The sequence below is a fragment of the Coenobita brevimanus genome, chromosome 104 (genome assembly GCF_032717465.1).
Source record: "Coenobita brevimanus isolate Jiangsu-jjx chromosome 104, ASM3271746v2, whole genome shotgun sequence".
NCBI lineage: Eukaryota > Metazoa > Arthropoda > Malacostraca > Decapoda > Coenobitidae > Coenobita > Coenobita brevimanus.
In genome coordinates, this window is record NC_137057.1 from 328,915 (window position 1) to 401,003 (window position 72,089).

Below are 72,089 nucleotides of genomic sequence, written 5' to 3' on the forward strand. Positions count from 1 at the left end.
TTGCAAACAGTGCTGCAGAAGGTGGGAGGGGGTGCTACCAGAATATTCAGAGGTTAGGGGGCCATTACAACAGGAAGTTCGCAAACCACTGCCTTACGGGACTAGGGCATCTGGCTACAGATAGACACAGATTGATAAGATAGTTTCCCTATATCAAATTAAGCAGGTTTAAAAAAATCTGATGGGAGGCTAAACAAATCTGGAATAAAATAACTGCACTGTCTAAAATGAAGTATATATAGTACATGTGACAGCAAATATTACAAAAATGAGTTTAAATTATACTCTCGTACATTTTCATTAAGTTATCTATTAACATTTCTGTATTTCAGCCACCATTGTACAACACATCCTCTAGGTTTCAGATAGCAAAACTCTAACTAATACTTATTCAGTCTGATTAAGTTGGCAGAGTATGATCTTATCAATTCAGTATCTGGCAATTCAGAGTTTTGCCAGATTTATCAAGTCCACATCTGTATCTAATGTGGACACTTTCATCTCCTATTCGTGAAGTAGACTGTAGCACCAGTCGAGCAGGGAAGTACTCCCGAGGTGGATGGAAAGCTGATGACAGGGAGTGCTGAAGCTCCCGTTTCATCAGCCCTCAGGACTAGTTCCTGACCATCCCCCTTTGCTGAACTTTTTCAGTGTCTCAGTTACACAGAGAGTAGGCCAGCATGCTCAACAGTACAAATTTCTCTAACTATCTACACCAAACTACATGCACAGTACACACTACACTTCCTATTCAAAAATCACCAAAAATGGCGTTGATTCATCAAGCCTTAGAATCCCCAGGGGGGGGGGGACCATAAATGCCCCCACCATCCGCCCCTCTCCCGGTGATGACTCCAGGTGCCTGGAACTCTGTCTGACTCTCTTCTTCTTCATTTCTGCAACATACGCGGCCTTTCCTCTAACTTTCGCTCTGTTGAGCACCACCTCTCCTCCTCTAAACCTCACCTTCTTTTTCTAACGGAGACTCAGCTGTCTGAGGCAACTGACAGCAAACCCTTTTCTGTATCCTCCTACTTTCTCTATACTCATTTCAAAGCCAAAGATGGCTGTTGCGTCTATATACGCAACGGCTTATCTTGCTCTTGTGTTCCTGAACTTGATTCTTCTGAATTCTCTACACTCTGGCTTCGGCTTTCCTGTCATTCTCTGACTAAATATATCTGTGCTGTTTACTTATCCCCTAATTCAATCTATCAAAAATTCTTCGACTATCTTACTTCTACGATGGAACACATACTATCCATTTCTTCTTTCTCTGAAATCTCCATTCTTGGAGATTTCAATGTTCACCACCACCTTTGGCTCTCCTCTCCTTTCACGGATCCACCTGGTGAACAAGCCTACATCTTTTCTATCCTTAATGACCTAGATCAGCTTGTACAGCACCCTACCCGTATCCCTGACTGCCTTGGAGAAAGCTCCAACATACTTGATCTCTTCCTCACAACTAATCCTTCTGCTTACTCAGTTAATCTTTTCTCTGCATTGGGCTCCTCCGATCACAACCTTATTACCTTAACCTGTCCTATCACTCCGGTACGGCCTATGGACCCTCCAGGGAAACGTCGTCTGTGGCATTTTGGAGCCGTGGACTGGGAGGCCCTCAGGCAGTACTTCTTTGATTTTCCCTGGAATGACTATTGCTTCCATGGCCATGAGCCATCTGAGTGTGCCTTGCGCATTACGGAGGTTATTCTCTCGGGCATGGAAGCATACATTCCTTTCTCATATCCTTTAACTAATGCAAGAAAGCCTTGGTTTAATCACGCTTGTTCTAATGCTGTCCGAAACAAGGAGAGGGCCTACAAAAGGTACCGGAGCCAACCCACCCCTGAATCACATCATCTTTACGTTTCTGCCCAGAATCGTGCTAAGTCTGTTCTTCGCTCTACTAAAAATAATTTCATCCATACTAAATGCTCTCAACTCTCCAACTCGAATTCTTCCCGCTCCTTCTGGCACCTTGCCAAAAATCTTTCTAACAACTTTACCTCATCATCCTTCCCTCCTCTTTTCTACTCTGATGGTTCTGTAGCTATTTCTTCTACTGATAAAGCAGATCTCTTTGCACAGACTTTCTCCTCCAATTCCACCTTAGACGATTCCGGTGCTGTTCCTCCATAACTTCCCCCCTCTGACTTCCTCATGGCTGACATTAAAATTTCTTCAGTTGATGTATATTCTGCCATCACTGGCCTCAGTACTAACAAGGCATATGGGCCTGATGGGGTCCCTCCTGTTGTTCTCAAGAACTGTGCTTCTGTGCTTACACCCTGCCTAGGCAAACTCTTTCACCTTTGTCTGTCAACTTGTACCTTTCCTTCTTGCTGGAAGTTTGCTCTCATTCAGCCAGTCCCAAAGAAGGGTGACCACTCCCAACCCTCCAACTATCGTCCATTTGTTTTAACGTCCTGTATTTCAAAAATTTTCAAGTCAATTCTCAATAGAAAAATTTTGAGGCATCTTTCCTATCACAACCTTCTTTCCGATCATCAGTATGGGTTCCGTCAGGGACGCTCCACTGGCGATCTTCTCACCTACCTTTCAGACTCCTGGTCATCCTCCTTTCGGGACTTTGGCCAAAGCTTTGCCATTGCACTTGACATCTCGAAGGCTATCGATCGAGTCTGGCATAAATCTTTAATTTCCAAACTGCCCTCCTACAGTTTCTATCCTTCTATCTGTGCCTTCATCGCTAGCTTCCTTTCTGGTCGTTCTATAGCCGCTGTTGTAGACGGCCATCGTTCTTCTCCTAGATCTATCAACAGTGGTGTTCCTCAGGGCTCTGTCCTATCACCAACTCTCTTCCTTTTATTCATCAATGATCTTCTAAGCTGTACATCTAACCCTATCCACTCATACACTGATGACTCCACCCTTCACCTTTCCATTCGGTTCCCGCAACGCCCATCTCAACAGTTACTTCAACAAACAAGGGATGAGGCTATGGCACACCTAATGTCTGACTTGGCTCATATCTCTGACTGGGGTAAAAATAATATGGTTGTTTTTAATGCTTCTAAGACTCAGTTCTTACACCTATCAACCAGTCAAAATCTTCCACAGGTATACCCACTAATGTTTAATAATATTCAGCTTATTCCTGCATCATCCTTGAACATGCTTGGGGTTTCATTTACTCGGTACTTATCTTGGAAAAATCATATTACATCTCTTGTAAAATCTGCTTCCAAGAGATTGGGTGTGCTAAGCCGACTCTGCTCTTTCTTTACCCCTGCACAATTGTTGACTCTATACAGGGGTTTTATCTGCCCCTGTGTGGAGTACAACTCCCATGTGTGGGGAGGCTTCCCACATACAGCTCTTCTCAATAGGGTGGAGTCAAAGGCTTTTCATCTCATTAACTCTCCTCCTCTTACTGACTCCCTTCAACCTCTGTCTCTTCGCCGCACTGTTGCATCTTTATCTCTTTTCTATCGCTACTTTAATGGTCACTGCTCCTCTGAACTGTCTGCTTGCATTCCTCCACCTCTACGACGGGCGCGTAGCACCCATCTGGCAGCAAACTCTCATCCCTTTCCTGTCCAACTCTCTAATGCAAGAGTTGACCGTTACTCCCAGTCTTTCATTTATGCAACAGGTCAGCTCTGGAACTGTCTCCCTCTGTCTGTATTTCCTGCTGCCTATGATCTCCAGTCTTTCAAACACAGTGTGTCCAGGCATCTCAAAATGATCGGATCTTGAATTTGGCTCTCTATTGTATTTTGTTTTTCTCTTGGAGGGAACTGTTACTGCGGGCTCATGGCCTTTGGTTCCTTCTTCCTCGCATAAAAAAATTAAAAAAAAAATTAAAAAAAAAAAGCTCAGTGCTGAATGCCAGAGGCTTGTCATCTACTGTATAACAGAGTGGCAACTGCAATTATTAACGGATTTGTGGCTTCAATGGGGCAAAACCTCGGCAGCAGTATCTTAGTGCTTGGAACATTATTACTGGGCATCAGAAAAAACCCTCTGTAATAAAACTTCTAATTTAGATTTTGAATGCCAAAGTGAGGGAAGAGTTTTTTTATGAGCTTGCCAAAGGAGGACTTAGTGGCTGAGATGGCTACCCGGTATGTTGTGATGCTTGCAGTGGTCTTGGTATAAGCTGTATGGTTCATCACCACACATCACACCAAGAGCATCCTCTTCCTCACTGCCCATCAACCTTCAGTGACAACAAAAAAGGCAGGAGTCTAGGTTAGGGTCCGTCATCATCATCATCATCATCATCATCATCATCATCAACATCAACATCATCATGGTCTTTTTTCTCACCTATGGATGGGAAATGACATGCAAATAATATCTGCCTAGTTAAGGCTGAGAAACTACAAATTAAACATTTTGGCCAAGTCCACTTCTTATCACTGAGATTCCTCATTCCTCAAAGAAATCACGGGTATACAATGATATTAAAAAAAAAAAAAACATATAGGTAAATAAAGCTGGTATTCTCTTTGAGTATTATTTCAAGATAACCTCCGAGATTTCATGATGTTTCTTCGTCAGTGATTTAGTTTGCCCATCATGCCTTTATAACCTCTTGTACGCCATTAATGCAATACATGGTGGTATTAAGGCAATACCTAAAATAATAACACATGAGACTTATGGTACAATATGCAAAATATAATGATAAGGATGCAGTGCTCTGAAGCATCCTGTGCCACAAAGAATGTAGGCCTACACTCGTGCAAAAGTACGTCAGTCTCAAAACAATATAAATACAGTAATATACAAAACAACATTAACGTGTAATATACAACATGGTGTCATGGATCTAACGGCTAACATTCTGCCAATGGGGAACCTTGAGAAAGAGATGTGGGGAAACATTCGACACAGAAACATCACCACTGAAGAATAAAATTGCGATTAGCTACATTAAGAACTGATTTGTTATGGAATGATCTGCCAGATACTGTAGTGACATCACCAGGTATTACAAGAAGGGGTAATATCTATAAACAATTGAACATGAGTGGTTCTATCTGATTATAAAGCACCAATATTTCACCTGAGTAACTGTACCAACTGAATCAGAAAGAAATTTGGTACAAGAAGACCTACCAAGACCTAACTGCCAGAAGGGGTATAGATAAGTATATTTGTAAGCATAAATCATTATGGCAGAGGTACAGTACTACAAAGACTCCTATACAGTACCATGTAGAACACAGGCCTGTAAGACACAATGGCTTCCTTCAGTAGATGTAGTTTCTCCGAAGCTGCATAAAATTATCTGTCTGTCAACAGAAAGAGTAAAACGATATAGCTACATGTGATCACACTGAAGGGGGTTAATGGAGACCGTAACCCCTTTACGGCCAAGATTTCCTTTTTGCAGTAAGAAAAAATAAGCATGGAGGTACTGTACTCTCCTCTCCCTGTTCTTCCTGCAGAAACAAATCCAGTTTAAAGGCTGAATTCACGGGAATATGAAGGGTTCAGATGGGAAAGTAGTAGTGGTAATTGTGGCTCCAGGTTCATCTGAAATGTGAACCTGGTGGGCTGCAGGTTGAACTTGCTCTTCCGCAGTCCACCATCCTTCCAGTGGAGGGGGAGATAATAAGGAATGCTTTTATAACCAAACAGTGAAACCACACAGTTGTATCAGTGTCACCACATGAAGGCATCCTTCTCAAGCACCATATGGAAGAGATATATCCATGTATGGTAACTGTTCTGAGTGAGTGTCTTATCTATGGGCTACTCATTTTGAGCATCTTCTGGTTTTCACTAACTTTTTCATGCCCAAAGTGGAAAGAGTGCTTTTAAAAATAAAATTAATCTCATCTGGCCTCATACAAGATATACAGTACTGTGACAGGGACTTTTTCTTTTACTTCCAGGGATATGGCTGCTATCTGCTGCTGTGCATTGCGAAGTAGTGCCATCTTAATGCACTACAATCTCTTATGATTTGGTTGTAAAGGAGGTATAGCTACTGGGCAATGTCTGAGTCTCAAAGACTCTTAATGGACACCACTGAAAGAGGGACTATGTATTCAAGATGGCTAAGAATATGAAGACAGACAAAAGGGATATCACAGATGTGCTGTGTGTGAAGCATGATGAAGGAGAAGTAGTTGTGGACAGTGAGGATATTAAAGATGCTTGGAGAGAGCATTACAGCCAATTGCTCAATATTGAGACTGGCTGCAGAAGGGAAGGTTTGGAGTCAGCAGATCAAGTGTTTAGCCCTTAGCCTTAGGTCGATGCTGATATCGTGAGCAGGGCAATAGGCAGGATGCAGCTGAGGAAGGTAGAGGGTGTGTCTGAGATGGCTGCTGAGATGTTAAATGCCTCATGAGATACAGAAGTGGGTTTAGTTACTGATGTGATAAATTTGATTAGCTACACATGAGTGTGTTGTTCCACACGACTAGTTGAACACAGCGACTGCAAATGTGAATCTGGGGAAAGATGATGCCCTGGAAAGAGGAATTATGGAGGCAACAAGCTTTTGAATCATATAATGATTGTAACTCAGAGTCCCGGAAGGCATGATGAGGGAAAGAGTGAATATTGACGAGAAGCAGTTTGGATTTATGTGAGGCAAAGGAACACTGACGGAGTTTCAACATCTGACAGCTTCAGGAAAAATGGATGGGAAGGAAGACAGACTGGTACGGTAAAAGCTCGATTAACCGGCTTCTGATGCACTGGCACATCCGCATAACCGGAACACAAATTGATCCGGCATGGAGTCAAAAATATTCCAGATACCAGTAGTCCCCCTATAATTCTTGATTAGTTCTGTACAGTACAGGATTAAGCAGTGTACGCAGCTAAGTTTTCAAAATTATTTTGGCCTGTAACATATACTATATTTTTCTTTAAATAATTTATGGTAATGTTTGCTGGTTTGTGTTCAGTCCTGTACAATTCCTCATGCTGTCTTTTTGTGTGTATTGTAGTGTACACTCACGATCACTCATTTCTGCTCAGGGGTGCCCCCTTTGTACCCCCATATACCCAGGGAAGACAGGAGGGGACAAAACGAGCTCCACACGCCTCTACCCCAGCTCCCAACCCTCCCCCATACCCCTACCCCTCCCAGCCCTCCACTCGTCATTCTTAACTGGCAGTTACGTCTCAAGCTAAACTCATACTTTACACTCATAGTTACATTGCTAATACACAAATATAAAACACTAGGATATGTAAAAAGTATATACCGGTAATATGACTACGAACATGTTGCAGCAAGAAATTAATGCATAAAAATGTTGACAGTAAAACAAAAACATTAACAACGGCCATCGCAGGCCTCATGCGTTGGGTGTTTGCATGCGTCCTTGTCTGTTCCTGTGTGTCTGGGTGTGTTTATGTCTGAGTTTTTCACCGTGTGTGTGTGTGTGTGTGTGTGTGTGTGTGTGTGTGTGTGTGTGTGTGTGTGTGTGTGTGAGGGTGTGTTTGCAAAGCAGTGCACCCAACACAAGAGGCCTGAGGTGGCCATTGTTAATGTTTTTGTTTTACTGTCAATGTCATAATGTACTAATTTCTTGCTGCAACATGTTGATAGTTATATTCTTTTAACATATCCTAATGTTCTTTGTTTGTATTAGTAGTGGGACCAAGAGTGTTAAGCATGAAATCAGCTTGAGATGTAACTTTTTTTTTTTTTATGTGTCCGACTCTGGGCATAGGCTTCACAGTCTGCTCTCAAGGCCTGGTAGTCCTCCTACATACCATTCACCTCTACATGTCACCACTTCGGCGCTGACAGCCACCGTCCATATTGATAACATGCTAGGGCTGTCTCATACAGGACTGGTATATGATATTAGCGTGGGTATTTTTACGACATGTCAGCGGGTCTTCTGGTAGATCAGTCAAGTCTGATTTTAAGAAATTCAAATCCTTAAACTGTTCCCTGCCCCAACCGGGATTTGAACCTGGGTCCGGTTGGACCGCAGGCCACCTCTCTACCGATTGAGCTACCACCTTCCCGCAAGTTAAGAATGACAGGTGGGGTGGGGGGTCGCGTAGGGGTATGGGGGATGGTTAGAAGCTGAGGTAGTGGCGGGTGGAGCTTGTTTCTTCCCCCCCCCTCCCCTCTTCCCTGGGTATTCTGAGGTAGGAAGGGGGCACCCCTGGGCAGATATTAGTGAGCATGAGTGTACCTGTACTGTATCTTACCTGTACTGCATCAAATACAGAATAATGTACTTTATGAAATAAAGTCCCAGGTTTGGTACTATTTCATTTGTTTGACCTCCCAGAAAATTTCTAAGAGAAATATTCGATTATTCGCAAAATTCCATGTACGGAATGGAAGAATCTCCATGCATTCCAGTTAATCGAGCTTTTACTGTTCTTTGTTTCTGTTGATTTAGAGAAAGCTTTTGACAGGGTGGCCAAGGAGGTGGTGCAGTGGGCAATGAGAAAGCTTGGGGTGAGGAGTGGCTGGTTACATTAGTTTAACAATGCATGAGGATGATCACACCCAGGTGGTAGTGAACGGAGATCTGAGTAATGAGTTTTCATGAATGTTGGTATGCATCAGAGGTCAGTTTTAAGCCCCTTATTGTTAATCATGATGCTTGAAGCTCTCTCACATTACATCAGAACTGGACTCCCTTGGGAGGTGTTCTATGCTGACATCTTGTGTTCATCAGAAAGAATGAGAAGCAAGCAGATGAGAGATTCAGGAAATGGAGAGATGCAATGAGAAAAAGGGTTTGAAAGTCTATCTATCTATCTACTGCCAGATGCCTCAATCCCATAAGGGGTGGCCACAAACAAATTGCCTCCATGTCACCATGTCCCCTGCAATTTCATTGCCCTCCCTCTCCAGCTCACTCCCTCCTCTTTCATATACCTCTCCACTCCATCCCTCCATCACATCCCCGGCCTCCCCTCTTTCTTCCCCCCTCCACCTCATTCACATACACTCTCCTTGTCAGTCTCTCACTCTCCATCCTCTCCACATGGGCAAACCACCTCAGTGTATTTCTCCTAATGCTTTCTATTAGAACCACAACACACCTTCATTTCCTCATTTGCCAGTCTCTCTTCATGTTACACCACATCCTCTCCTCAAATACCGGTCACTCATTTCCAATGCTCTCACTCTTGACTTGTGTTCTTCCAACAACGTCCAAACTTCACTTCCATACGCTAGAGTTGGCATCACAATACTATCATGCAGCGATTTTATTTGTTCCATTTTCCTTCCCTATTTCTTATCACTGCTTTCAAAGAACCTTTCTTCCTTGATGTACCATTTCAAACACTTCATACTCCAAACATTCATCTTTACTCATCACACAACCCAAGTACTTAAATGCATTTTCACATTTTCCATTTCCTCATCATCCAACCTTACTGAATATTCAGTGACTTCATTTCACTCGCAGACCATAACTTTACTCACCCGTACATTCACATTTAAATTCCATTTCTTACACACTCTTCCAAACTCATTCATTAAGGTTTGCAGTTCTCCTTTGTCTTCACTTAACAATACAGAAACATCTGCAAACAACAATACAGGAAGTTTCGAAACGCTGCCCTTTGCTTTTAAGGTCACTCCACATGTTGTTGAGTGAAGACGAAGGGGAGCTGCAAGGCTTGGTGGATGAGTTTGGGATAGTGGGTAAGAAACGAAATCTAAAGGTGAATGTAGGGAAGAGTAAAGTGATGGTCTTTGAGAGAGGTGAAGTCAGTTAATGTACAGCGAGGTTGGATGGTGAAGAATTGGAAAATATGAGTACGTTTAAGTACTTGGGTAGTGTGATGAGTAAAGATGGAGGTTTGGAGGGTGAAGTGCTTGAAAACGTACAGCAGGGAAGAAAGGTTGCTGGTTCTTTGAAAGCAGTGATAAGAAACAGGGAAGTGAGCATGGAAGTGACAAAGTTACTATATGACAGTACAGTATTGTGATACCAACTCTAACGTATGGAAGTGAAGCTTGGACGTTGTTGGAAGGACACAAGTTAAGAGTGAGAGCAGGGGAAATGAGTTATTTAAGAGGAGCCTGTGGAGTCACATGGAGAGACAGGCTGACAAATGAGGATATAAAGGAGCATTGTGGTGTGGATGTGGATGTGACAGGAAGTGTTATGAGGAACACACTGAGGTGCCCATGTGGAGAGGATGGAGGGTGAAAGACTGACGAAGAGAGTGTATGTGAGTGAGGTGGAGGGGGGAAGAGGGAGGGGGAGGCCGAGGACGAGACGGAGGGATGGGGTGGAGAGGTATATGAGAGAGGGGGGTGTGAGTTGGGAGCTGGGCAATGAAATGGCGGGGGACAGGGCGACTTGGAGACGATTTGTTTGTGGCCACCCCAAACGGGATTGAGGCGTCTGGCAGATAGATAGATAGATAGTCACTCCAACATCTACTCCCCTACCTTGTACCTCTTTTATAACTCCATCCATACACTGATTGAACAATCATGGAGATACGACACATCCCTGTTTCAATCCTCCATTGCACTTGAACCCAGACTTTCCCCACCACCAAGTGGTGGTCTGAAAGACCACTCCCCCAACCTCTGTATGCTCTTGCATCTATTAAAACCCTTCTCATTCTCTCAGCTACACAAACATAAGCAATCACTGCCATCCATTCATTCAGTTCACCACCCACCCTCCTTGTCACTTGCCACAAAAACCTTCAGATCATTTTGTGCCTAAAGTGGGTACTGGCTATCCACATCTCCCTCCCCGCACAAATATCCTCTAGAGCACTGCCATTATCATCCACTTCTTCAGACACACCCCACTCACCAACTACTTCATCACCTTCACATTCCCTATGGTTCCAATCATATCTCCAATCAAAAACACTCTTATTCCTCTCAAACTTTTCCAGGCATGCTTCCACATTTGCACAGAACTCTTCTTTCACTTTGCTTGCATTGACACACACACACACACACACACACACACACACACACACACACACACACACACACACACACACACACACACACACACACACACAACACACACACACACACACACACACCAAATCACCCATGTTTGTAGTTCTACTTTCAGTCTTACCCACACAATCCTTGAACCAACTGATCCATACTCTCTTATATTCTCCTTCCATCTCTTGCACACAACAATACATACACCCTCTTTTGCCCTCTCATTCTCACCTACTCTCACACATATACTCCATCCATATTTCCAGTCTCTTACACTCATGCCTCTCCTTTTAGTCTCAGTTTGAAAGTAAATGTGGACAGAACAAAAGTGATATCTAGGGGTGGTGGCAGTACTATAAAAGCACATGGAATGTGGCATTGTGTAGTTTGCCACAAAGGTGTGGGAAGTAACTCCATCTTGTGCAGTGTTTGTAATTACATGTAGTGGGTACATAAAGAGATGTCGTGGTATCAGAGGCAGACTGTGAAATAACATTGATTTTTGTGTGTAGTATGGTACCATATGTAAAGGAGGGCACACAGGAGGGAGGATGGAAAGGATTAATCTTGGATGTGTGGAGTTTTGTTATTTTGGAGACATGATACAGGTTGGAGTGGGGTTGAAGCTGGCTTGGTAGCAAGGGCAAGAAGTGGTTGGAAGAAGATTAGGGAGTATTACCTCTCCTGATGCTGAGAGGCTTGTCCTCTGGGCTAAGGTGTCCTTGTAGCCAATGTGGCATGTATTAGGAGTGTAATGTTGTATGGTAGTGACACTTGAGCAGTAAAGGAAGAGGATTTTCACAGGTTCAAACATACAGTGATGATGAACAAATTTATATGTACAGTAGTGCAACCTTGAATGACAGGTCTGGAGGGTAAGGACTGTGAATGAAGAGTTGAGAGGAAGGATAGGACTTGAATGTATTAGTGATATGATGAGAAGGGATAGATGAGATGGTCTGCACATGTGAAGAGGATGGAGGACAATAACTGGATGCAGAGGGTGAGAAGTGTGAACACTGAGGGCAAAGTTGTAAAAGGCAGACCAAAAAAGGCCTGAGATGAGTTCATAGAGCGTGACCTCACTGACCTTGTGGATAATGAAATGAACACAGAGACAAACTGCCATTTCAGACAACTGGAAATTATGAAATTTCCTACAGACAGTTTATAGGTGTTACCTTCCAACTTTTTTCCGATACAGGTATAAGCAATTGTCGCAAAATGAACAGTAACCAGAGTGCGTAAGTTTTTAATCAGACCTTCACCATTAGGAGGGATCAAACGGGCAACAGATACCAGGCAAATAGGGTAAATGCATTGACCAATCTGCTTGGAGCAGTGAAGCTAATGAGATCGCTTCTTTTGGGCCACGTGACACAAATGTAAGCAGCACGTCACACTAGCGTGAGCAGCCACACCTCCTAAACTCTGAATCTGAAATCGGTTAAAAAATGGTTGGCAGATGTAGTGCCTGTTCTTACAAAAGCAGTAGACTCTCAATCATCCATTGTCACAGTTTCTGTCCTCTTGCATTATCCAGTGCTTTTGGCTTGGTTCTATTAAAATGACACCTGGCTCAAAATGGGAAGCAATCAGTGGTACTACATATTTTTTAGCAGTAATATGTACCATCTGCCTCAAAAATGGGAAGCAATCAGTGGTACAATGTATTTTTTGGCAGTAATATTTACCATCTGGCTCAGACATGGGACCCAATCAGTGTGCAGGCAGACCCTGCCACACACGTCAGCAAAGCACAATGTGTTACAGGAGCAACCCTCCCAACACGCCAAGCCAACCATTGCCCCTCTCACTCTCCACTGGATGCTGTTGAGTGAGCACCTATCTGTGCCTTGTGCATTTGTGACCAGCACAGTCACTTGCTTCCTCATGATTTTACCTGTATATGATTACCTACTGCATAGATATATTATTTATGATATATATGACTATTTTTTAGTGTATTACTACAACTCTCATGTGTGGGGAGGCTCCCTACATACAGTTCTTCTCAATAGGGTGGAGTCAAAGGCTTTTCATCTCATTAACTCTCCTCCTCTTACTGACTCCCTTCAACCTCTGTCTCTTCGCCGCACTATTGCATCTTTATCTCTTTTTCTATCGCTACTTTAATGGTCACTGCTCCTCTGAACTGTCTGCATGCACTCCTCCACCTCTACGACGGGCGTGTAGCACCCATCTAGCAGCAAACTCTCATCCCTTTTCTGTCCAACTCTCTAATGCAAGAGTTAACCGTTACTCCCAGTCCTTCATTTATGCAACAGGTCAACTCTGGAACTGTCTCCCTCTGTCTGTATTTCCTGCTGCCTATGATCTCCAGTCCTTCAAACGCAGTGTGTCCAGGCATCTCAAAATGAATGGATCTTGAATTTGCCTCTCTCTTGTATTTTGTTCTTCTCTTGGAGGGAACTCTTATTGTGGGCTCATGGCCTTTGGTTCCTTCTTCCTCGCAAAAAAAAAAAAAAAAAAAACTATAAGTACTGTATCAATACTGTGTTGTATTTTATGCATGAGTTTAATCTTTTACTTATGGGTAATATTGTAGAAATGTTTTTAAGATAAAGGGGTCGCAACAGCTGGCTTAAGGTGGTGACATATCCGGCTGGCCAAATGGATAGACGATTGGGGGTACCAAAGCAATATCAGGCAATTTCCAATATCTGGCGGGGAGTTTGGCTGAATTACACCACATATTTGAGAGACTATTGTACTGGGCAACTGTGATTAAGGTTTTCCAAAAGGACAATGCAGCTATTGACTTACTAAAATATCAGTCTTACCAAGAGTAGCTAACAGTCCTAACTGTAAACTACCATGAAATTACAGAAAAAACAAATGTTTATGTTTACAGTACTATGCATGCTGAACAACCTTTAAGAATGTACGATTTCTGCATTCTGAAGGTTAGATTTGAACTAGATGAGGTGGTTAATGTTGGGGGGGGGGTCTGGGAGGTATAACCTCCCTGTTAGGATGACAACATTTTTTTTCTGGTGTTACTTATTGTAATCTGACCTACTTTTGACTTTATTTTTATCACAAAACAACAAATAAGTTGCGATTCCTGCATTTTGAAGGTCAGGTTTGAATGAGGTGAGGTGATTAATACTGCCAGGGAGTCTTGGAAGTGCTTGTTTTGTGTGTGTGTGTGATTCAATCTATTTCTACCATAATTACTTTAGGAATGTAACTCTCTAAGCCATGCTACCCACCCATAACCCCCAGTTACCCACTAGTTCCACTTCATCAGAGAAGGTGGGAAGGGGCATAACTTGGAAACAGTTGATTTGCAGACAGTTTCAAGATGAAATTCAATCTATTCACAACAATAAATACCAGAAAAAAGTAGTCATAATTAAAATCCAAGATTGTCCGAAACGGTAAACTGACCAGAGAGGCTGCTGAGATCAAGATGTGTGGAGAGCTGCCATTAGCTGACCAAAGCTGATGCATGCAAACATACAGAAGACTTGATAAATGAACAAACAAAAGATGAGGTTGGTTCAATATACAGTATTAAAATATACATATATTACTGACAATCTGCATCACAAAATCAATGCACACAGACAAAAGAAAAAAAAATGAAAAAATGAAAACTTGCCAAAAGAGAGGTGCCATTTAAATAAATACTGCCCCCTAACTGTTATGGTAGGTCAAGATGCCATATCAATCTCACCAGGTCAATACCAGTGTTGCAGCAAACATTAATAGCAGTGTCAAGAAACTGTCACAGACCTGGCAAGCTGGTGGGCAGCTTAATGTTTCATGTGAATGATGTTCCGAGGGAGGATGTCATATGCTATGGGTGATGTTCACCTTTGTATCAAGTAATTGCTATGGATGACATCCTCCTTTGTATCAAGTAATTGCTATGGGTGACATCCTCCTTTGTATCAAGTAATTGCTATGTGTGACATCCTCCTTTATATCAAGTAATTGCTATGTATGACATCCTCCTTTGTATCAAGTAACTGCTATGTGTGACATCCTCCTTTGTATCAAGTAATTGCTATGTGTGACATCATCCTTTGTATCAAGTAATTGCTATGTATGACATCCTCCTTTGTATCAAGTAATTGCTATGTTTGACATCCTCCTTTGTATCAAGTAACTGCTATGTGTGACATCCTCCTTTGTATCAAGTAATTGCTATGGGTGACATCCTCCTTTGTATCAAGTAATTGCTATGGGCGACATCCTCCTTTGTATCAGGTAGCTAATTGTTAAGGGTGACATCCACAGGTATGTGTGGCGAGTGATGAGAAAGGTGGGTGGTGAACTGAATGAACGGATGGCAATGATTGATTATGTGTGTGTGGACGCTAGGATGAGAAGGTGTGTAAAGGATGCAAGAGCATATAGTGGTTGGGGGAGTAGACTTTCTCACCACCTCCAAGTGGTGGTGAGAATCAAGGTTCAAATGAAATGGAGGAATAGGAAAATGGAAAGACAAGAGGAAGTAGTTCATACAGGGTGGGTGGATAGGTTACAAGAGGATGGAAAAAAGGGAGAATATAAGAGAGAAGTGGATGAGTGACTGAGTAAATATGGATTAGAGCAGATGGGGGACATGGAAGGTGTGTGCAAGATATTCACAGTAGAAAACTGTGCAGCATGTGAGGTGGTGTGTTGGGTGAAGAGAAGACGAAACGGGGTGCAAGGAACAGCATGGCAGATTGAAGAGGTGAGAGAGGGTGTGGCACAAAAGAAGAAAACATACAGTGAGTGGATGAGAAAAAGGGGTGTGGAAAAAATTGAGAGGCAGAAGAGAGGGGTGAAAAGATTAGTAAGAGAGTATGAAGAGAGTGGATAAGGAATTTGGAAGGAATTTGAGTGTAAAGTGGAGGGAATGTAGGAAAATGTTCTGGAAGGAGGTAAACAGAGTTAGACAAGTGTCAAAGAAGTTAGTCAGGGAGTAAAAGATAAAAATGGTATATTACTGGTGGAGAAAGGAGAAAAAGTGAGAAGATGAAGAGAACACTTTAAGGAATTGTTGAACAAAGAGAAAGAAAGTAATAAGAGTATAAGTGGCTGGAGAATGGCTGGGAGACAGAGGGCTGTGAGAAGAGAGGAAGACTTCAGTAGGATGAAACTTGTGGAAGCAATGAGGAAAGTCAAAATGGAGCAAGCCCCAAGAATTGATGAAGTGTGTGGTGAAATGCTGAAGGATGGGGGAGAGACAGTAGCAGAATGGATGTGGCAGATGTGTAGATTGGCCTGGGAGGAAGGCAAAGTCCCAGAGGATTGGAAGTCAGGTATAATTATTCTCCTGTACAAAGGAGAAGGAGAAAAAGAAATGTATGGTTATCATAGGGGCATTTGTCTTCTTAGTGTAATAGGAAAAGTATATGGCAGGATACTTATTGACAGAGTTAGGGAAATAACAGAGGAATTAGTTGGAGAAGAACAGGGAGGTTTTAGGAAGGGAAGAGGTTGTGCAGATCAGATATTCATTCTTAGGTCTTTATTGGAAAAGTTACTGGAGAAGGGAAAGATGTTTTATGCAGTTTTCATGGATTTGGAGAAAGCATATGACAGGGTGGATAGACAAGGACTGTGGAAAGTATTAAGAATATACACTCAACCCTCCATTTCCCATACCCCAATTTCCTGAATTTCAGATTTCACGGATATGAGTTGAGGCTGGGCAATATTATCAAATGCCTGACATGCTCCCGTACAAGTCTGGGATTCTCACTAAAGTCCAGCCATTATTCCCCTACATAAAACTGTAAGCAGTCTGCTGCACAACACAGTATAATTTTAGCAAGGTTTAGATTTGATAAAGGCCATTTGTAACACACACAAAAAGATTTCATCACACATGAAAAGCATCATGGCAACCATCCTGCTTCACCCCACCGGTTCCTTCCAACTCGTGGCATTATTTATATTTATGTTATTTCAGAATGTACTGCATTCATATTTATATTTATGTTATTTCAGAATATACTGCATTCATATTTATGTTATTGTGTCAGTGTTATTTTATGTACTGTCTATGTTAGTTATGTTGGTATAGGTAGCCTACATTCCAGAATGCTCTAAAATATCGGAATAATTGCCGGACAATATTGGAGAATTCAGACAAAGTATGGTAAAAGTACGGGGAATGGTATGTGGGGCCAGACATTTGCAATTCCCGGACTTTTCAGGTTCCCGAACTAGTCTTCCCCCTTTTTAGTCCGGGAAATGGAGGGTCGAGTGTATGGAGTAAATGGGAAGTTGTTGAATGTTGTGAAGAGTATGTATGAGGGTGCTATGGCTGCAGTGCATGTGGATATTGAACTGAGTGAATTTTTCTATATGAAGGTTGGATTGAAACAGGCATGTGTCATGTCTCCAAGGTTGTTCAATCTGTATATGGATGGGGTTATAAAAGAGATTCAAGGTAGGGCAGTGGATGTTGGAGCAGTCCTAATGAGAGAGGGCAGTGTTTGGAAACTTCCTGTATTGTTGTTTGCAGATGATACTGGGTTGTTAAGTGAAGACGAAGGGGAGCTGCAAGGCATGGTCGATGAGTTTGGGTGAGTGTGTAAGAAATGGAATCTAAAGGTGAATGTACGAAAGAGTAAAGTTATGGTCTTCGGGAGAAATGAAGTCTGTGAATATACTGTGAGGTTGGAAGAGGAGGACATGGAAAATGTGAATGCATATAAGTACATGGGTAGTGTGATGAGTAAGGATGGAAGTTTAGAGAATGAAGTGCTTGAAATGGTACAGGATGGAAGAAAGGTTACTGGTTCCTTGAAAGCAGTGATAAGAAACAGGGAAGTGAGCATGGAAGTGAAATAGCTACTGCATGACTGTATTGTGATACCACCTCTGTCATATGGATGTGAAACTTGGACCTTGTTGGAGGGACACAAGTCAAGACTGAGAGCAGTGGAAATTAGTTATTTGAGAGGAGCACGGGGAGTCAATTGGAGAGACTTACTGACAAAAGAGGAAGTGAAGGAGAGCTGTGGTGCGGATGGGGTTTGAAAGCGTTAAGAGAAACACACTGAGGTGGTTTGGCCATGTGGAGAGGATGGAGAGCGAGATACTGACGAGGAGAGTGTATGTGAGTTAGGTGGAACGGGGGAGAGGGAGGGGGAGGCCAAGGATGAGATGAAGGGATGAAGTGGAGAGGTGTATGATAGAGGCGTGTGTGAATTGGGAGCTGGGTAGTGAAATGGTGGGGCAACATGGAGGCAGTTTGTTTGTGGCCACCCCCTGCAGGATTAAGGCATCTGGCAATAGACAGATAAAATTCCTATGGGTGACATCCACTTTTGTATCAAGTGATTGCTATGGGTGACATCCAACTCTGTATCCACCTCTGGATAACTAGTGGTCTGCCATGCTGAGTGGACATGTTGCAGAGCTCTGAAGGAAATACCAGTAGCTATTATCCTGTTTTTTTCGTAGATACCGGTAAGTCTAATAGATTGTTGCCCCTCTTCATTATTTGGTTAAAAGGTATTACATACTGTAAAACTGACTTGATAATTGTAAGTGTGAAGTGTAAAATTCTATCTATCTATCTACTGCCAGACGCCTTAATCCCATACAGGGTGGCCACAAACAAATCGCCTCCACGTCACCTGTCCCCTGCCATTTTACTGCCATGTTCCCAATTCACCCCCCCCTCTCTCATATACCTCTCCACTCCATCCCTCCACCTCATCCTTGGCCTTCCCCTCCCTCTCTCCCCCTCCATCTCACTCACATACACTCTCCTCATCAATCTCTCACTCTCCATCCTCTCCACATGGCCAAACCTCCTCAATGTGTTTCTCCTAATGCTTCCTATCACATCCCCATCCACACCACAACGCTCCTTCACATCCTCATCTGTCAGTCTGTCTCTCCATGTGACTCTATAGGCTCCTCTCAACTAAATCATTTCCACTGCTCTCACTCTTAACTTGTGTCCATTCAACAACGTCCAAGCTTCACTTCCATACATCAGAGTCGGTATCACAATACTGTCATGTAATAGCTTTTTCACATCCATGCAAACTTCCCTGTTTCTTATCACTGCCTTCAAGGAACCAGCAACCTTTCTTCCCTGTTGTATCGTTTCAAGCGCTTCACCCACTAAACGTCCATCCTTACTCATCACACTACCCAAGTACTTAAATGTACTCACATTTTCCATTTCCTCATCATCCAACCTCACTGTACATTCACTGACTTCACCTCTCTCGAAGACCATAACTTTACTCTTCCCTAAATTCATCTTTAGATTCTGTTTCTTACATACTCTCTCAAACTCATCCACCAAGTCTTGCAGCTCCCCTTCATCTTCACTTAATAACACAGTATCATCTGCAAACAACAGTACAAGGAGTTTTCAAACATTGCCCTCTCTCACTAGGGCCACTTGAACATCCACTGCCCTACCCTGTATCTCATCCAAATACAGATTGGACAGCCATGGAGACATGACACATCCCTGTTTCAACCCAACCTTCAAATAGAAAAACTCACTCAGTTCACTATCCACACAGTGCAGCCTTAGCACCCTCATACATACTCTTCACAGTGTTCAACAACTTCCCATCTACTCCATATATTCTTAATACTTTCCACAGTCCTTGTCTATCCACCCTGTCATATGCTTTCTCCAAATCCATGAAGGCCACATACAACTTCTTTCCCTTCTCTAGAAACTTTTCCACTAAAAATCTAAGAATGAATATCTGATCTACAAACCTCTTCCCTTCCTAAAGCCTCCCTATTCTTCTCCAACTAATTCCTCTGTTATTTCCTTAACTCTGTCAATAAGTAGCCTACCATAAACTTTTCTTATTACACTAAAAAGACAAATGCCCTTATGATTACCACACACTTCTTTTTCCCCTTTCCCTTTGTACAAGGGAAGCCGTAGCAGGTAGGAGGAGGCCGTAGCACGGGCCGAACAGGGTAGTACTCCCGAGGGGAATGGGAATGCTGCTGATAGGGAGAGCTGGAGCTCCTGTTTCACTAGCTATCTAACCATCCCCCTTTGCTGACCTATTCAGTGTGACAGTAACATGGACAGTAGACCAGGATACTGTCCCAAACATTTCCTCTATCTATCTATGCACTACACCACATGCACTTCACATTTCACACAACGTATCCCACTACGTTACAGGGATTGGCGCCAGCAAGGGCATGCAGCTACCTAGTGGCAGACTTCTGGGGGGAGGCGTGGCAGGGGATCCACCGGCATAGATCGTGGGTCCAGGGCGAGATGGGGCTCGGGCCTGTGCTAGAGGGTACAGGGCATTGCGGTTCCCAGGCTGCCGCTTCCACCCAATAAAGAAGGGCCCGAATCTGGGAGTAGCGCCCCGGGAGGCTGCCCTATCAGTGGGTGTATAATGGCGGGATAGTTGCAGTGCCAAGGCGCGCTTGGAGGGTGTCCCTGCAGCTGTCCTGGCAGGGTGACCCGAGGCCACTGGTAAGCTGGTGGGGTAAGGGTCCCAGATCCACTGCCTGGACCTGGGACTGTGCAGTGAGTGGGACCTGTGCTATGTCTGTCCCCCTTCATTAATACTGAAGATGACAAAACAAAATAAGTTTCAAAGCAAGCCTGAGGACAGTAAATCACCCATGGGGATGAGGGTGGGTTCGTGGAATGTGGGAAGTTTGAGGGGAAGAGCGGGGGAAGTCATTGACGCATTCAGTAGGAGGTGGGTCGATGTGGCGTGTTTGCAGGAAGTCCGGTACAGGGGTGGATCAGCCAGAAAAATTGTTGGGAAGGACTGTTCCTATAAGTTGTTTTGGCAGGGGGGGACAGACGGATATGGCGGTGTTGGTTTGATGGTTGCGGAGAAATGGGTGGCATATGTTATGAATGTTTTGAGAGTAAGCGATAGGATATTGGTGGTGAAAATTCTGTTGGGAAGAAAGATAGCTGTGATTATATCGGCATATGCTCCATAGGCAGGATTGGATGAAGCAGAGAACGATTGATTTTGGGATGATTTAATATGTGTAGTGGGTGGTATGCGGGATGATGAGATAGTGATTTTGGGAGGGGACTTAAATGGTCATGTAGGTGAAGCAGCACAAGGTTATGAAGGAGTGCATGGGGGATGTGCGTATGGTCTAAGGAATGCAGAAGGGGAAAGGATACTCGAGTTTGGGGAGGCAACGGACATGATTGTGTGCAACACATACTTTAGGAAAAGAGACAGTAGGTTAATTACGTATGAGTCTGGGGGAAATAGCAGTCAGATAGATTATTTTCTGGTTAGGAGGGACGATAGGATGTTAGTGAGGGATGTTAAAGTTATAGAAAGTGAGGAATGTGTGCAGCACCACAAACTACTGATTTGTGATATGGTGCTTAAGGAACGAGTGATGAAAAAGAGGACATATGTACCTAGGAGGAAAATATGGAAGCTGAAAAACCATGTAGTAAGGGATGCCTTCTATAGCGAGTTGAGGAGAGTAGTGGCTGAACTGGGAGCTGTAGACAGAGGCATTAATGAACAGTACAGAGCCCTCAAGAACAATTTCTTGAGAGTTACTGATGTAACATACGGTTGGACAAGAGGACCACCAAGACATAAAATCACTTGGTGGTGGGATGAAGGTGTAGAAGCTGCAGTTAAGGAGAAAAGAAGGCTTTTCTGGGAATGGAAGAAGGGTGGTAGTGAAGAGGAATATTTGGCTGCCAAGCGTAGGGCTAGAAGAGAGGTATACAAGGCAAAGTCTGAGTCACAGAGACTATTACTTGATAACCTAAATCATGGGGAAAGGAAAAATATGACATTTAGGGTGGCAGGTCAAGTGAAGAGGGATAATCGGGATATTATAGGTGAGCAGTGTGTGAAGAATGATGAAGGAAGGGTAGTGGTGAACAATGAGGATATTAAAGATGCATGGAGAGAGCATTATAGCCGGTTGTTGAATGAGGAGTTTGGCTGGGACAGAGAAGGTTTGGAGCCAGCAGATCCAGTGTCTGGCCCTTGGCCTTTGATTGATACTGCTACTGTGAGTGAGGCAATAGGCAGGATGAAGGTGGGGAAGGCAGCAGGTGTGTCTGGGTTGACTGCCGAAATGTTGAAGGCCTCCAGCGATATAGGGGTGAGTTTAGTCACTGACCTGATAAATAGGATTATTTATAAGTGTGTTGTCCCAGATGATTGGCTGAAGAGTGTAAATGTAAATGTGTATAAAGGGAAGGGTGATGCCCTGGAAAGAGGAAATTATAGAGGTATAAAGCTTTTACATCAGATAATGAAGGTAATGGAGAGAGTTTTAGAAGGTATGATTAAAGAAAGAGTGAATAATGATGAGGTGCAGTTTGGGTTTATGCCAGGTAGGGGGACCACTGATGCCATATTCATTGTTCGACAGCTTCAGGAAAAATATATTGGTAGAAGGGATCTTTATTTTGTTTTTGTTGATTTGGAAAAGGCCTTTGACAGAGTCCCTTGAGAGGTGGTGAAGTGGGCAATGAGAAAGCTTGGCTTGGAGGAGTGGCTGGTTAGGGTGGTTATGGCTATGTATGTGGGTGCTCACACCCAGGTAAGAGTGAATGGAGATTTGAGTGATGAGTTTTTCGTGAATGCTGGTGTGCATCAGGGGTCAGTCTTGAGCCCCATGTTGTTTATCATGGTACTTGAAGCCCTTTCATGTGACTTTAAAAACGGACTCCCGTGGGAGTTGTTGTATGCTGATGATTTGGTGTTGATTGCAGAGAACGAAAGGGAGGCGGAGGAAAGGTTTAGGAAGTGGAGAGATGGTATGGCGCACAAGGGTTTAAGGGTAAATGCAGATAAAACAAAAGTGATGATATCTAGGGTTGGTGGTGATACTGTCAAAGACGCAGGAGAGTGGCCACGTGCAGTTTGCCACAAGGGCGTGGGAAGTAATTCCATCTTGTGCAGTGTGTGTGATAAATGGGTGCATAAGAGATGTAGTGGTATCAGAGGTAGACTGCAAGATAATGCTGATTTTATGTGTACGGCGTGTCGGGGTGAGCAGGTGGAAATTGTCAGACGTGAAAGGATTGAACTTGCTGGCGAATCTCTTGAGTGTGTGGAAGAGTTTTGTTATTTGGGAGACATGTTGTGTGCTGGAGGTGGGGCTGGAGCTAGCTCTGTGGCTAGGATGAGAAGTGGTTGGAAGAAGTTCATGGAGCTCTTGCCTCTCCTGACATTGACAGGACTCTCCCTACGTGCTAAGGGGTCTTTATATGCAGCATGTGTTAGGAGTGTAATGTTGTTGCCTATGGTAGTAAGACCTGGGCAGTGAAGGAGGAAGATATTCGCCGGCTCAGACGTACAGAAATGACAATGATTAGGTGGATGTGCAGTGCGTCCCTGCATCCAAGGCCTGGAGGGGCTGGGTTTACGACGGAAGAGTTGAGAGGTAGGATGGGACTGGAGTGTATTGGTGTTGTGATGAGGAGGGGTAGACTGAGATGGTTTGGACATGTGGAGAGGATGGGGGATGATAATTGGCTGAGGAAGGTGAGAAGTGTTAGTATTGGAGGTGGGGTTATGAGGGGTAGACCAAGAAAGACATGGGACGAGGTCATTAAGTGTGACCTCCGGGTTAAGGGACTGAACAGGGAGGCTGCAATGGATTGTGCAGCGTGGAGAGCCGCCATTAGGTGACCAAGGCCGACACATGCAAGCATGTTGGAGCCTTTAAAAACGAAAACGAAAAAAAACATCCAATCCTCAGGGACTCTATCTTCCTCCCAGGCCAATATGCACATCTTCCACATCCATTCTACTACTATCTCTACCCTATGCTTCAGCATTTCACCACACACTCCATCAATTCCTGGGGCTTTCCCCATTTTGACTTTCTTCATTGCTTCCACAACCTCCATCCTACTGATTTCTTCCTGTCTTCTCACCTCCTGTGGAGTGATCTGAGGTAAACAATGACAGCTACCTGTGTCCAGGATGTTGCAAAAAAGTAGCACACAAATCTTCAGGCATTCACTGCAACTTTTGTGAAAAGTGGTTTACCTAAAGTGTACAGAAATAAAAAGAGACCTGCTTGATGCACTGTATGAAATGTCAAATACAATGTGGTTATGTGTAGGATGCTATGGGAAGATTGTATCATCACTGGCCACAGGAAAGAAGAGGGATAGAGACAATACGGACACTGGAAACAGACCAACACAACAATGAACTAAAAGAATTAAGTACTAGAGACAGTTACAAAACAAACTCAGAAAATGAAGATGTGCTTATCACAAAGAAGCTCTCAGATCTGGAAGAACAAGCGAATGAGATATAGCACAATATAACTGAGATGGTAAGGACAGAGGTCTGAAAAGCAGTAAAGGGGGAAGTTACAGAAGCATTTGAAATAGAAAAGAGAAAAGAGTACCTGATTATTCACAATCTTCCTGAACCAAACCAGGAACTGTCAGGGAAAGAAAAGAAGAAGGATATTCACAATGTACAAGACACTGCTGGAAATTGGATCAGTAGAAATCATGCAGGCCTTTAGACTTAGCTCATGAACAGGCTCAGCCAGACCAAAGCTGTTGAAAATCAAGATCAAGGATGAAAAAAAAAGAGCAATGATACCGTACTGAGACACTCAAAGAAATTGAAGATATTATAGAAAGCTTCCTATATATAACATCAGACCTGACAAAGAAACCAAGGAAGGAACACAAGAAACTTCGTTTGGAACTTGAGAAAACATGAAACTGGGCTCCAAGATTAGATCACAAAGAACTCCAAAATCATATGGTGAATGAAACCAGTAGGCAAGACAAGTGGGATATAAACAAAATCGAAAATTCTGCAGTAAGAGAATTAACCCAATTGCTTTGTACTTCATATGATGGAAAATGTGTAGCTGCTACATGTACAAACATCATAAAAGCAAGATTTTTTTTTTTTTATGGATGCATTTCTAATGCTATTTGGCATCTCAACTGAGCTATTTCCATCACCACCCATGCATCCTGCCACAACCCATGCATCCCCAGTATCTCCCTATTACTGAACTAGTATGAAGGGGAGAGGTCAGTTATGCAACTTCAATACTTCACCACGGCTGAACTAAGGTAGATAATGAAGTCATACCCAGTACAGGTATATGTTTTTCCTATACTTTTCCATGCACTATTTCATTTCATATGAGCATTTCCTATACTTTTCCATGCACTATTTCATTTCATATGAGCATTTCCTATACTTTTCCATGCACTACTTCATTTCATATGAGCATTTCCTATACTTTTCCATGCACTCTTTCATTTCATATGAGTTATTTTTGAGATTTTTTTTTTTTTTTTTTTTTTTTCCACACAGAGGGGGGGGCAAACCAGAAAACCTAATGCAGCAGTTGTCAGGTTAAAGGCAAATTGTGTAGAATTTAAGAAATCAAAAGTAAGGGAAAATAGCAGTATCAATATTAGAACAAGCATTAGAAAGCCTTGTAAATGGGTTTGTGTGGATATTCAAAACCGAAACACAAAGAATACTGTAGTAAGAGGAAAATTCTTATATTAAATGCATTTCAACAAACTGTGAGAGCATAAGGAACATATTACCGGAGTTTACAAATCTGGTAAATGATGTGAAACCAGACAATATTATTAGTAGAGGGATGGTGCAGACAACAGAATATTCTGAATAGTGAACTTGGTAGCGAAGTCTCACAAAATTACCATCTGGAAAGAAAAGACAACACTGGTGAGATATTTGGTGGAATATTAATGTATTTTCACAGGTCTTTAGAAGTCTTTGATTGCAATGAAATGGAAGACCTTGCAAGAAACTTCTCCGAGTCTCTGTTTAAATGGGTCAAAAGGGGAGATGGGCTGAAGATTCTTACAGGATGTCTATCGTAAAAACAACTCATTCAATCATTCATTCATTGCCAGACGCCATGTATCCCAGAAGAAAATAAGATACTCTACTATCAATTACTGGAAAACATTGGAGAAATGCCAAATGGAATATTAGTCACTGATGACTTCAAACTGACAAACACTGACTGGACCTCACAAACAACAACATCCCCTGAAAATTCCCCAGAGTAAACACTGACTGGGAGATAGCTTCCTAACTCAGCATGTTAAAGACATAACTAGCATTAGGGGAGATCACAGACCAAGTACGCTTGACCTTGTTATCACAAATGAGGAAAACAGTATAAAGAAGATAAATTTTTTGAACCCTTTAAGCAAAAATGATCATGGTGTGTTAGAATCTGAGTATGTGTACCAATCACTTTGACAAGTCCAAACTGACAAAGTTAAATTCAATTTCTTCAAAGGCAAGAACAGAGAATTTTGAGGCTTAAAGGACATTAACTAGAAGGAGGGAGAGTGTGTAAGAAACGGAATCTAAAGGTGAATGTAGGGAAGAGTAAAGTGATGGTCTTTGCGAGAGGTGAAGTCAGTGAATGTACAGCGAGGTTGGATGGTGAGGAATTGGAAAATGTGAGTACGTTTACGTACTTGGGTAGTGTGATGAGTAAGGATGGAGGTTTGGAGGGTGAAGTGCTTGAAAGGGTACAGCAGGGAAGAAAGGTTGCTGGTTCTTTGAAAGCAGTGATAAGAAACAGGGAAGTGAGCATGTAAGTGAAAACGTTACTAAATGACAGTATTGTGATACCAACTCTAACGTACGGAAGTGAAGCTTGGACGTTGTTGGAAGGACACAAGTCAAGAGTGAGAGCAGTGGAAATGAGTTATTTAAGAGGAGCCTGTGGAGTCACATGGAGAGACAGGCTGATGAATGAGGATATAAAGGAGCGTTGCGGTGTGGATGTGGATGTGATAGGAAGCGTTATGAGGAACACACTGAGGTGGTTTGGCCATGTGGAGAGGATGGGGGGTGAAAGACTGACGAAGAGAGTGTATGTGAATGAGGTGGAGGGGGGAAGAGGGAGGGGGAGGCCGAGGATGAGATGGAGGGATGGGGTGGAGAGGTATATGAGAGAGGGGTGTGTGAGTTGGGAGCAGGGCAGTGAAATATATATATATATATATATATACATATATATATATATTTATATATATGGACTTGGTGTAACCTGTGATTTTATGAAATCCCTTAGGAAATCGTGAAATATAATAGTTTAAATTAGGATGGGTTGATAAAGATTAGGTTACCTTAGACTGCGGTTAAGTTAGGCTGGGACAATCTACAGTCAGTTAAGTTTAGGTTAGGCTGGGTTAGTTAGGTTAGGTTAATTTAAATGAACGATTAAAAACTTAGCATCTTTCTATAATAAATTTAACTTAACCTTACCTGACTAACCTTAACATCGATTATCCCAGCTTAACCTAATCACAGCCCAAGGTAACCTGACCTAAACTTAGCCTCAACTATCCTAGCCTAACTTAACTGCAGCCTAATTTATCCTAACCCTAATTAGGCCATCCTAATTTGAACTCATTTCATGAATTCCCTATGGATTTCATAAAATCACTGGTTAAACATATTCCCTGAAACAAGTATATATAAAAGGTATTTATCTGGCCAGTATTTCTCTTCTCTAAGCCAGAAAAGTAGTTGTTACAGTATTTCATTTCCTAGACCCACTGTTGGAACAACAGCTGCCATCCCAGGGAGAGAAATTAGGTTAAAGATGGGAGAAACACCAGTATAGTGTACTTCATTTTCGGGCCAAATTTTCCTTGATTTTGTCCGTCTTGTAGCGTATAGGCCCAACTACAACAGCAGATATGTCTCATCACATGCACAACATTCCCGTAAAGCTATATCTTTCCTGTCATAATTGATGTAGAATAATTAGGCTTAGTTAGTTTAGGTTGAGTTCATTTGGTATAACATAGGAGGAAATCTGAGGGGATAAATTTGTAGTTTTGGACAACAAACCTTAATATAACCTACCAATATCCTGAACTGGCCTAACCTATCGTAACCTTTGCTATCCAAATCTAACCTACCGTAATCAAAGCGTAATTATTAGAAAGAAAGAAAACACTTGTGCTAGCCAAATCAAAGTTAGACTGCCATAATCTTCATTCCTAACCACATACTTTACAGTACTCACTTAGCAACCACAGGAACAAAAAATAGGAGGTTATAGCCTAAAACGTTACAGGAAATCTGTGAAAATTGTCGTTTTATGAAATCACTAGTCAATCTGTGAAAAGGATTTTTAGACCAGGATGATTTTGGTTATATTTCAGTTAAAGTCAGGTCAGGTTTGGTTATATATGGCTAGGTTAGATTAGATTAGATTAATTTAGATTATGCTTTGTGCAACTTACCGTAACCTAGTCATAACTTTTACTAAACAAACCTATACAGACCAAACCTATCATTAACATTACCTAACCTAACCCTTCTTAAATATTGAAATTTAAGCTCACCTAACTACAACCTTCATGTGTACTAATATAACCATGATCAACCCAGCCTAAGTTAAAATCCATTTCACAGACTGATTCGGGTTTTCATAAAATTATACCACGTTGAGTACACCGCTTCCCGTCCGATCAGCGAAGTTAAGCAACGTTGGGTCTGGTTAGTACTTGGATGGGTGACCGCCTGGGAACACCCGATGCTGTTGGCATAACGTTCTCCCTACGTGTCAAGTGGGGTTGGTGGAGGATTAGTGCCCCTCCCTGTAAAACAATTAACTCTAAGCCTTGACCACCCCGTTTGGGATACATGGCGTCTGGCAATGAATAAATGAAAACATTTTCCACACATTTCCTGGAATATAAAATTTACCCACAAACAGGCAACCTGACTTACTTCAATTAGTAACTATTAGGGTGAAAATTGAATATATCCAAATACTATTAACTGAAAACCTCCAATACTTTAGCTGAAGCTGGTGGGTTAGGATTACGCTAGGAGCGACTGATCCAACAGAAATCACACTGAACTGTTAATATAATGGTGAATATAAACACCTGTATGCACTGAGTAAACTGTCATATTAGAGACACGTTGGTGCAGCATGAATTATGGCTAAATGTATTGAAGAAACAGCATTAAACAGTATGTGGCTCCACCGCCGAGTTGACCACATCCACATACGACACATATTTCCCAGTTACGTCATTAATACTAGCATATGATATCTTGCTACCCAGTAACTAGTTTTGACGCAAACCATTCCACTCCAAATAAGGTAATGAGGCAGTAATTCATCTAAATACGAGCGAAGAGCACCACACACATCATCCACGACTTGTTGTTGTTGTCCAGGAAAGGCGCCTTTTGATCGCTAGGGCTCCCCCGACCCTGCAGGTCCCATAAGGCGCTAACGAGCCATGTTTTCCAATATGGCCTCGCAGAGCCGAGGTTTTGAGTATGCGCCTTTCACGATAAGGCTATGTGTAATGGCGCCTTTGGCACAAAAGGCGCCGTTAAACGTTTTAAGTATCTGGCCCCAGGGGCCGGATACTCAAAACGAGCCTTTTACCACAACGCCAGTTGAAGAACGGAGCCTTTTTGTACGGCAGGTCAAAAGCGCCGTTGGGGACACACCCGACTTCCGTACTCAAACAATTTTACAGGCGCCTTTGGTGTGCCATTCCGTGGAAAGGCAACTTTCCCTCAGAAGGCGACATTTGATACCCCAGCCAATCACAGGAGCGTTATAAAAATACTCTTAGGAAGTGTCTGCTAATCGCAAAGCAGCATTTCCTCTCAGCTGACGGACGTAAACAAAACATGAAATTAGTGAGGATGCAACAAAGTAGTCCCGACATATTTCCGTTTTCGTAGTGATATTTTGTGAGAATGGTGAAAAACCATAACATGAGATTCAGTCGCACTAACTTCAAAGTTTTATGAAGGACCTATAACTCACTGCCCAAAATAAAGATACGGTTTATTCATGTCTACAGCACCTTCAGTAACACCTTCCATAAATATTTAGTGCACAATATATATATATATATATATATATATATATATATATATATATATATATATATATAGAGAAGGATTGTGGAAAGTGTTAAGAATATATGGAGTCGATGGGAAGTTGTTGAATGCTGTGAAGAGTATGTACGATGGTGCGAAGGCTGCAGTGCGTGTGGATGGTGAACTAAGTGAATTTTTCTCTTTGAAAGTTGGGTTGAAACAGGGATGTGCCATGTCTCCATGGTTGTTCAATCTGTACATGGATGGGGTAATAAAGAGGTACAAGGTAGGGTGGTGGATGTTGGAGTGGCCCTGGTGAGAGAGGATAGTGTTTGGAAACTCCCTGTACTGTTGTTTGCAGATGATACTGTGTTGTTGAGTGAAGACGAAGGGGAGCTGCAAGGCTTGGTGGATGAGTTTGGGAGAGTGTGTAAGAAACGGAATCTAAAGGTGAGTGTAGGGAAGAGTAAAGTGATGGTCTTTGAGAGAGGTGAAGTCAGTGAATGTACAGCGAGGTTGGATGGTGAGGAATTGGAAAATGTGAGTACGTTTAAGTACTTGGGTAGTGTGATGAGTAAGGATGGAGGTTTGGAGGGTGAAGTGCTTGAAAGGGTACAGCAGGGAAGAAAGGTTGCTGGTTCTTTGAAAGCAGTGATAAGAAACAGGGAAGTGAGCATGGAAGTGAATACGTTACCAAATGACAGTATTGTGATACCAACTCTAACGTACGGAAGTGAAGCTTGGACGTTGTTGGAAGGACACAAGTCAAGAGTGAGAGCAGTGGAAATGAGTTATTTAAGAGGAGCCTGTGGAGTCACATGGAGAGACAGGCTGATGAATGAGGATATAAAGGAGCGTTGCGGTGTGGATGTGGATGTGATAGGAAGCGTTATGAGGAACACACTGAGGTGGTTTGGCCATGTGGAGAGGATGGGGGGTGAAAGACTGACGAAGAGAGTGTATGTGAATGAGGTGGAGGGGGGAAGAGGGAGGGAGGCCGAGGATGAGATGGAGGGATGGGGTGGAGAGGTATATGAGAGAGGGGGGTGTGAGTTGGGAGCAGGGCAGTGAAATATATATATATATATATATATATATATATATATATATATATAGACTTGGTGTAACCTGTGATTTTATGAAATCCCTTAGGAAATCGTGAAATATAATAGTTTAAATTAGGATGGGTTGATAAAGATTAGGTTACTTTAGACTGCGGTTAAGTTAGGCTGGGACAATCTACAGTCAGTTAAGTTTAGGATAGGCTGGGTTAGTTAGGTTAGGTTAATTTAAATGAACGATTAAAAACTTAGCATCTTTCTATATTAAATTTAACTTAACCTTACCTGACTAACCTTAACATCGATTATCCCAGCTTAACCTAATCACAGCCCAAGGTAACCTGACCTAAAATTAACCTCAACTATCCTAGCTTAACTTAACTGCAGCCTAATTTATCCTAACCCTAATTAGGCCATCCTGATTTGAACTCATTTCATGAATTCCCTATGGATTTCATAAAATCACTGGTTAAACATATTCCCTGAAAGAAGTATATATAAAAGGTATTTATCTGGCCAGTATTTCTCTTCTCTAAGCCAGAAAAGTAGTTGTTACAGTATTTCATTTCCTAGACCCACTGGTGGAACAACAGCTGCCATCCCAGGGAGAGAAATTAGGTTAAAGATGGGAGAAACACCAGTATTAGTGTACTTCATTTTCGGGCCAAATTTTCATTGATTTTGTCCGTCTTGTAGCGTATAGGCCCAACTACAACAGCAGATATGTCTCATCACATGCACAACATTCCCGTAAAGCTATATCTTTCCTGTCATAATTGATGTAGAATAATTAGGCTTAGTTAGTTTAGGTTGAGTTCATTTGGTATAACATAGGAGGAAATCTGAGGGGATAAATTTGTAGTTTTGGACAACAAACCTTAATATAACCTACCAATATCCTGAACTGGCCTAACCTATCGTAACCTTTGCTATCCAAATCTAACCTACCGTAATCAAAGCGTAATTATTAGAAAGAAAGAAAACACTTGTGCTAGCCAAACCAAAGTTAGACTGCCATAATCTTCATTCCTAACCACATACTTTACAGTACTCACTTAGCAACCACAGGAACAAAAAATAGGAGGTTATAGCCTAAAACGTTACAGGAAATCTGTGAAAATTGTCATTTTATGAAATCACTAGTCAATCTGTGAAAAGGATTTTTAGACCAGGATGATTTTGGTTATATTTCAGTTAAAGTCAGGTCAGGTTTGGTTATATATGGTTAGGTTAGATTAGATTAGATTAATTTAGATTATGCTTTGTGCAACTTACCGTAACCTAGTCATAACTTTTACTAAACAAACCTATACAGACCAAACCTATCATTAACATTACCTAACCTAACCCTTCTTAAATATTGAAATTTAAGCTCACCTAACTACAACCTTCATGTGTACTAATATAACCATGATCAACCCAGCCAAAGTTAAAATCCATTTCACAGACTGATTCGGGTTTTCATAAAATTATACCACGTTGAGTACACCGCTTCCCGTCCGATCAGCGAAGTTAAGCAACGTTGGGTCTGGTTAGTACTTGGATGGGTGACCGCCTGGGAACACCAGATGCTGCTGGCATAACGTTCTCCCTACGTGTCAAGTGGGGTTGGTGGAGGATTAGTGCCCCTCCCTGTAAAACAATTAACTCTAAGCCTTGACCACCCCGTTTGGGATACATGGCGTCTGGCAATGAATAAATGAAAACATTTTCCACACATTTCCTGGAATATAAAATTTACCCACAAACAGGCAACCTGACTTACTTCAATTAGTAACTATTAGGGTGAAAATTGAATATATCCAAATACTATTAACTGAAAACCTCCAATACTTTAGCTGAAGCTGGTGGGTTAGGCTTACGCTAGGAGCGACTGATCCAACAGAAATCACACTGAACTGTTAATATAATGGTGAATATAAGCACCTGTATGCACTGAGTAAACTGTCATATTAGAGACACGTTGGTGCAGCATGAATTATGGCTAAATGTATTGAAGAAACAGCATTAAACAGTATGTGGCTCCACCGCCGAGTTGACCACATCCACATACGACACATATTTCCCAGTTACGTCATTATTACTAGCATATGATATCTTGCTACCCAGTAACTAGTTTTGACGCAAACCATTCCACTCCAAATAAGGTAATGAGGCAGTAATTCATCTAAATACGAGCGAAGAGCACCACACACATCATCCACGACTTGTTGTTGTTGTCCAGGAAAGGCGCCTTTTGATCGCTAGGGCTCCCCGACCCTGCAGGTCCCATAAGGCGCTAACGAGCCATGTTTTCCAATATGGCCTCGCACAGCCGAGGTTTTGAGTATGCGCCTTTCACGATAAGGCTATGTGTAATGGCGCCTTTGGCACAAAAGGCGCCGTTAAACGTTTTGAGTATCTGGCCCCAGGGGCCGGATACTCAAAACGAGCCTTTTACCACAACGCAGTTGAAGAACGGAGCCTTTTTGTACGGCAGGTCAAAGGCGCCGTTGGGGACACACCCGACTTCCGTACTCAAACAATTTTACAGGCGCCTTTGGTGTGCCATTCCGTGGAAAGGCAACTTTCCCTCAGAAGGCGACATTTGATACCCCAGCCAATCACAGGAGCGTTATAAAAATACTCTTAGGAAGTGTCTGCTAATCGCAAAGCAGCATTTCCTCTCAGCTGACGGACGTAAACAAAACATGAAATTAGTGAGGATGCAACAGAGTAGTCCCGACATATTTCCGTTTTCGTAGTGATATTTTGTGAGAATGGTGAAAAACCATAACATGAGATTCAGTCGCACTAACTTCAAAGTTTTATGAAGGACCTATAACTCACTGCCCAAAATAAAGATACGGTTTATTCATGTCTACAGCACCTTCAGTAACACCTTCCATAAATATTTAGTGCACAATATATATATATATATATATATATATATATATATATATATATATATATATATATAGACAAGGATTGTGGAAAGTGTTAAGAATATATGGAGTCGATGGGAAGTTGTTGAATGCTGTGAAGAGTATGTACGATGGTGCGAAGGCTGCAGTGCGTGTGGATGGTGAACTAAGTGAATTTTTCTCTTTGAAAGTTGGGTTGAAACAGGGATGTGCCATGTCTCCATGGTTGTTCAATCTGTACATGGATGGGGTAATAAAGAGGTACAAGGTAGGGTGGTGGATGTTGGAGTGGCCCTGGTGAGAGAGGATAGTGTTTGGAAACTCCCTGTACTGTTGTTTGCAGATGATACTGTGTTGTTGAGTGAAGACGAAGGGGAGCTGCAAGGCTTGGTGGATGAGTTTGGGAGAGTGTGTAAGAAACGGAATCTAAAGGTGAGTGTAGGGAAGAGTAAAGTGATGGTCTTTGAGAGAGGTGAAGTCAGTGAATGTACAGCGAGGTTGGATGGTGAGGAATTGGAAAATGTGAGTACGTTTAAGTACTTGGGTAGTGTGATGAGTAAGGATGGAGGTTTGGAGGGTGAAGTGCTTGAAAGGGTACAGCAGGGAAGAAAGGTTGCTGGTTCTTTGAAAGCAGTGATAAGAAACAGGGAAGTGAGCATGGAAGTGAAAACGTTACCAAATGACAGTATTGTGATACCAACTCTAACGTACGGAAGTGAAGCTTGGACGTTGTTGGAAGGACACAAGTCAAGAGTGAGAGCAGTGGAAATGAGTTATTTAAGAGGAGCCTGTGGAGTCACATGGAGAGACAGGCTGATGAATGAGGATATAAAGGAGCGTTGCGGTGTGGATGTGGATGTGATAGGAAGCGTTATGAGGAACACACTGAGGTGGTTTGGCCATGTGGAGAGGATGGGGGGTGAAAGACTGACGAAGAGAGTGTATGTGAATGAGGTGGAGGGGGGAAGAGGGAGGGGGAGGCCGAGGATGAGATGGAGGGATGGGGTGGAGAGGTATATGAGAGAGGGGGGTGTGAGTTGGGAGCAGGGCAGTGAAATATATATATATATATATATATATATATATATATATATATATATATATACTTGGTGTAACCTGTGATTTTATGAAATCCCTTAGGAAATCGTGAAATATAATAGTTTAAATTAGGATGGGTTGATAAAGATTAGGTTACCTTAGACTGCGGTTAAGTTAGGCTGGGACAATCTACAGTCAGTTAAGTTTAGGATAGGCTGGGTTAGTTAGGTTAGGTTAATTTAAATGAACTATTAAAAACTTAGCATCTTTCTATATTAAATTTAACTTAACCTTACCTGACTAACCTTAACATCGATTATCCCAGCTTAACCTAATCACAGCCCAAGGTAACCTGACATAAAATTAGCCTCAACTATCCTTGCCTAACTTAACTGCAGCCTAATTTATCCTAACCCTAATTAGGCCATCCTGATTTGAACTCATTTCATGAATTCCCTATGGATTTCATAAAATCACTGGTTAAACATATTCCTTGAAAGAAGTATATATAAAAGGTATTTATCTGGCCAGTATTTCTCTTCTCTAAGCCAGAAAAGTAGTTGTTACAGTATTTCATTTCCTAGACCCACTGGTGGAACAACAGCTGCCATCCCAGGGAGAGAAATTAGGTTAAAGATGGGAGAAACACCAGTATTAGTGTACTTCATTTTCGGGCCAAATTTTCATTGATTTTGTCCGTCTTGTAGCGTATAGGCCCAACTACAACAGCAGATATGTCTCATCACATGCACAACATTCCCGTAAAGCTATATCTTTCCTGTCATAATTGATGTAGAATAATTAGGCTTAGTTAGTTTAGGTTGAGTTCATTTGGTATAACATAGGAGGAAATCTGAGGGGATAAATTTGTAGTGTTGGACAACAAACCTTAATATAACCTACCAATATCCTGAACTGGCCTAACCTATCGTAACCTTTGCTATCCAAATCTAACCTACCGTAATCAAAGCGTAATTATTAGAAAGAAAGAAAACACTTGTGCTAGCCAAACCAAAGTTAGACTGCCATAATCTTCATTCCTAACCACATACTTTACAGTACTCACTTAGCAACCACAGGAACAAAAAATAGGAGGTTATAGCCTAAAACGTTACAGGAAATCTGTGAAAATTGTCATTTTATGAAATCACTAGTCAATCTGTGAAAAGGATTTTTAGACCAGGATGATTTTGGTTATATTTCAGTTAAAGTCAGGTCAGGTTTGGTTATATATGGTTAGGTTAGATTAGATTAGATTAATTTAGATTATGCTTTGTGCAACTTACCGTAACCTAGTCATAACTTTTACTAAACAAACCTATACAGACCAAACCTATCATTAACATTACCTAACCTAACCCTTCTTAAATATTGAAATTTAAGCTCACCTAACTACAACCTTCATGTGTACTAATATAACCATGATCAACCCAGCCTAAGTTAAAATCCATTTCACAGACTGATTCGGGTTTTCATAAAATTATACCACGTTGAGTACACCGCTTCCCGTCCGATCAGCGAAGTTAAGCAACGTTGGGTCTAGTTAGTACTTGGATGGGTGACCGCCTGGGAACACCAGATGCTGTTGGCATAACGTTCTCCCTACGTGTCAAGTGGGGTTGGTGGAGGAATAGTGCCCCTCCCTGTAAAACAATTAACTCTAAGCCTTGACCACCCCGTTTGGGATACATGGCGTCTGGCAATGAATGAATGAAAACATTTTCCACACATTTCCTGGAATATAAAATTTACCCACAAACAGACAACCTGACTTACTTCAATTAGTAACTATTAGGGTGAAAACTGAATATATCCAAATACTATTAACTGAAGTACTGCAATACTCTAGCTGAAGCTGGTGGGTTAGGCTTACGCTAGGAGCGACTGATTCAAATGAGATGACACTGAACTGTTAATATAATGGTGAATATAAACACCTGTTTGCATTGAGCAAACTGTCATATTAGAGACACGTTGGTGCAGCATGAATTATGGCTAAATGTATTGAAGAAACAGCATTAAACAGTATGTGGCTCCACCGCCGAGTTGACCACATCCACATACGACACATATTTCCCAGTTACGTCATTATTACTAGCATATGATATCTTGCTACCCAGTAACTAGTTTTGACGCAAACCATTCCACTCCAAATAAGGTAATGAGGCAGTAATTCATCTAAATACGAGCGAAGAGCACCACACACATCATCCACGACTTGTTGTTGTTGTCCAGGAAAGGCGCCTTTTGATCGCTAGGGCTCCCCCGACCCTGCAGGTCCCATAAGGCGCTAACGAGCCATGTTTTCCAATATGGCCTCGCAGAGCCGAGGTTTTGAGTATGCGCCTTTCACGATAAGGCTATGTGTAATGGCGCCTTTGGCACAAAAGGCGCCGTTAAACGTTTTGAGTATCTGGCCCCAGGGGCCGGATACTCAAAACGAGCCTTTTACCACAACGCCAGTTGAAGAACGGAGCCTTTTTGTACGGCAGGTCAAAGGCGCCGTTGGGGACACACCCGACTTCCGTACTCAAACAATTTTACAGGCGCCTTTGGTGTGCCATTCCGTGGAAAGGCAACTTTCCCTCAGAAGGCGACATTTGATACCCCAGCCAATCACAGGAGCGTTATAAAAATACTCTTAGGAAGTGTCTGCTAATCGCAAAGCAGCATTTCCTCTCAGCTGACGGACGTAAACAAAACATGAAATTAGTGAGGATGCAACAGAGTAGTCCCGACATATTTCCGTTTTCGTAGTGATATTTTGTGAGAATGGTGAAAAACCATAACATGAGATTCAGTCGCACTAACTTCAAAGTTTTATGAAGGACCTATAACTCACTGCCCAAAATAAAGATACGGTTTATTCATGTCTACAGCACCTTCAGTAACACCTTCCATAAATATTTAGTGCACAATATATATATATATATATATATATATATATATATATATATAGACAAGGATTGTGGAAAGTGTTAAGAATATATGGAGTCGATGGGAAGTTGTTGAATGCTGTGAAGAGTATGTACGATGGTGCGAAGGCTGCAGTGCGTGTGGATGGTGAACTAAGTGAATTCTTCTCTTTGAAAGTTGGGTTGAAACAGGGATGTGCCATGTCTCCATGGTTGTTCAATCTGTACATGGATGGGGTAATAAAAGAGGTACAAGGTAGGGTGGTGGATGTTGGAGTGGCCCTGGTGAGAGAGGATAGTGTTTGGAAACTCCCTGTACTGTTGTTTGCAGATGATACTGTGTTGTTGAGTGAAGACGAAGGGGAGCTGCAAGGCTTGGTGGATGAGTTTGGGAGAGTGTGTAAGAAACGGAATCTAAAGGTGAGTGTAGGGAAGAGTAAAGTGATGGTCTTTGAGAGAGGTGAAGTCAGTGAATGTACAGCGAGGTTGGATGGTGAGGAATTGGAAAATGTGAGTACGTTTAAGTACTTGGGTAGTGTGATGAGTAAGGATGGAGGTTTGGAGGGTGAAGTGCTTGAAAGGGTACAGCAGGGAAGAAAGGTTGCTGGTTCTTTGAAAGCAGTGATAAGAAACAGGGAAGTGAGCATGGAAGTGAATACGTTACCAAATGACAGTATTGTGATACCAACTCTAACGTACGGAAGTGAAGCTTGGACGTTGTTGGAAGGACACAAGTCAAGAGTGAGAGCAGTGGAAATGAGTTATTTAAGAGGAGCCTGTGGAGTCACATGGAGAGACAGGCTGATGAATGAGGATATAAAGGAGCGTTGCGGTGTGGATGTGGATGTGATAGGAAGCGTTATGAGGAACACACTGAGGTGGTTTGGCCATGTGGAGAGGATGGGGGGTGAAAGACTGACGAAGAGAGTGTATGTGAATGAGGTGGAGGGGGGAAGAGGGAGGGAGGCCGAGGATGAGATGGCGGGATGGGGCGGAGAGGTAGATGAGAGAGGGGGGTGTGAGTTGGGAGCAGGGCAGTGAAATATATATATATATATATATATATATATATATATATATATATATATAGACTTGGTGTAACCTGTGATTTTATGAAATCCCTTAGGAAATCGTGAAATATAATAGTTTAAATTAGGATGGGTTGATAAAGATTAGGTTACTTTAGACTGCGGTTAAGTTAGGCTGGGACAATCTACAGTCAGTTAAGTTTAGGATAGGCTGGGTTAGTTAGGTTAGGTTAATTTAAATGAACGATTAAAAACTTAGCATCTTTCTATATTAAATTTAACTTAACCTTACCTGACTAACCTTAACATCGATTATCCCAGCTTAACCTAATCACAGCCCAAGGTAACCTGACCTAAAATTAGCCTCAACTATCCTAGCTTAACTTAACTGCAGCCTAATTTATCCTAACCCTAATTAGGCCATCCTGATTTGAACTCATTTCATGAATTCCCTATGGATTTCATAAAATCACTGGTTAAACATATTCCCTGAAAGAAGTATATATAAAAGGTATTTATCTGGCCAGTATTTCTCTTCTCTAAGCCAGAAAAGTAGTTGTTACAGTATTTCATTTCCTAGACCCACTGGTGGAACAACAGCTGCCATCCCAGGGAGAGAAATTAGGTTAAAGATGGGAGAAACACCAGTATTAGTGTACTTCATTTTCGGGCCAAATTTTCATTGATTTTGTCCGTCTTGTAGCGTATAGGCCCAACTACAACAGCAGATATGTCTCATCACATGCACAACATTCCCGTAAAGCTATATCTTTCCTGTCATAATTGATGTAGAATAATTAGGCTTAGTTAGTTTAGGTTGAGTTCATTTGGTATAACATAGGAGGAAATCTGAGGGGATAAATTTGTAGTTTTGGACAACAAACCTTAATATAACCTACCAATATCCTGAACTGGCCTAACCTATCGTAACCTTTGCTATCCAAATCTAACCTACCGTAATCAAAGCGTAATTATTAGAAAGAAAGAAAACACTTGTGCTAGCCAAACCAAAGTTAGACTGCCATAATCTTCATTCCTAACCACATACTTTACAGTACTCACTTAGCAACCACAGGAACAAAAAATAGGAGGTTATAGCCTAAAACGTTACAGGAAATCTGTGAAAATTGTCATTTTATGAAATCACTAGTCAATCTGTGAAAAGGATTTTTAGACCAGGATGATTTTGGTTATATTTCAGTTAAAGTCAGGTCAGGTTTGGTTATATATGGTTAGGTTAGATTAGATTAGATTAATTTAGATTATGCTTTGTGCAACATACCGTAACCTAGACATAACTTTTACTAAACAAACCTATACAGACCAAACCTATCATTAACATTACCTAACCTAACCCTTCTTAAATATTGAAATTTAAGCTCACCTAACTACAACCTTCATGTGTACTAATATAACCATGATCAACCCAGCCAAAGTTAAAATCCATTTCACAGACTGATTCGGGTTTTCATAAAATTATACCACGTTGAGTACACCGCTTCCCGTCCGATCAGCGAAGTTAAGCAACGTTGGGTCTGGTTAGTACTTGGATGGGTGACCGCCTGGGAACACCAGATGCTGCTGGCATAACGTTCTCCCTACGTGTCAAGTGGGGTTGGTGGAGGATTAGTGCCCCTCCCTGTAAAACAATTAACTCTAAGCCTTGACCACCCCGTTTGGGATACATGGCGTCTGGCAATGAATAAATGAAAACATTTTCCACACATTTCCTGGAATATAAAATTTACCCACAAACAGGCAACCTGACTTACTTCAATTAGTAACTATTAGGGTGAAAATTGAATATATCCAAATACTATTAACTGAAAACCTCCAATACTTTAGCTGAAGCTGGTGGGTTAGGCTTACGCTAGGAGCGACTGATCCAACAGAAATCACACTGAACTGTTAATATAATGGTGAATATAAGCACCTGTATGCACTGAGTAAACTGTCATATTAGAGACACGTTGGTGCAGCATGAATTATGGCTAAATGTATTGAAGAAACAGCATTAAACAGTATGTGGCTCCACCGCCGAGTTGACCACATCCACATACGACACATATTTCCCAGTTACGTCATTAATACTAGCATATGATATCTTGCTACCCAGTAACTAGTTTTGACGCAAACCATTCCACTCCAAATAAGGTAATGAGGCAGTAATTCATCTAAATACGAGCGAAGAGCACCACACACATCATCCACGACTTGTTGTTGTTGTCCAGGAAAGGCGCCTTTTGATCGCTAGGGCTCCCCCGACCCTGCAGGTCCCATAAGGCGCTAACGAGCCATGTTTTCCAATATGGCCTCGCACAGCCGAGGTTTTGAGTATGCGCCTTTCACGATAAGGCTATGTGTAATGGCGCCTTTGGCACAAAAGGCGCCGTTAAACGTTTTGAGTATCTGGCCCCAGGGGCCGGATACTCAAAACGAGCCTTTTACCACAACGCCAGTTGAAGAACGGAGCCTTTTTGTACGGCAGGTCAAAGGCGCCGTTGGGGACACACCCGACTTCCGTACTCAAACAATTTTACAGGCGCCTTTGGTGTGCCATTCCGTGGAAAGGCAACTTTCCCTCAGAAGGCGACATTTGATACCCCAGCCAATCACAGGAGCGTTATAAAAATACTCTTAGGAAGTGTCTGCTAATCGCAAAGCAGCATTTCCTCTCAGCTGACGGACGTAAACAAAACATGAAATTAGTGAGGATGCAACAGAGTAGTCCCGACATATTTCCGTTTTCGTAGTGATATTTTGTGAGAATGGTGAAAAACCATAACATGAGATTCAGTCGCACTAACTTCAAAGTTTTATGAAGGACCTATAACTCACTGCCCAAAATAAAGATACGGTTTATTCATGTCTACAGCACCTTCAGTAACACCTTCCATAAATATTTAGTGCACAATATATATATATATATATATATATATATATATAGACAAGGATTGTGGAAAGTGTTAAGAATATATGGAGTCGATGGGAAGTTGTTGAATGCTGTGAAGAGTATGTACGATGGTGCGAAGGCTGCAGTGCGTGTGGATGGTGAACTAAGTGAATTTTTCTCTTTGAAAGTTGGGTTGAAACAGGGATGTGCCATGTCTCCATGGTTGTTCAATCTGTACATGGATGGGGTAATAAAAGAGGTACAAGGTAGGGTGGTGGATGTTGGAGTGGCCCTGGTGAGAGAGGATAGTGTTTGGAAACTCCCTGTACTGTTGTTTGCAGATGATACTGTGTTGTTGAGTGAAGACGAAGGGGAGCTGCAAGGCTTGGTGGATGAGTTTGGGAGAGTGTGTAAGAAACGGAATCTAAAGGTGAGTGTAGGGAAGAGTAAAGTGATGGTCTTTGAGAGAGGTGAAGTCAGTGAATGTACAGCGAGGTTGGATGGTGAGGAATTGGAAAATGTGAGTACGTTTAAGTACTTGGGTAGTGTGATGAGTAAGGATGGAGGTTTGGAGGGTGAAGTGCTTGAAAGGGTACAGCAGGGAAGAAAGGTTGCTGGTTCTTTGAAAGCAGTGATAAGAAACAGGGAAGTGAGCATGGAAGTGAAAACGTTACCAAATGACAGTATTGTGATACCAACTCTAACGTACGGAAGTGAAGCTTGGACGTTGTTGGAAGGACACAAGTCAAGAGTGAGAGCAGTGGAAATGAGTTATTTAAGAGGAGCCTGTGGAGTCACATGGAGAGACAGGCTGATGAATGAGGATATAAAGGAGCGTTGCGGTGTGGATGTGGATGTGATAGGAAGCGTTATGAGGAACACACTGAGGTGGTTTGGCCATGTGGAGAGGATGGGGGGTGAAAGACTGACGAAGAGAGTGTATGTGAATGAGGTGGAGGGGGGAAGAGGGAGGGGGAGGCCGAGGATGAGATGGAGGGATGGGGTGGAGAGGTATATGAGAGAGGGGGGTGTGAGTTGGGAGCAGGGCAGTGAAATATATATATATATATATATATATATATATATATATATATATATATATATATATATATATATATATATATATATATAGACTTGGTGTAACCTGTGATTTTATGAAATCCCTTAGGAAATCGTGAAATATAATAGTTTAAATTAGGATGGGTTGATAAAGATTAGGTTACTTTAGACTGCGGTTAAGTTAGGCTGGGACAATCTACAGTCAGTTAAGTTTAGGATAGGCTGGGTTAGTTAGGTTAGGTTAATTTAAATGAACGATTAAAAACTTAGCATCTTTCTATATTAAATTTAACTTAACCTTACCTGACTAACCTTAACATCGATTATCCCAGCTTAACCTAATCACAGCCCAAGGTAACCTGACCTAAAATTAGCCTCAACTATCCTAGCTTAACTTAACTGCAGCCTAATTTATCCTAACCCTAATTAGGCCATCCTGATTTGAACTCATTTCATGAATTCCCTATGGATTTCATAAAATCACTGGTTAAACATATTCCCTGAAAGAAGTATATATAAAAGGTATTTATCTGGCCAGTATTTCTCTTCTCTAAGCCAGAAAAGTAGTTGTTACAGTATTTCATTTCCTAGACCCACTGGTGGAACAACAGCTGCCATCCCAGGGAGAGAAATTAGGTTAAAGATGGGAGAAACACCAGTATTAGTGTACTTCATTTTCGGGCCAAATTTTCATTGATTTTGTCCGTCTTGTAGCGTATAGGCCCAACTACAACAGCAGATATGTCTCATCACATGCACAACATTCCCGTAAAGCTATATCTTTCCTGTCATAATTGATGTAGAATAATTAGGCTTAGTTAGTTTAGGTTGAGTTCATTTGGTATAACATAGGAGGAAATCTGAGGGGATAAATTTGTAGTTTTGGACAACAAACCTTAATATAACCTACCAATATCCTGAACTGGCCTAACCTATCGTAACCTTTGCTATCCAAATCTAACCTACCGTAATCAAAGCGTAATTATTAGAAAGAAAGAAAACACTTGTGCTAGCCAAACCAAAGTTAGACTGCCATAATCTTCATTCCTAACCACATACTTTACAGTACTCACTTAGCAACCACAGGAACAAAAAATAGGAGGTTATAGCCTAAAACGTTACAGGAAATCTGTGAAAATTGTCATTTTATGAAATCACTAGTCAATCTGTGAAAAGGATTTTTAGACCAGGATGATTTTGGTTATATTTCAGTTAAAGTCAGGTCAGGTTTGGTTATATATGGTTAGGTTAGATTAGATTAGATTAATTTAGATTATGCTTTGTGCAACATACCGTAACCTAGACATAACTTTTACTAAACAAACCTATACAGACCAAACCTATCATTAACATTACCTAACCTAACCCTTCTTAAATATTGAAATTTAAGCTCACCTAACTACAACCTTCATGTGTACTAATATAACCATGATCAACCCAGCCAAAGTTAAAATCCATTTCACAGACTGATTCGGGTTTTCATAAAATTATACCACGTTGAGTACACCGCTTCCCGTCCGATCAGCGAAGTTAAGCAACGTTGGGTCTGGTTAGTACTTGGATGGGTGACCGCCTGGGAACACCAGATGCTGCTGGCATAACGTTCTCCCTACGTGTCAAGTGGGGTTGGTGGAGGATTAGTGCCCCTCCCTGTAAAACAATTAACTCTAAGCCTTGACCACCCCGTTTGGGATACATGGCGTCTGGCAATGAATAAATGAAAACATTTTCCACACATTTCCTGGAATATAAAATTTACCCACAAACAGGCAACCTGACTTACTTCAATTAGTAACTATTAGGGTGAAAATTGAATATATCCAAATACTATTAACTGAAAACTCCAATACTTTAGCTGAAGCTGGTGGGTTAGGCTTACGCTAGGAGCGACTGATCCAACAGAAATCACACTGAACTGTTAATATAATGGTGAATATAAGCACCTGTATGCACTGAGTAAACTGTCATATTAGAGACACGTTGGTGCAGCATGAATTATGGCTAAATGTATTGAAGAAACAGCATTAAACAGTATGTGGCTCCACCGCCGAGTTGACCACATCCACATACGACACATATTTCCCAGTTACGTCATTATTACTAGCATATGATATCTTGCTACCCAGTAACTAGTTTTGACGCAAACCATTCCACTCCAAATAAGGTAATGAGGCAGTAATTCATCTAAATACGAGCGAAGAGCACCACACACATCATCCACGACTTGTTGTTGTTGTCCAGGAAAGGCGCCTTTTGATCGCTAGGGCTCCCCGACCCTGCAGGTCCCATAAGGCGCTAACGAGCCATGTTTTCCAATATGGCCTCGCACAGCCGAGGTTTTGAGTATGCGCCTTTCACGATAAGGCTATGTGTAATGGCGCCTTTGGCACAAAAGGCGCCGTTAAACGTTTTGAGTATCTGGCCCCAGGGGCCGGATACTCAAAACGAGCCTTTTACCACAACGCCAGTTGAAGAACGGAGCCTTTTTGTACGGCAGGTCAAAGGCGCCGTTGGGGACACACCCGACTTCCGTACTCAAACAATTTTACAGGCGCCTTTGGTGTGCCATTCCGTGGAAAGGCAACTTTCCCTCAGAAGGCGACATTTGATACCCCAGCCAATCACAGGAGCGTTATAAAAATACTCTTAGGAAGTGTCTGCTAATCGCAAAGCAGCATTTCCTCTCAGCTGACGGACGTAAACAAAACATGAAATTAGTGAGGATGCAACAGAGTAGTCCCGACATATTTCCGTTTTCGTAGTGATATTTTGTGAGAATGGTGAAAAACCATAACATGAGATTCAGTCGCACTAACTTCAAAGTTTTATGAAGGACCTATAACTCACTGCCCAAAATAAAGATACGGTTTATTCATGTCTACAGCACCTTCAGTAACACCTTCCATAAATATTTAGTGCACAATATATATATATATATATATATATATATATATATATATATATATATATATATATATATATATATATATAGACAAGGATTGTGGAAAGTGTTAAGAATATATGGAGTCGATGGGAAGTTGTTGAATGCTGTGAAGAGTATGTACGATGGTGCGAAGGCTGCAGTGCGTGTGGATGGTGAACTAAGTGAATTTTTCTCTTTGAAAGTTGGGTTGAAACAGGGATGTGCCATGTCTCCATGGTTGTTCAATCTGTACATGGATGGGGTAATAAAAGAGGTACAAGGTAGGGTGGTGGATGTTGGAGTGGCCCTGGTGAGAGAGGATAGTGTTTGGAAACTCCCTGTACTGTTGTTTGCAGATGATACTGTGTTGTTGAGTGAAGACGAAGGGGAGCTGCAAGGCTTGGTGGATGAGTTTGGGAGAGTGTGTAAGAAACGGAATCTAAAGGTGAGTGTAGGGAAGAGTAAAGTGATGGTCTTTGAGAGAGGTGAAGTCAGTGAATGTACAGCGAGGTTGGATGGTGAGGAATTGGAAAATGTGAGTACGTTTAAGTACTTGGGTAGTGTGATGAGTAAGGATGGAGGTTTGGAGGGTGAAGTGCTTGAAAGGGTACAGCAGGGAAGAAAGGTTGCTGGTTCTTTGAAAGCAGTGATAAGAAACAGGGAAGTGAGCATGGAAGTGAAAACGTTACCAAATGACAGTATTGTGATACCAACTCTAACGTACGGAAGTGAAGCTTGGACGTTGTTGGAAGGACACAAGTCAAGAGTGAGAGCAGTGGAAATGAGTTATTTAAGAGGAGCCTGTGGAGTCACATGGAGAGACAGGCTGATGAATGAGGATATAAAGGAGCGTTGCGGTGTGGATGTGGATGTGATAGGAAGCGTTATGAGGAACACACTGAGGTGGTTTGGCCATGTGGAGAGGATGGGGGTGAAAGACTGACGAAGAGAGTGTATGTGAATGAGGTGGATGGGGAAGAGGGAGGGGGCGGCCGAGGATGAGATGGAGGGATGGGGTGGAGAGGTATATGAGAGAGGGGGGTGTGAGTTGGGAGCAGGGCAGTGAAATATATATATATATATATATATATATATATATATATATATATATATATATATATATATATATATATATATACTTGGTGTAACCTGTGATTTTATGAAATCCCTTAGGAAATCGTGAAATATAATAGTTTAAATTAGGATGGGTTGATAAAGATTAGGTTACCTTAGACTGCGGTTAAGTTAGGCTGGGACAATCTACAGTCAGTTAAGTTTAGGATAGGCTGGGTTAGTTAGGTTAGGTTAATTTAAATGAACTATTAAAAACTTAGCATCTTTCTATATTAAATTTAACTTAACCTTACCTGACTAACCTTAACATCGATTATCCCAGCTTAACCTAATCACAGCCCAAGGTAACCTGACATAAAATTAGCCTCAACTATCCTTGCCTAACTTAACTGCAGCCTAATTTATCCTAACCCTAATTAGGCCATCCTGATTTGAACTCATTTCATGAATTCCCTATGGATTTCATAAAATCACTGGTTAAACATATTCCTTGAGAGAAGTATATATAAAAGGTATTTATCTGGCCAGTATTTCTCTTCTCTAAGCCAGAAAAGTAGTTGTTACAGTATTTCATTTCCTAGACCCACTGGTGGAACAACAGCTGCCATCCCAGGGAGAGAAATTAGGTTAAAGATGGGAGAAACACCAGTATTAGTGTACTTCATTTTCGGGCCAAATTTTCATTGATTTTGTCCGTCTTGTAGCGTATAGGCCCAACTACAACAGCAGATATGTCTCATCACATGCACAACATTCCCGTAAAGCTATATCTTTCCTGTCATAATTGATGTAGAATAATTAGGCTTAGTTAGTTTAGGTTGAGTTCATTTGGTATAACATAGGAGGAAATCTGAGGGGATAAATTTGTAGTTTTGGACAACAAACCTTAAAATAACCTACCAATATCCTGAACTGGCCTAACCTATCGTAACCTTTGCTATCCAAATCTAACCTACCGTAATCAAAGCGTAATTATTAGAAAGAAAGAAAACACTTGTGCTAGCCAAACCAAAGTTAGACTGCCATAATCTTCATTCCTAACCACATACTTTACAGTACTCACTTAGCAACCACAGGAACAAAAAATAGGAGGTTATAGCCTAAAACGTTACAGGAAATCTGTGAAAATTGTCATTTTATGAAATCACTAGTCAATCTGTGAAAAGGATTTTTAGACCAGGATGATTTTGGTTATATTTCAGTTAAAGTCAGGTCAGGTTTGGTTATATATGGTTAGGTTAGATTAGATTAGATTAATTTAGATTATGCTTTGTGCAACTTACCGTAACCTAGTCATAACTTTTACTAAACAAACCTATACAGACCAAACCTATCATTAACATTACCTAACCTAACCCTTCTTAAATATTGAAATTTAAGCTCACCTAACTACAACCTTCATGTGTACTAATATAACCATGATCAACCCAGCCTAAGTTAAAATCCATTTCACAGACTGATTCGGGTTTTCATAAAATTATACCACGTTGAGTACACCGCTTCCCGTCCGATCAGCGAAGTTAAGCAACGTTGGGTCTAGTTAGTACTTGGATGGGTGACCGCCTGGGAACACCAGATGCTGTTGGCATAACGTTCTCCCTACGTGTCAAGTGGGGTTGGTGGAGGAATAGTGCCCCTCCCTGTAAAACAATTAACTCTAAGCCTTGACCACCCCGTTTGGGATACATGGCGTCTGGCAATGAATGAATGAAAACATTTTCCACACATTTCCTGGAATATAAAATTTACCCACAAACAGACAACCTGACTTACTTCAATTAGTAACTATTAGGGTGAAAACTGAATATATCCAAATACTATTAACTGAAGTACTGCAATACTCTAGCTGAAGCTGGTGGGTTAGGCTTACGCTAGGAGCGACTGATTCAAATGAGATGACACTGAACTGTTAATATAATGGTGAATATAAACACCTGTTTGCATTGAGCAAACTGTCATATTAGAGACACGTTGGTGCAGCATGAATTATGGCTAAATGTATTGAAGAAACAGCATTAAACAGTATGTGGCTCCACCGCCGAGTTGACCACATCCACATACGACACATATTTCCCAGTTACGTCATTATTACTAGCATATGATATCTTGCTACCCAGTAACTAGTTTTGACGCAAACCATTCCACTCCAAATAAGGTAATGAGGCAGTAATTCATCTAAATACGAGCGAAGAGCACCACACACATCATCCACGACTTGTTGTTGTTGTCCAGGAAAGGCGCCTTTTGATCGCTAGGGCTCCCCCGACCCTGCAGGTCCCATAAGGCGCTAACGAGCCATGTTTTCCAATATGGCCTCGCACAGCCGAGGTTTTGAGTATGCGCCTTTCACGATAAGGCTATGTGTAATGGCGCCTTTGGCACAAAAGGCGCCGTTAAACGTTTTAAGTATCTGGCCCCAGGGGCCGGATACTCAAAACGAGCCTTTTACCACAACGCCAGTTGAAGAACGGAGCCTTTTTGTACGGCAGGTCAAAGGCGCCGTTGGGGACACACCCGACTTCCGTACTCAAACAATTTTACAGGCGCCTTTGGTGTGCCATTCCGTGGAAAGGCAATCTTTCCCTCAGAAGGCGACATTTGATACCCCAGCCAATCACAGGAGCGTTATAAAAATACTCTTAGGAAGTGTCTGCTAATCGCAAAGCAGCATTTCCTCTCAGCTGACGGACGTAAACAAAACATGAAATTAGTGAGGATGCAACAGAGTAGTCCCGACATATTTCCGTTTTCGTAGTGATATTTTGTGAGAATGGTGAAAAACCATAACATGAGATTCAGTCGCACTAACTTCAAAGTTTTATGAAGGACCTATAACTCACTGCCCAAAATAAAGATACGGTTTATTCATGTCTACAGCACCTTCAGTAACACCTTCCATAAATATTTAGTGCACAATATATATATATATATATATATATATATATATATATATATATATATATATATATATATATATATATATATATATATATATATATATAGACAAGGATTGTGGAAAGTGTTAAGAATATATGGAGTCGATGGGAAGTTGTTGAATGCTGTGAAGAGTATGTACGATGGTGCGAAGGCTGCAGTGCGTGTGGATGGTGAACTAAGTGAATTTTTCTCTTTGAAAGTTGGGTTGAAACAGGGATGTGCCATGTCTCCATGGTTGTTCAATCTGTACATGGATGGGGTAATAAAAGAGGTACAAGGTAGGGTGGTGGATGTTGGAGTGGCCCTGGTGAGAGAGGATAGTGTTTGGAAACTCCCTGTACTGTTGTTTGCAGATGATACTGTGTTGTTGAGTGAAGACGAAGGGGAGCTGCAAGGCTTGGTGGATGAGTTTGGGAGAGTGTGTAAGAAACGGAATCTAAAGGTGAGTGTAGGGAAGAGTAAAGTGATGGTCTTTGAGAGAGGTGAAGTCAGTGAATGTACAGCGAGGTTGGATGGTGAGGAATTGGAAAATGTGAGTACGTTTAAGTACTTGGGTAGTGTGATGAGTAAGGATGGAGGTTTGGAGGGTGAAGTGCTTGAAAGGGTACAGCAGGGAAGAAAGGTTGCTGGTTCTTTGAAAGCAGTGATAAGAAACAGGGAAGTGAGCATGGAAGTGAAAACGTTACCAAATGACAGTATTGTGATACCAACTCTAACGTACGGAAGTGAAGCTTGGACGTTGTTGGAAGGACACAAGTCAAGAGTGAGAGCAGTGGAAATGAGTTATTTAAGAGGAGCCTGTGGAGTCACATGGAGAGACAGGCTGATGAATGAGGATATAAAGGAGCGTTGCGGTGTGGATGTGGATGTGATAGGAAGCGTTATGAGGAACACACTGAGGTGGTTTGGTCATGTGGAGAGGATGGGGGGTGAAAGACTGACGAAGAGAGTGTATGTGAATGAGGTGGAGGGGGGAAGAGGGAGGGGGAGGCCGAGGATGAGATGGAGGGATGGGGTGGAGAGGTATATGAGAGAGGGGGGTGTGAGTTGGGAGCAGGGCAGTGAAATATATATATATATATATATATATATATATATATATATATATATATATATATATATATATATACTTGGTGTAACCTGTGATTTTATGAAATCCCTTAGGAAATCGTGAAATATAATAGTTTAAATTAGGATGGGTTGATAAAGATTAGGTTACCTTAGACTGCGGTTAAGTTAGGCTGGGACAATCTACAGTCAGTTAAGTTTAGGATAGGCTGGGTTAGTTAGGTTAGGTTAATTTAAATGAACTATTAAAAACTTAGCATCTTTCTATATTAAATTTAACTTAACCTTACCTGACTAACCTTAACATCGATTATCCCAGCTTAACCTAATCACAGCCCAAGGTAACCTGACATAAAATTAGCCTCAACTATCCTTGCCTAACTTAACTGCAGCCTAATTTATCCTAACCCTAATTAGGCCATCCTGATTTGAACTCATTTCATGAATTCCCTATGGATTTCATAAAATCACTGGTTAAACATATTCCTTGAAAGAAGTATATATAAAAGGTATTTATCTGGCCAGTATTTCTCTTCTCTAAGCCAGAAAAGTAGTTGTTACAGTATTTCATTTCCTAGACCCACTGGTGGAACAACAGCTGCCATCCCAGGGAGAGAAATTAGGTTAAAGATGGGAGAAACACCAGTATTAGTGTACTTCATTTTCGGGCCAAATTTTCATTGATTTTGTCCGTCTTGTAGCGTATAGGCCCAACTACAACAGCAGATATGTCTCATCACATGCACAACATTCCCGTAAAGCTATATCTTTCCTGTCATAATTGATGTAGAATAATTAGGCTTAGTTAGTTTAGGTTGAGTTCATTTGGTATAACATAGGAGGAAATGTGAGGGGATAAATTTGTAGTTTTGGACAACAAACCTTAATATAACCTACCAATATCCTGAACTGGCCTAACCTATCGTAACCTTTGCTATCCAAATCTAACCTACCGTAATCAAAGCGTAATTATTAGAAAGAAAGAAAACACTTGTGCTAGCCAAACCAAAGTTAGACTGCCATAATCTTCATTCCTAACCACATACTTTACAGTACTCACTTAGCAACCACAGGAACAAAAAATAGGAGGTTATAGCCTAAAACGTTACAGGAAATCTGTGAAAATTGTCATTTTATGAAATCACTAGTCAATCTGTGAAAAGGATTTTTAGACCAGGATGATTTTGGTTATATTTCAGTTAAAGTCAGGTCAGGTTTGGTTATATATGGTTAGGTTAGATTAGATTAGATTAATTTAGATTATGCTTTGTGCAACTTACCGTAACCTAGTCATAACTTTTACTAAACAAACCTATACAGACCAAACCTATCATTAACATTACCTAACCTAACCCTTCTTAAATATTGAAATTTAAGCTCACCTAACTACAACCTTCATGTGTACTAATATAACCATGATCAACCCAGCCTAAGTTAAAATCCATTTCACAGACTGATTCGGGTTTTCATAAAATTATACCACGTTGAGTACACCGCTTCCCGTCCGATCAGCGAAGTTAAGCAACGTTGGGTCTAGTTAGTACTTGGATGGGTGACCGCCTGGGAACACCAGATGCTGTTGGCATAACGTTCTCCTACGTGTCAAGTGGGGTTGGTGGAGGAATAGTGCCCCTCCCTGTAAAACAATTAACTCTAAGCCTTGACCACCCCGTTTGGGATACATGGCGTCTGGCAATGAATGAATGAAAACATTTTCCACACATTTCCTGGAATATAAAATTTACCCACAAACAGACAACCTGACTTACTTCAATTAGTAACTATTAGGGTGAAAACTGAATATATCCAAATACTATTAACTGAAGTACTGCAATACTCTAGCTGAAGCTGGTGGGTTAGGCTTACGCTAGGAGCGACTGATTCAAATGAGATGACACTGAACTGTTAATATAATGGTGAATATAAACACCTGTTTGCATTGAGCAAACTGTCATATTAGAGACACGTTGGTGCAGCATGAATTATGGCTAAATGTATTGAAGAAACAGCATTAAACAGTATGTGGCTCTACCGCCGAGTTGACTACATCCACATACGACACATATTTCCCAGTTACGTCATTATTACTAGCATATGATATCTTGCTACCCAGTAACTAGTTTTGACGCAAACCATTCCACTCCAAATAAGGTAATGAGGCAGTAATTCATCTAAATACGAGCGAAGAGCACCACACACATCATCCACGAGTTGTTGCTGTTGTCCAGGAAAGGCGCCTTTTGATCGCTAGGGCTCCCCCGACCCTGCAGGTCCCATAAGGCGCTAACGAGCCATGTTTTCCAATATGGTCGCGCACAGCCGAGGTTTTGAGTATGCGCCTTTCACGATAAGGCTATGTGTAATGGCGCCTTTGGCACAAAAGGCGCCGTTAAACGTTTTGAGTATCTGGCCCCAGGGGCCGGATACTCAAAACGAGCCTTTTACCACAACGCCAGTTGAAGAACGGAGCCTTTTTGTACGGCAGGTCAAAGGCGCCGTTGGGGACACACCCGACTCCCATACTCAAACAATTTTACAGGCGCCTTTGGTGTGCCATTCCGTGGAAAGGCAACTTTCCCTCAGAAGGCGACATTTGATACCCCAGCCAATCACAGGAGCGTTATAAAAATACTCTTAGGAAGTGTCTGCTAATCGCAAAGCAGCATTTCCTCTCAGCTGACGGACGTAAACAAAACATGAAATTAGTGAGGATGAAACACAGTAGTCCCGACATATTTCCGTTTTCGTTGTGATATTTTGTGAGAATGGTGAAAAACCATAACATGAGATTCAGTCGCACTAACTTCAAAGTTTTATGAAGGACCTATAACTCACTGCCCAAAATAAAGATACGGTTTATTCATGTCTACAGCACCTTCAGTAACACCTTCCATAAATATTTAGTGCACACATTATACATATCTCTCTCTCTCTCTCTCTCTCTCTATCTCTCTCTCTCTAGACAAGGATTGTGGAAACTGTTAAGAATATATGGAGTAGATGGGAAGATGTTGAATGCTGTGAAGAGTATGTACGATGGCGCGAAGGCTGCAGTGCGTGTGGATGGTGAACTAAGTGAATTATTCTCTTTGAAAGTGTGGTTGAAACAGGGATGTGCCATGTCTCCATGGTTGTTCAATCTGTACATGGATGGGGTAATAAAAGAGGTACAAGGTAGGGTGGTGGATGTTGGAGTGGCCCTGGTGAGAGAGGATAGTGTTTGGAAACTCCCTGTACTGTTGTTTGCAGATGATACTGTGTTGTTGAGTGAAGACGAAGGGGAGCTGCAAGGCTTGGTGGATGAGTTTGGGAGAGTGTGTAAGAAACGGAATCTAAAGGTGAATGTAGGGAAGGGTAAAGTGATGGTCTTTGAGAGAGGTGAAGTCAGTGAATGTACAGCGAGGTTGGATGGTGAGGAATTGGAAAATGTGAATACGTTTAAGTACTTGGGTAGTGTGATGAGTAAGTATGGAGGTTTGGAGGGTGAAGTGCTTGAAAGGGTACAGCAGGGAAGAAAGGTTGCTGGTTCTTTGAAAGCAGTTATAGGAAACAGGGAAGTGAGCATGGAAGTGAAAACGTTACTACATGACAGTATTGTGATACCAACTCTATCGTACGGAAGTGAAGCTTGGACGTTGTTGGAAGGACACAAGTCAAGAGTGAGAGCAGTGGAAATGAGTTATTTAAGAGGAGCCTGTGGAGCCACATGGAGAGACAGGCTGATGAATGAGGATATAAAGGAGCGTTGTGGTGTGGATGTGGATGTGATAGGAAGCGTTATGAGGAACACACTGAGGTGGTTTGGCCGTGTGGAGAGGATGGGGGGTGAAAGACTGACGAAGAGAGTGTATGTGAGTGAGGTGGAGGGGGGAAGAGGGAGGGGGAGGCCGAGGATGAGATGGAGGGATGGGGTGGAGAGGTATATGAGAGAGGGGGGTGTGAATTGGGAGCAGGGCAGTGAAATGGCGGGGGACAGGGCGACTTGGAGGCGATTTGTCTGTGGCCACCCCAAACGGGATTGAGGCGTCTGGCAATAGATAGATAGATAGATAGATAGAATATATATATATATATATATATATATATATATATATATATATATATATATTTGGACTTTGCGTAACCTGTGATTTTATGGAATCCTTTAAGAAATTATGCAATTAAAATAGTTTAAATTAGGATGGGTTGATAAAGATTAGGTTACCTTAGACTGCGGTTAAGTTAGGCTGGGACAATCTACAGTCAGTTAAGTTTAGGTTAGGCTAGGTTAGTTAGGTTAGGTTAATTTAAATGAACGATTAAAAACTTAGCATCTTTCTATATTAAATTTAGCTTAACCTTACCTGACTAACCTTAACATCGATTATCCCAACTTAACCTAATCACAGCCCAAGGTAACCTGACCTAAACTTAGCCTCAACTATCCTAGCCTAACCTAACTGCAGCCTAATTTATCCTAACCCTAATTAGGCCATCCTAATTTGAACTCATTTCATGAATTCCCTATGGATTTCATAAAATCACTGGTTAAACATATCCCCTGAAACAAGTATATATAAAAGGTATTTATCTGGCCAGTATTCCTCTTCTCTAAGCCAGAAAAATAGTTGCTATTTCATTTCCTAGACCCACTGGTGGAACAACAGCTGCTATCCCAGGGAGAGAAATTAGGTTAAAGATGGGAGAAACACCAGTATTAGTGTACTTCATTTTCAGGCCAAATTTTCCTTGATTTTGTCCGTCTTGTAGCGTATAGGCCCAACTACAACAGCAGATATGTCTCATCACATGCACAACATTCCCGTAAAGCTATATCTTTCCTGTCATAATTGATTTAGAATAATTAGGCTTAGTTAGTTTAGGTTGAGTTCATTTGGTATAACATAGGAGGAAATCTGAGGGGATAAATTTGTAGTTTTGGACAACAAACCTTCTTCTAACCTACCAATATCCTAAACTGGCCTAACCTATCGTAACCTTTGCTATCCAAATCTAACCTACCGTATTCAAAGCATAATTGTGGGGAAACCCGTCGTGGGTGGGTTTTCCGCTGCTGCATATTGTTGTATTGGGCCTTTGCACCTCCAGGTTAGGTGTCATACCCTTAACATAATGAGGATTTGGTTTAATGCTCAAGAGATATTGTGGGGGAAAGGTGATTGACCAAATAAAAAAAAAAAAAAAAAAAAAAAAAAAACGTGCTACCTAAACCAAAGTTAAACTGCCATAATCTTCATTCCTAAGCACATACTTCACAGTACTCACTTAGCAACCACAGGAAGAAAAAATAGGAGGTTATAACCTATAATGTTACAGGAAATCTGTGAAAATAGTCATTTTATGAAATCAATAGTTGTTAAATGGATTTTTAGACCAGGATGATTTTGGTTAGATTTCAGTCTGGTTTGGTTAAATATTGTTTGGTTGGATTAGATTAGATTAATTTAGATTATGCTTTGTGCAACGTACCATAACCTAGTCATAACTTTTATTAAACAAACCTATACTAACCAAACCTAACATTAATATTACCTACCCTAACCCTTCTTAAATATTGTAATTTAACCTCACCTAACTAGAACCTTCTTTTATATTAATATAACCATTGTCAGCCCAACCTACAGTAATCCATTTCACAAACTGACTAGGGTTTTCATAAAATTACATTTTTCAACCATTCCTGGAATAAAAAAATTTACCTGCAAACAGGCAACCTGACTTACTTTGGATCAGTAACTATTAGGATGAAAACTGAATATACCCAAATACGATTAACTGAAGTACTGCATTACCTTTAGCCTAAGCTGGTGGGTTAGGCTTATGCTAGGAGCGACTTATCCACCAGAAATCACACTGAACTGTTAATATATTTCCGAATATAAATACCTATATGCACTGAGCAAACGCAGCGTGAATTATGGCTAAATGTATTGAAGAAACAGCATTAAACAGTATGTGGCTCTACTGCCGAGTTTACTACAGCCACATACCACACATATTTCCCAGTTACGTCATTATTACTAGAATATGATATCTTGCTACCCAGTAACTACTTTTAACGCAAACCATTCCACTCCAAATAAGGTAATGAGGCAGTAATTCATCTAAATACGAGCGAAGAGCACCACACGCATCATCCACGACTTGTTGTTGTTGTCCAGGAAAGGCGCCTTTTGATCGCTAGGGCTCCCCCGACCCTACCGGTCCCATAAGGCGGTAACGAGCCATGTTTTCCAATATGGCCGCTCCCAGCCGAGGTTTTGAGTATGCGAATTTCACGAAAAGGCGATGTGTAATGACGACTTTGGCACAAAAGGCGCCGTTAAACGTTTTGAGTATCCGGCCCCAGATCTGTGAAGCCTTCAGGCCAGAAGACACCCTCGACTTCGTCATTTATTATAAAAACAAGAAAACTTCTAACATACTTTTGGAAAATGGCCCGACATTATAAACATTAAACCTGCAAAAGGGTCATCTTGTGTAAGAAACCCTTGCAAACCAGGGAAGTGTGAATCCCTCCCTTCTTAATACATAGGATATTCAACACCAAAGCATAGCCGAAGAATAACACTCCACTTGCAGAATTGTACCCCCAAAACACACAAGTCACTGCCACAATACCCATGTGACCTGAAAAATGATGGAAGACAACACACAGGCCATATAGGCGGGCACCAGATACGAGGCGCCTACAGATTTTACAAACCCTCCTCATCAAGGGTAGGCCAACAGGATGAACCTACTGTACAGACAAAAAAGAATTCGCGACCATCCTATCACTCAAACCTGCCTCTCCGATACGAAGTCTGGGGCGGAGTGATGACATCCTTCATATTCCCCCGATTCCCATTGGGTGATTACAACATCTTCCTCTCCCCCCGCATAGTCTCCCCTTCATCTCATTTCCTACTAGTTGTTTACCTGATTTCCTGATCCACATCAAGTGCATATATCTTCTTCTTTTCCCATTACTCTCAGTCACTTGATAATGTACGTCGTGAATACAGGAAATAACCTTCTCCACGTGTCTTATTAATGCCTTCTGGTAGAAGTATAGTAGTATTAAACCAGGAGCAGAAGTTAGCCATTAGGAAAACTGATGGTATTTGGAAGATCATAAATGCAGTAGATGCGATATATATATATATATTTTTTAATCACCCTTGTCTAAAGAACACACACACACACACACACACACACACACACACACACACACCTCTCGCTGGTGCAGTGGTAACGCTCTCGCTTGCCAACCGGTGGACGGGAGTTCGCGCCTCGCTCAGGTTGCGAAAAGTTTCACTGACGAAGTGGGTGGTTACTGTCCCCCTTGAGCAAGGGGACGGGTGTGTGCGTGTGTGAAGGTCACAGCCTTGCCCTTAGATCGGACTATATGAGCTCTCAGCTCCCTTCCGGGAGGGTAAAAAGCTGACGATCACGACCATCAAGTGATCCTGACCGACTCGGTGAATTACACACACACACACACAGAACCACAAATCTCACCCTCTTCTGATATCCCCATTTTGTTTTCCCGGTTACCATCTCCTCACAAACATCCGCAACAAGGGCGGCACCTGTTGTTATATGAAATCCCAATATGCTGTTGACACTATTTTAAACTTCACTTTATCCAGTCTTGATTACTCATTATATAAACTAAATTGTCAAAATATTACCAAATATATTTGTGTAGTTTATCGCTTCCCCAATGCTTCTTCTGAACCCAGTGTATTTGATTCCATATCCACACAGTTGAGTAACCTTAACCTTGCCCTTAACACCGAAATTACCATCTTGGGTAATTTTAACATACTGTACATAATGTTGAATGGTTATTGCATTCTGCCAGGACTGACGACGCTGGTCTAGAGTGCAAGCTGTTTGCAGAATCGTTTAATCTCACCCACTTGGTAAAGCAACCAACCAGAATACCTGATAATCCCGACCATAATGCCCATCTCTTGGATTTATTCTTGACAAATAATCCAGATCAATACAGGATAGAGGTACTGTCACCACTTGGATCCTCTGACCACAATCTCATCAAAGCCTCATTAATTAACCCCCCCACACCTCCCCGTTCTGAACCGATGGCACTTTGACAGGGCAGATTGGGATGGATTTAGAAATTATCTTGCTGACATTCCATGGCAGTCGCTCTTCTCTAGTGATCCAAATTCCACCCAGTCCAACATTTGCGACTTAATACTAGCTGGTATGGATTTATTCATACCAAGTCAACAGTTCACTAAAAAATCGAACTCTCCAAAATGGTCTGATGGCAACTGTGTCAGAGCAACAGCCCAAAAGTCATTAGCATATAACTCTTACATAAAATAAAAAACATCTGAATCACTCTCTCAATTAAAAATTGCTAGAAATCATGCAAAAGCTGTATTAAATCTAGCTAAATCAAACTTCTTCAAAAGCAAGCATCAGAACTACTTAACAACCCAAATGACAATAGAATATTCTGGTCAACTCTTAATTCTTTCAATAATAACTTTAACAAGTCATTTTCCATTCCCCCACTAAAATCTTCAGATGGCAACATTACAAATGACCCACAAGAGAAAGCAGATATTTTTGCCAGTACATTTGCCAGAAATTCTACCATAGACGATGCCAGCCAGAATGTCCCAGTACTAGAACTTGACTCTCTCGAATTTGTTCCTCTTAAAATACAGACAAGATACGTAAAATCCATCCTAGACAATTTACCTACCAGCAAAGCTCCAGGCCCAGATGGAATTCCATCAATTGTTTGGAAAAAGTGTTCCCCTGAACTTGCCTCGGTTCTAGCAAACTACTGAGACTATGCATTCGTACTTCGTTCCCAAATTCATGGAAAGAAGCCAATATCCACCCAATTCCGAAGAAAGGAAGTTCCTCTGACTCCTCTGATTACAGACCAATAGCAGTCACATCTTCTCTTGGTAAGGTATTTGAAACATAATTAACAAGCACATTGTTAAACATCTTGAATCCAACAACTTAATTAGTGATATACAATACGGTTCTCGCCACGAAAGATCCACCATTGACATACTCAATCTCCTAACTCATACCATCCATCAATCAATTGACCTATATGGAGAAACTCATGCAGTAGCTCTTGGTATTTCTAAAGCTTTTGATAGAGTATGGCACCGCTCCCTTCTGTCCAAACTCCCTTGCTATGGACTAACGTCCTTTGTTCCTTTGATTTCCTCATATCTCAGTGACAGGAAAATAAGAGTAAAAGTAGATGATGTATATTCCAATTTCCACTCGATAAACGCCGGCGTGCCGCAAGGATCAGTTCTGGCCCCAACCCTGTTCCTGGTTCATATTGATGATCTCTTATCTGTCACCCACAATCCCATCCACTCATATGCAGATGACTCAACACTACATAGTTCATTCACACTCAGACACCCATTTACAAAGTCTAATATCTCTACCTCTCAACTCAGTACAGCCATCTCCATAAATCAAGACCTATCTACGATCAATGAATGGAGACAAAACAACCTTGCCTCATTTAATGCTAGTAAAACTATATATATATATATATATATATATATATATATATATATATATATATATATATATATATATATATATATATATACAATTTACTAGTAGACAGATATTGCCATATTTGTATTTTACCTTCAGTACTACTAATACACCCATCTCCAAAAGTATTGAAATTCTCGGCGTCTCACTTAACAATGCCCTCAGCTGGACCTCTCATGTTAGATCACTTGCTAAAACCGCCTCAAAGAAACTTGGATTAATGTACAGAGTCCGTAACTTCTATAATTTATAAGAGTCATGTGCGCTCTCAGCTTGAATATTGCTCACCCTTGTGGAATGGATGTGGAGAGGTTGCATTAAAACAACTAGACAAAATTCAGAACAAAGCTGTTAGAATTATTAACAACCCTGCCATTACAAATAAACTACCTCCCCTGCAAGTAAGAAGGAATGTTGCCTCCCTTGCATTATTTTACAGATATTTTTATGGCAAATGCTCGGACGAAGTTGCGTCCATGGTGCCACCTCTCCATGCCTTCCCTCGTGCTACACGGGCATCTGGAAGCGCTCATGACTGGAATGTCACTCAGCCATATTGCAGAACTTCTGCTCATCAGAATTCTTTCATTCCCCGAACTGCATCTCTCTGGAACTCGCTTCCCCAGAGTTGTTTCCCTCCAAACTTCAACCCACAGCTATTCAAGTCTAACTGTTACAGATATTTTATGAACAGAGGACACCAGTAATCTGGTGTATGGATTATTTTTTTTTCATTTGTTTTTCCTTCCTCTGTTCTGTTATTTAAACACACACACACACACACACACACACACACACACACACACAGACAAATATATATATATATATATATATATATATATATATATATATATATATATATATATATATCAACCGTGGCTCAGTGGGTTAGAGCGCTCCGCTCTAGACGAAGGGTCGGAGAATCGAATCCACCCAAGGGTCATTGGTAGATATCACGGAGGATATCCGGTCATAAAATGCTACACGCTCTAGTCTTAAAGTCCTCTACCGAGAGGCAACGCCTTAGCCCTTCGGGGATACCTGGCGTAAAACCATATAATATATATATATATATATATATATATATATATATATATATATATATATATATATATATATATTTGTGTGTGTGTGTGTGTGTGTGTGTGTGTGTGTGTGTGTATTGTGGAGCCGGGATTCTTCAGGGCTGAACGGTGGATGGACGACAGTGTGACCTGTGTCGGTGGATACGCTCTTGATATTTTACCATTTTCGTGCTTTCATTTTCCTTTTTTATGGATCATACAGCACCTCATGATTAGATCAAGGAATGATCATGATGTTCATAATAATAATGATCATAATCATGCTGACGATGATCGTGATGGTGTTATGCTCTTCTTTTTAATATGGACTTACTTTGCATCAGTAATACAAGAAACTATAGGAGGTTGTACTAAGCAATATATATCAATGAAACAGAAGCATTATCGAAACTAAACCACTGAGAATCCAGCCCAGTGAAAGAAAAGTACATTTTTTTTTTTTTTTTTTTTTTAATGCGTCCGACTCTTGGCATAGGCTTCACAGCCTGCTTTCAAGGCCCAGTAGTCCTCCTACATACCGCACACCTCCACATGTCACCGCTTCGGCGCTAACACCCACCGTGGCTGCGGGTGGGTGGTGTGTGGTGGGGCGTGGCCTTGGTGCAGGTGGCGGGGGCTAACGGCACCACCACAGGACTGGACCAGGCAGTGGAGGCGGTCAGAAGGGTAAGACAGTCTCACACTCACTCACCCCCAAGTACTACATATTTATTCTCTCTACACCCTTACCCACACCCTCACTTTCACCACACCAACACCACCATCCCTTGCATGTTACTAACACTGAATTTATGTGGCAAAGACTCAGGTAAATGAGAGTGTAGACCACTGATCCTTTATCATGTTAATATCAATATGAGGTACAACTGGAGAGAAACAGCACACCTTTGCATGAAATTCACCAGTATACTGAAACTGTGTTTGTTCGACCCTCTTAGAAGTCCGATTGAGGCCAAAATTATTTAATTTACGACCATAGCAAGCCTTTACCAAAGACGTGTCCGCACCATGTGGTAAAGAATATATAGATATGCACTAATAAGTATGGCAATTTCATATACAGGGGCATAAACTAGGACTCATTCACTAATGGTGGGGGTAATAATAATAATGATGATGATAATAATAATGATAATAATAATAATAATAATAATAATAATAACAATAATAATAATAATAATAACGACAACAACAATAGTAATAATAATTATAACAAAAATATAATAATAATAATAATAATAATAATAATAATAATAAAAATGATAATAATAAACTCCTAGAAATCGGTCTGCCAAGTTTCATCTCCAGATTACTTGTGCAGGTTGGATGGAAATCTCCAGTTGTCACAGCCAGTTTATAGGAACAGTTTTTCCTTGTATGCTCATAGCTCGTAAAGTACAGACAATATGGCAATTTTGAATATACGGGCATCATCTACGACACATACGCTATCTTTCTGTGTGAGGTGAAGTCAATCAACCTGGTAGTTTCGGAGATACAGGCTCAGACGGAAAGACAGTTAGAGGGACAGACAGATTTTTCCTCATATGGCCATAGCTCGTAAAGTACAGACAATATGACTATCTTACATGTACAGGCATCAACTACGACACATATTCTGTCTTTCTGTGTGATGTGAAGCCAATCCACCTGGTAGTTTCCAAGATACAGACTCGGACGGAGAGACGGACAGACGGACGGACAAGGGCGATTCCTATATCCTCACCATATGGAATAATGTTGGTGATAATAATTACGGTGGGTCAGTCTGATTTATATATTTGGAGAGTTCAAGGCACATCGAAGCAAGGGATATAATAGTGATCACATTATGTTAATTTAAAATCCCTTCATATAATGTCTCCAATATTCTACGAGAGAAAAGTAATTTTATACTTATTAAATTCAGGAATTGCCGTGGTTGTCAACAAAGCCCTTGCTTGTACAGAGGGATGCTTGAGAGTGTTTGTGACATGTGAATTGAGATTAAGAAGTGCGAAGGTTTTTTCGATCATGCATTTGTTCTGTACTGGGTAAATCGATGGCATTATAAAAGAACATTAGCAAGAAAAGTACTCGGGGTGAAAAAGTGAAACTCAGTTAGCTGACAAAAGCAGTGGCAGATGTACAGCACAAAGGCCTTTGGAAAATGTGGACCCTGCAAGTGACAACGGAATATATATATATATATATATATATATATATATATATATATATATATATATATATATATATATATATATATATATATATATATATATATATATTGATGAGTACATGAGATGCTGTAGTGTTACAGGCAGACTGTGAGATAATGTTGATTTCGAGTGTGCGTTGCGTCGGGGAGAGCATGATGAGTGTCAGGCGTGATTTTTTTTTTTTTTTTTTAAATGCGAGGAAGAAGGAACCAAAGGCCATGAGCCCACGAGAGACAGAACGAAAAAGACCGCGATCTCAGGGATAAGGGACTGAACAGGGAGGTTTCCAGAGATCAAGCATTGTCGAGAGCCGCCGTTAGGCGATCAAAGCCGACGTATGCATGTATGTTGGAGTTTTTATAAACGATAGAACGATTGTATATAATTTATATAATACATAATAAAAATTTTATATACATTATATATATATATATCTTTTATATAATATAGGTGGTAGGTGGTGGCGACCATCGTCCACTCGTTTGATGTAGTGTCGTCTACTCCTTCCATCACCATTATCACTCTCTCTCTCTGTTTTCCCTCTCTCTTACTAATTCTTCCATCATTCCCGTCACTTTTTATAACTGTTCTTTCCTTTTCAGGTGGCTTTACATTGAATGACAAGCCAATTGGTTTCCTGTAAACCACGAAACCATTACAGTGCTGGGTGGTAAAGATATAACCAACCCATTCGTGTTTCCTACGTGTCCGTCAGTGGGTTGCTGGAATATTAGTGCCCCTTCCCATAAAACAGCTAACTCAAAGACAAATGACGACCTCTTACGGGATTATGGTGTCTGGGTATAGATATATAATATATACTGTAATATATATACACACACACACACACACACACACACACACACACACACACACATATATATATATATATATATATATATATATATATATATATATATATACATGTATTTGATATAAATCAAGATTTATTATATATATATATATATATATATATATATATATATATATATATACACACATGTATTTGATATAAATCAAGATTTATTATATATATTGTATATAAAATATGATATATATTATATACATCCAGTATATGTAATATGTATATAGAAAACCAGGCATTATTATTAATCTTTGAAGTGTGGTGTTAAAAAAAAAATAAAAAAAAGATCCCGTAACTGCGTGATGCCAGAATACCCGTTGTGGGGACGCTAAGAGATTTCAACAAACTTCAGAAGCAAAAGTTAATAAGTCCCCTTTGGTGTGTGCATTTAAGAAAAATATCGACCCTGTAGCTGCACTGGGCCAGAACAGTCATTCATATGACGCAGATGTGGAGCAGGACTTTACTTAAATGCACACCTTCAGTTAATTCTGTAATTCTGTTATCATGTCTGTCTGTCTGTCTGTCTCCATGGCTATCTTCATGCTGAGCATTACACAAAAACATTACGAGTTATGGACAAACTTCAATAGCAAACGTTGTCAGGCGTCCCCTGGAGTATGGTATAGGCCAAAACATTTGCCAAAAAAAATGTCGACCTTCCTCCTGCGCCGTGCCTGAATAGCCACATAAATGACACAGATGAGCACGACTAAACATTACACAAACACGCACTTATATACGCGGGCAGCTATGTACTTTTTTGCCAAAAGTCGCACTTCGCTAGGCAACCCGCCGACATGTCATAAAAATACCCCCGCTAATACCAATACACGAGTCCTGTATGAGACAGCGGTAGCATGTATTCAATATGGACGGTGGGTGTTAGTGCCGAAGTGGTCACATGTAGAGGTGCATGGTATATAGGAGGACTACTGGACCTTGGGAAGAGGCTGTGAAGCCTATGCCGAGAGTCGGACACATAAAAAAAAAAAAATAATGTCGAACTGCAGACAACTTCTTTAACCACTCAACCTCTTGACGATTGAATATCAGTAAAGAAAGACCTCTCGCATTGGAGGGACTTATAAAGGCTATGTTATTTTATCTCTCATGTTCTTCTCTCCTGATGTACTGTATAGAAAGTCAACTGGAGATAACAAGAATACGGTGTAAGGTAAAATACTGGACAAGCTCTTTGCAATGAAGAGCCACATATCTGCTTTCGACCCCGCCATGTTAAATGAACTATGCAGATGCTTTTATTCAGCGTACACAAGAATGCGGTCAAGTACTTCATGGGGGGAGGGGAGTCTGCCCTGTCAGTGCTCGAAATGGTCCTGGTTTCCAAATAATTACTATTAAATATGCTTTGTACACAAATATATGAATCCATATAGCCTACAGTATATACACAATAAATTTCATGCAAGTAATTTACTATAATTAAAATCTCATAATAGGATTCGTATTCACCTGAAAACCGATAATGAGTAATGAATATGTATCAGAACTAACCGAAAACAATCAGTTTACTCTCACTCATTAAGGAAAATACCTTCTTAATAAACTAATAGCTTTAACGAGCATAATTTTTAAAGAACACAGTCAAAAGGAACTGTTCTTAAACATCCACTTTTGCCTACAAAAAGACACATTTTCCATGTCCTGTGGGGGGGTGTAGCCCCCAGACCCCCCCGTCCCGTACGCTTATGTCAATTTAAGAAAGGTCTCATGCTTTAGAGGTTCATGAAGCCTTATCTAACCCAGTCATTCAAAATATCGAATGATAAGAGCAAGAATATACTGTAGGAGAGAAGCAATCACAGTGAAGGTGTTAATATTGTTGCTCAAGTTCTCCGTCGCTGAGTTCATCCTGGTGTAAATCCCTTAACCCGCCCCGTCCCGACGACGTATGGGTACGTCACCACGATTTGCATTTGCCAGTCCCGGCGACGTACCAGTACGTCGTGCAATTGCAAGGTACCTAATTTGCACAATTTTCAATTTTCGCACGTGATTTTTCGTATGTATACACGGGACACCTTCCTCTATTCCTGTACAAGATACCAAGCAGGGACAATGCCTTACACTGCATAACCTCCCCCCTCCCCCCCTCACGCCATTGTCTTGGCAAAGGACCTGTTACCAGTGACCTGGCTAGTAAAGTTATTCAGGGCCAGAGTGATTCCCCAATCGATGACAATGTGGAGGACAATGTTTACATAGCATTAGAAGAAGAAACAGCCAGAAATAATGATCAGGTAGTGTGGCAAAAATAGGTCAGGTATGGTGATTAGTTAGTGAGTGAAACAATGCTTATAATGCCTTTATTACTGCTTGAAAACCAATATACTGTCATACTACATATACATTCGTACCAAGTAAATAAATAAATACCGTTTATGAGTGGATAAAATAGTTACCCTCCCAAAGAACTCGTTTTCTTTGGTGCCAGCATGTTAGAAAACCCACTCAGGTAAGGAGGAACTCCTACCTGGATTGGGCACTTTAAACCTCAGGTGAGCGATTTCTCTATGAATTTTCGATGTTTCTCACCAAAAGCAAAGGTTTTAGCCAAAAAAAAAAAAATCGAAAATACCTCGGGACTGGGGGATGTCGGAGGTGCGGAAAACCTCGGGACGTGACGGGTTAAAGCAGGGGTTCCCAACCTTTTTAGCACTGCGCCCCCCTTTGGTCAGGACAGTATACATAATGCCCCCCCATCCCTCTGACGTCGACACAACGATGTTTTTATCTGTTCCATATGGAAGCTTTAGATGCTAGATGGCAACATTACATGTGGTTGCTCGAAATGACTTATGAAGTTTCCTTATCAAAGTTTCTTATTCATGCATATCTTTGGGAATACCCCGTATGCATTTAAATGGATTAGCCCTATGGTGAACTTTGATTACCCCACGCCCTCCCTAACAATCTCAAATGCCCCACCAGGGGGGCGCGCCCCCCGGGTTGGGGAATGCTGCCCTAAAGCTTGCCAGATTGTTGCCTGGATGGATAGGACAGTGTCAGGTTAGAATCGCCATTCTCCAAGATGAGGAGAAATTCGGTGGGTTAGAGATGTTATTTGTAATCCTAAAAGTTTTGCTGGGTCACCATTTTGAAAGGCTTATTTTAATATCAGCAGAATTAACTATATTCATTGTAAACGGATTTCTCGTGAACCAATAGATCGTAGATATGTTACCCATTAACATCTTTGATTATTTTTTTCATGTTTTTTTTTTTCTCAGCTTACGAGAGTTTTCATACTGGATCGGTTTGCTGTAAGTCTCATTAACCCATTTATTGCAAAAGATACTCTATCCGCCTACCAATAGCCAGACACCCTAATCCCGAACTGGTTGGTCACAAACTAATCGCCTCCATGTCACCCTGCCCTCTGCCATTTCGATGTCCTCCCCCAAACTTACACCCCCCTTTCTCATATATCCCATCGATTTCCTCGTCCCTCCAAATCACTCACATACATCCTCCTCGTCAGTCACTCACTCTCAATCCTCTTCACATGGCCAAACCACATCAACGTATTTCTCGAAACACTTTCTATCACATCCACATCTTCACCACAACAGACCTTTACGTTCTCATTTGTTAGTCCGTTTCTTCATGTAGCTCCACAAACTTCTCTCAGATAACTCATTTCCACTGCTCTCACTCTTGATTTGTGTCCCTCCAACAAGGTCTAAGCTTCGCTTCCACGCTTCCATACGTTAGAGTGGGTATCTCAGTACTGTCATGCAGCGACTTTTTTACTTCTGTGCTCACATTCTAATTTTTTATCACTGCTTTCAATGAACCAGCAACCTTTTTTCGCTGTTGTACTCTTTCAAGCACTTTATCCTCCAAACTCGCATCCTTGCTCATCACACTGCCTATTTACTTAAATGCAGTCACATTAATTTTCCATTTCCTTTCCAAGCTCACAGAGCATTCAGTGACTTCATTTCTCTCGAAGACCATAGCTTTATCTTTCCCTACATTCACCTTTAGATTCTGCTTTTTACATACTCTCCCAGGCTCATTTACCACGGCATGTGTTTCCCCTTCGTCTTCACTTAACATTACAGTACCTTATGCAAACAAAAAATGAGGAAGTTTCCCTTTCTTAGGCTCGTCCTACATCCACTGCCCTACTTTGTATCTCTGTTACAACACCATCCATATACAAATTGAACAACCATGGAAACATGACACATCCCTGTTTCAGTTCAACACTTAGACAGAAAAATTAACTAATTAGCTCACCATACGCATGCATTGCAGCCCTAGTGCCCTCATACATACTCCTCACGGCATTCAACAGCTTCCCATTTACTCCATATATTTAAATACATTCCACATTCCTTGTCTACCTGCTCTGTCATATGCTTTCTCAGATCCATGAACGCCGCATTCAATTTCGTTCCCTTTTCTAGCAACTGTGCCACTAAACATCTTGGAATGAATATCTGATCTATGCAAACTTTTCCCTTCCTGAAACCTTCCTACACTTCTCCAACTAATTCCTTGGTTAGTTCTTTAACGCCAAATACATTTATTAGTACACCAAGAAGACAAGGGCTGTATGATTACCATACATTTTTCCCCCTTTTCCATTGTACAGGGGAAAAATTCTACCTGACTTCCAATCCTCCAGGATTCTACATTCCTCCCAAGCCAATCTGCAAATCTTCCATGTTCATCCTATCATTATCTTTCCCCCGTGCTTTAGCATTTCACCACACACTTCATCAATTCCTGGGACTTTCCCCATTTTGACTCTTCATTGCCGTAGTTACTTCCATCTTACTGATCTCTTCGTCCCTTCTCATCTCCCACTTTCTCGCAGCCATTCCCCAGCCACCTATACTTGTGTTACTTTCGTTCACCGTTTAACTTCCTAAATGTGATCTTTCCATCTGCCCATTTTTTCCTCCCTTTTCTACCAGTAATCTTTTATCTTTCATTCGCCTACTACCTTCTTTATCTCCCTGTCTTAGTGTCTTACTCCCTTATCCTCCTTCCAGAATATTTTCTTACATTCTTTCCCCTTTACATTCAAATTCCTCCCGAACCACTCATCCAATCTCTTATTCTCTCTTAGTACTCTTTTCACGTCCTGCCTCTTCTCTACATATAGCTCTCTACCCCGTTTCCCAATTTCCTCCATGCCTCTGCTTCCCATCCACTCACAATATACTTTTCTCTTTGGTGCCGCAGCTTGTCTGACCTCTTCATTCCCCCACGCTGTTCCTTGCAAACCCCCTTCATCTTCTCTTCACTCCACACACCACCTCACATGCAGCACAGATTACTTCTGTGAATATCTTGCACCCATCTGCCACCTCAACCTTCTGTTCTAAGTCATATTTACCCAATCGCTCCTCCATTTCCGTCTTTTATTCTGCCCTATTTCATCCTCCTGTAACCCTCTATCTTCTTTGTAAGTACAGCTTCTTGTCCTCTCCTTTTTATCTTCCGTTGCATTTGTACCTTGACTCTCACCACCATCAAGTGGTGGTCAGAAAGTCCACATCCCCACCCCGTCTGTGCTGTTGAATCCAGCACATATCTTCTCATTCTCTCATGCACACATACACATAATCAATCATTGTCTTCCGTTCATTCAGTTCACCACCCACCCTTCTCATCACTCGCCACATACACCTGTGATCATTTTGTGCCTAAAGAAGGTATTGGCTATCACCAATCCCCTCCGCACACAAATGTCCATTAGAGCATTACCATTCTAATCCACTTTTGCAGGCACATCCCACTCATCAATTACTCCATCCTCTTTCACATTCCCTAATTTTAGATTCATATCTCCTATCAAACAGAGTCTCTCATTCCTCCAGAACTTTTCCTTGCATGCTTCCGCTAATGCCCAGAAATCTTCTTTCACTCTGCACGGTATTTTATCGGCACATATGCACACACAGTCGCCCATGCACATACTCCTACTTTCAGTCTTACCCACATAATCCTTGATCCAACTGTTCCATATTCTCTTATATTCTTCTATCTCTAGCACATAGCAATACATACACTCTCCTTTACGCTCTCGTTCACACCTATTCCCGCACATATACCCAGTCCATACTCCCATTCTCACCTCACCATTTGGTTTCAGTCAATCCACATATGTCCACTTTTGCATTCTGAAGCACCTAGACAATTCTCTCTCTTTCATCGTATCATTCGCGCCCCTCGCAGTTTATGTAGGAATCCTCAACATATCCTTTATTCTGTCCTTAGCCGTCACTTGTAAGTCAGTCCGAGAAAGATGCATTTTATGTCTTTTTAGTTACCGGTAGCTGTTTTCTGGGGAAGGGTACTAATCCTCCTCCAACCCACTTGTTGACAGGTAGGGACGCATGGCTTGGTCATATGGTTACCACCCGGCGTAATGAATGATTTCTAGGCTTACGGGAAATAACATGGCTTGTCACCCAATGTACTGTAGAGTAGCCTCTGAATAGCACTACAATGAGTGAGTGGATGACGGGCGCCCCGACCGCAAACGATTTTTCCTAAGTTTAATATAATACTCTGTAGAGGGCAAAATTTTAAATGAAAACACATTATTAAATTCAAGAGGTTAGCTGCTTTCCTGCTTTGCAAGAGGTATAATTCACTTATTTTTCCTTTTACAGTACTGTACATAACTAACCAATGTACGCATTCTTATTTATGACCCTGTAACAATGAAACACTACGTTGTTTGTGTACTGAACTTACAGTGAGGTTTTCTTTAGAAATAACTGCTTACTGTTGCTGAGCTTTGAGTGGCTTGTTTATTATTATTATTATTATTATTATTATTATTATTATTATTATTTTGCTGTTACTTTGTTATTCGTAACTGTAAATGTCTTAACTCATTCTCACACCAAGTGAAGTTGTTGTAACTTTTGTCGGGATGAATAAGACCGGTCACTCTACCTCTTTTAACCACTTCCGATTCTCATATATCAGTCCAATTTACTGGCTAATAAATGACAGCTCTATAACTCTAGAACGGAGTGGTGCTTAGACGAGGACCGTCCTGAGTGCTTAGTGGGAACGTGGCGTGTAGTAGAGTTGCGCTCAATGGTACTTCTTCACTGTTTTCCACACACTGAGTGCGGACAAAAAAAAAAAAAAAAAAAAAAAAAATCTCCTTCCCAGCTGATTCAGAGATGCCACTTACTAATTTAAATATTTATTGAATTAAAACAATGATTATTACTCGAAAAATCGACAACATAAACCTAATTTCATGAGCTTATTTTAGTTTTACATAAAAATTACTACCAATTTCAGATCTAATAATACTGGACCTCTTTCCGCTTTCTTACTGGAAGGTTCCATGTCAACAGAGGCCAACCATGGATTTGTACACATGGAATATTAGCTGCCAATCATTACAAACATTATTTTATCCCACTTTATACAAACTATATAACATTTTATTGCAGTCTAACTATCTGTGATGTCAGACAAAGTAGGATGTTATATAATGACATTTATATTGAATTATTAACCAACAAAAAGTGTGCTCGTTCTTGGGCTTCAAAACCACTTAAAACCATCAAGCCATCATTCTGTGATTAAATTATCTCCTATTTTATGGCAATTTTATATAACAGGTACTGTACACATTTACCTCCCTCATGCTGGACCTATCTCAGATGAGGGAAAAGTTCGCACAGAAGTTGAGATATACTGTATTG

At 41.2% G+C, this 72,089-nt stretch overlaps 7 pseudogenes; all 7 read left to right on the forward strand.

The window, feature by feature from the left end:
* Positions 1-28,337: 28,337 nt before the first annotated feature.
* Positions 28,338-28,456, forward strand: LOC145416204 (5S ribosomal RNA; annotated as a pseudogene).
* A 3,829-nt stretch (positions 28,457-32,285) lies between these two features.
* On the forward strand, positions 32,286-32,403 carry LOC145416208 (5S ribosomal RNA; annotated as a pseudogene).
* Positions 32,404-36,237: 3,834 nt separating this feature from the next.
* Positions 36,238-36,356, forward strand: LOC145416134 (5S ribosomal RNA; annotated as a pseudogene).
* Positions 36,357-40,176: 3,820 nt separating this feature from the next.
* Positions 40,177-40,294, forward strand: LOC145416132 (5S ribosomal RNA; annotated as a pseudogene).
* A 3,845-nt stretch (positions 40,295-44,139) lies between these two features.
* Positions 44,140-44,257, forward strand: LOC145416133 (5S ribosomal RNA; annotated as a pseudogene).
* Positions 44,258-48,126: 3,869 nt separating this feature from the next.
* LOC145416135 (5S ribosomal RNA) lies at positions 48,127-48,245 on the forward strand (annotated as a pseudogene).
* Positions 48,246-52,128: 3,883 nt separating this feature from the next.
* Positions 52,129-52,247, forward strand: LOC145416136 (5S ribosomal RNA; annotated as a pseudogene).
* The last annotated feature ends 19,842 nt before the right edge of the window (positions 52,248-72,089 follow it).